Genomic DNA, 63,437 nt, shown 5'->3' with positions numbered 1-63,437 from the left:
TATATATATATATATATATATATATATATATATATATATATATATATATATATATATATATATATATATATATATATATATATATATATCATGTTGGACTCATGGATTCACATTTTCAACCTTTTGGAGTGACATAAGGTCGTTGCACCTTCGAGTAACATGACATCTATACCATCAATATGAACCTCAATAGGATTCAAGGATCATACATAGTTTCTTAGAATAACTTTATATGGAATGGACAACCTTAGTTGCTAGGAGTAGATCCATTATGAAATAGCATATCGTTTACGTTCATTTCACTTTAGATCATGCCAAAAGAAAGAAGTAAGTGCCTTAACATATCTTTGCAATCTTCTCTCCAATCAGCAACCAAGCTCAATATGATCTTCTTACGTCTATAATGAGTAAACTGATTTCATCGTCATCATATAAGCGTTGTAACTCTCATATTTTAAAACCAATATTCTACAGACAAAAAAAAATGGAAAACATCTCCCCTATTTTACTACATCCTACAAGTTACTAAAAGTCACCAAATAGACCAAACAACAACAATATAATTCACAATAAGCTCTCTGATTACTTCAACAACTATTTTGAGTTGCAAGCTCGATTTACAATTAAAAAAATATAATTTAATCCAATTCCTTTTCCATGAATCTGCCTACAACATCTATAACATCATATATATGCTTACCATATCATTTTCAGCCCAAAACATCATAAGAATAATCTTCAAAATAGTCCACACGCCTAGCACCTTAACCTTTATCGTCAACCTCTTGTTTTTCATGTTATCTTCTTCAATCAACTTAATTAGCATATGGATGAGCTTAACAACAACAACTACAACATAATCAAATTATTTATAACACTTTCCAGCCACAACAAACTATTTATATAGCCTAAACACAGCCCACAAAAAAAAAAGATAACGATTCCTTATGCTATGTCAATTACTATCTTGTAGATTTTCACTCAAACAAGTCAATCAACACATGATTAACTTTAAGCACAACCAAGAACATGATTTACTTAACTTAGGCAGTAGATACAACTTGAAATCCCCAACTGGTGTGGCTCACAACAATCCTCAGTCACACCACAACACTATAGGAGTTGTATTCTCTTCTTGAATCAACTTTTGTGTTCAAATAGGTGTGTAAACACTTATATTTCTCCTTGAAACTATAATATATATATATATATATGAGGTAGGGATAGATTCTTACCTTAATCAACAAGAACAAAACGAAATCTGAAGTTACATCACTTTGAAGCATCCTCCAAAATAGCCACGAGATGAAGAACTACGACATAGGAAGCACCACGGGATTCCTAGCGATGGATTCATGTTTTCACTCTAGAATCATGGATATTGCTTTGAGAGTGTTTGGGGAGAGTATAGGGTCTGGTTGGGTCGACAAATGACCCCAAATGAGCCTTGACCCGATCTTTAAAGGTTGGAGAATCACCCACCGCCTAAGTGGTTTTCATGGGAGCTGCTTGCGCAGTCTCACAAAAACGTGAATATCTCTCTACACCGACGTCATATCAACGAATGGTTTAATGAGTTGAAAATTAGAATCGTAGACCTTCAATTTGGTATGTGGATAATACCTTAATTCCAAGTATATTGGGAGAAAAGCTCATCTACATTTGGCCTAATTTTCAGCATATTATGAATGTAACTTATGATGACCTTTGCCAACTTTTGTTCCACAACTCGCTTGACTTCAAAACGTAACACTCGACTATCATACGATTAAAATACCTCATAACATAGCCTCTTATCATGTTAAGCACCCTAGTCTCACCCCAAAAGTACATGTTATAACATTCCAAACTTGTTGAATTTCGACGAAACTTATTTTCTTCAATTTGTTTAGCTTCTAAGCTTTTCAACCCTCTTGGTACTTGTTATTCATGATCTTAAATATTTGTAACTTTAACATGATTAACTTACTTTATGTACTTTCAATATAATCTCATTTCTGAACTTACATCAATTAACTTATGACGTACTCTCACGTACGAAAACATGGGGTGTAACAAAAAAAAAACCTAACTTAACTAACAACATGCAAAATCATACGAAATCGAAACAAAATCAAATAATAAACAACTAACAACATACTAACACATGATCAGAAATAGTGCAAAAGAATTTACCCGTCACAATCAAAATGACTCTTGATTGAGTTCAAAAAACCTCGACAAAGAAGCTCAAGCTTCGATTATTTTCTTCAAGCTTCGATTATTTCCTTAAAGCTTCTATTTTGAGTTCAAATCTCACTTCGCATTGAGAATTTACAAAGAATCAAGCTAAATTTTGGAGGGATCGAAGAAGTTAGAGAAGATAGTTGGAATGGGTTTAGGGCATGGATCTGATAATGACTTTTACCTTCGGGTTGGGTGAATTAAAAGTTTTAACCCACTTTGTATCAAAAAAATAGAAGGAAAAATAAATTATTATAAGGGTGCATAACACGCGCCGGGTAGCTAAAGTTGTGTGCCAGCTGGGCCGAGAAGATGTATTTTAATTCACTAAAAATATATACAGGGGGTCATAGGACACCCGTATTTTTAAGGGGCGCAACTGGAACTTTGTACAACCCCATTGGGGTAATTGTGTATATCCCTTTAAAAACTCTAGAACACTTATTTTACTTACGTTAAATAATGAGTTGTTAAAATGCTTATGAGTTATGACATAGTTTAGTTCAACATATTTAGGTTCAAGAATTTTACGTTTGACTATGAGACAAGAACACCAACCTCGTGCCATTATGAACATATACCTTTCCCAACATATCAAAAGCTACATATAAATCCATTCTCTCACTCTTCATTACCATCATATGAACATATAATATTCATAATATCTTGAAAGCTAACATACAAATCCGACCTCTCAACTACAGGAATATAAAGCACAATAACACCAAGTCTATCATTCAGTTACCAACATAGCACGTAAACTGGAACAAGGTCACTTCTGCTGTATCTTCTAGTATATAGAGTTCAAAACTGCAAGCAAATCCACATTCCACACTATTGCAAAACCTCTGATTACATGAGAAATATAACCACAACTGTCTCAACCTGAGAAGCAATAAAACACAAGCGTTAGTCTCTTCTTAAGACGGCTCTTCAACCACTTTCACTGCTTACCAACAAAATTGCTTTATAGGAAAAATAAAGCACTACCAAACTAGATTATAGTACATAATGAAACCATCCAAGCCAAAAAGACAACCAAAACTAAAATACTGCTCCCAAGATCACTTCAAATGCACCTCCTACAATCCGACCAGACCAACAAAAAAAAAAGAGTTATTATAAAAAAAATAAAGGACTCAAGATCCCACCAACCTTAGAAGCATTTCCTGTGAACAATTGCAGGACCAGATTCATCGTACTCAGCCTTTGAAATCCACATCTGCATATTAACTAGAAATTAGCGCTAATCCCTCAAGCTTGAAGAGTTAACAAGAGGAAATTCAAAAATAAATCTTCTTTTTTTCGTTTGGCTTTAGTCAAATAGAGTGAAGGAAAACTAACTTGTTGGAAAGTACTGAGAGAAGCTAGAATTGACCCTCCAATCCAGACACTGTACTTCCTCTCAGGTGGTGCAACCACCTTGATCTTCATGCTGCTTGGAGCAAGAGCAGTGATTTCTTTGCTCATTCGATCTGCTATGCCAGGGAACATAGTTGAGCCACCACTGAGTACAATATTTCCATATAAATCCTTCCTAATATCCACATCACATTTCATGATTGAGTTATAGGTTGTTTCATGAATTCCTGCTGCTTCCATTCCAATCAACGATGGCTGGAAGAGAACCTCAGGGCAACGGAACCTCTCAGCACCAATAGTGATGACTTGTCCATCAGGAAGCTCATAGCTCTTCTCAACTGATGAGCTACTCTTTGCTGTCTCAAGCTCCTGTTCAAAATCCAATGCAACATAGGCAAGCTTCTCCTTCACATCACGAACGATTTCCCGTTCAGCAGATGTGGTAAACATATAGCCTCTCTCAGTGAGAATCTTCATGAGATAATCAGTAAGATCACGACCGGCAAGATCTAACCGCAAGATGGCATGGGGAAGTGCATATCCTTCATAGATGGGGACAGTGTGGCTCACACCATCACCAGAATCAAGCACAATACCTTTTTGAATCACAACAATCATATTAATAATGGATTACAAGCAATAAAGAACCAGAAGATAACAGAAATTCTGCTTACCAGTAGTACGACCACTAGCATACAGAGAAAGAACGGCCTGGATTGCAACATACATGGCTGGCACATTGAAGGTCTCAAACATGATCTGGGTCATTTTCTCTCGGTTTGCCTTGGGGTTAAGTGGTGCCTCAGTAAGAAGAACAGGATGCTCCTCGGGAGCAACACGAAGCTCATTGTAAAATGTATGATGCCAAATTTTCTCCATGTCATCCCAGTTGCTGACGATACCATGTTCAATCGGATATTTCAAAGTCAGAATACCTCTTTTAGACTGAGCTTCATCACCAACATAGGCATCTTTTTGCCCCATCCCGACCATTACTCCTTGGTGTTTAGGACGACCAACTATACTAGGAAATACAGCCCTTGGAGCATCGTCTCCAGCAAAGCCAGCCTTAAAAAAAGAATATGAGTCACTATATTTTAACATGTCACATAGGGAATAATGCAACAAACTTAAATGATAATAAGTTAAATCTGCAAGCTATTTTTTCTAGCTAACCTTAACCATTCCAGTTCCATTGTCAACAACGAGTGGTTGAATGTCCTCACCTTCGGCCATCTTCTAAGGACTACAAATATTAAAAGTAAAAGTACAATTTAGATGAGAAATCACTGGTACAAATGCAGAGCCAAAGTAACGAATGTTAACAATATCAGCATAGCTCAGTTTGTGCAATGGATTTTGTGCCATAAATTGCTTACACCGCCAATTTTCTTATTTCTCTTTGCAATTTGCTCTCAAGATCTAAGATATATCAATTCCCTTTATACAGAAAAAAACCTGCTGTTACAACCAAAGAACTTCCCCTACTCCTAAAAGGAGAACAGAGAACAAAAACAACAGAAACAACATTGCAGAGTGTAACTAAGATTCAAGAAAAACACAATAGGAAGGAGAAACAAGGGCCAACAGATGCAGTTGAAGTTCATCCATGTTAATATCTGGGCAAACTTGATATGCGACTCTGAATAACTCGAGTTGAGTTGTATACACACTTATACATATTTTTTTATACTGAGCTAGTGTTTATTGATGCATTTTGACTTATCCAAAAAAAAAAAAAAAGACAGGAGAAAACATGCATGTAATGACAAAGGGAAACAAAATGCATTTTATAGAACGTTGGCTTATTACTCCCTCCAAATATATCTTAGCAAAATTCCACAACAGGACTATGGCATGCATCTCAACACTAAGAAGAATACTGTCTACATTAAATGAAAGCAGAATTAGACTTACTCAGGAGTCGGGACAAAATAGGACAGAGGAAATGAAGTATAATAAAGTCGATACCAAAATATATGAAAACTGTTTGAAAAAATTATTGGTCAAAGAGAAAACCTCTTTCGACTCATCAAATATTACCAGCGTCACCTTAATTTAAGAAAAAAAGGACAGATGAAGTATTCATTAAAAGATAAAGAAAACGAGCCCTTGTATTAACAAGTTTTGTAAGAGATCATCCAAACAAAATCAAAAACTAAGAACCCCAAAATTCACTTAGCAATAAAAAGTCGAGCAAAATCAAAGAAAATAGCCAGGACAACAGGGTGAAAGTGAAGACAACGAACAAAACAGGAAATCGCAAAATCAAAATATTAAACAACTGAAGAGGGTTTGGTGATTATCAACAAAAATTGAAAAGAAATCAAACCCTTTTTGCTGTTTGACTGACTAGCGGGTGAAGAGAAGACTCCCCTTTTTTCTAAACAAAGAGAAGGCGCTAGAATACCGTAGGATGAATATTTAAGGAAAAACGAATGTGGGTCCCCTCCCCCTGTATCTTTGATTCCTTTAAAGGGGTATCAGGTAAATGAAATGAAAATGAATGTGGAATTCGGATGAGATTTACATTTTTCTCTATTTTTTAAGCTTACAGAAAAAGATATATTCTTTTTGGTACATTAGAAAAAAGAGATAGATAGATATATATACACACACAGAGACAAGTCTACAACGCACTCTAGTGAATGTTAAATACTTAATCCTTAATTAAGTATATATCTCATGCAAAACTGTATTTTTTGTATATCGCTTTTAAGAGTAGTACGTTTTTGCTCTATTTTTTGAGTTACGTAACTCTCCGCGAAGGCTTAACAACAACAACTACAAACATTCCCAACAAGTGAGATCTAAAAAGAGTAGTCTATATGCAAACCTTACCTAATGAATGTAAAGAGGATGTTTCCAATAGACCCACTAAGGCAAATACTGGCTAATCTTTAAATAAGATCCCTGAGAATGGCTATTTGTACACTTGTCCCTTGATTTGCGCCACCGAGAGAAAGGAAATACAAACTCCTAACAAAAGCATTTTGATTCCTGGCAGCAATCTCTATCAAAGCCTCTAGAAGGCCCATCAGGATGGCACGGAACAATAAGTTGAGGAAGTTAACCAGAATCATATTCCAATAATCCCATCATATCCAAGGGTAATATCCAAAGAGTCAAAATATATAATAATGTTTACAATTCAAGAATTAGCATACAGAAGCTTGAAAATGTTCGAAAATAAAAGATTTCTAAAAGATTTGAAGTTTCAGCAACAATCAATCGGTACTCTTAAGTAAGGTCTCACTGCTTTTCTCTACCTTTGTTCATTTGCTCCACCTACAAAAGATAGATAAATACATGATTCAGTAAAAAAAACTTAAAAACCCTTTTAAGATGTCAAGCACTAAGGTCAGGACAATCTTTCATGATATGATGAGTCAACCGCATGGTACTACAACTAAAATAGAGATGGAGATAGATATGACAAAAAACACAAATAAAAACACAAAAAATAACTAAAATACAACATTTCTAAAATAACTTGATGAACATCAGCTCTATCTTCACCAAGTGGCAGGTTATAAGCTCAAGAATCACTTGGAGGCAGCCAACATCTAAAACGTACTGTCAAACAAATGAATTAAAATTTAGTCAGGACCATTGGAGGCGTGCAACCTAAACGAATGCGTCGAATTTCATTATCCACAGAAGGCTATCAAGTGTTTTAACTACATGGAATCGCATGGAATGAGAACTATGAGACTGAACTGACCATCAAGGATTTTCAATTAACAACATGAAAGAGATGCGCGTATGTAAAAACGCATGAACAGGGGGCTCAATACAATGATTAACACACGCAGACTTCATCAGTAAAGGATCCTAATCATAAAGGCAACATCCATTGATTCAAGTGAATGATCATGAGAGACTAAGCTAATTCAAAGATTAACTCTAATGAATCAAAAAGCACTGACAATGACTCATTACAAATTAAAACAGAGAAGACCAAAACCCAGGCAAATCATGATTTATTCTGCAGAATTATCCTCTAATCATAGCAAGTAACTACCTTATTCATATCAAAGTAAAAAATTCATAGCCATCTTGAAGTCCATAGTTATCACTTCAGACAAAAAAGCTTCAGACAAAAAATCACACAAGCAGAATATAACTAACATGCATCACAGAATACACGAGTTTATAACAACAACTACCCAGTATAGTCCCACAAGGTGGGGTCTGGGGAGGGTAATACGTACACAGGCCTTACCCCTACCCGAAAGGGCAGAGAGGCTGTTTCCAATCGACCCTCGGCTCAGGAACGAATACACGAGCTTATGTTAAGTTTAAAATTAAGATGATACAAAAAATTAAGAATGCAAGTCTGTCTCTTGTATCAAAGTAAATATTAAGATTCCAAACTACGATTGGTTGGAAAAGGAAGATTCAAAAACATATAAAATTTGGGACTCACACGTGGTTCTTAAGATTCATTTTTGAACTGGATCATGTACCTTGCAATCATATTTTTCTTTTTCATGCGCTTTTTATGCTGGGACCAGTCAGCAGTTATTTTAGTTAATTTCACATTTATCATCTTCTTAAAAGCCAAAGAAGAACGTAGAAGCCTGTGGTTTATAGTTATTTCTATAACTGTTATAATGGGTCTTGGAGGCCTAGTACAATCAGATGCCTCTAGGATGCTTCATAGAGTTTCTCAGGTGGTTTTCCTAAGATTGCTTCAACGAACCCGAGGATTACCAACTTGAAGTTGGTGAATGAAAAAGAGAGAGAAGCTACTAATTTTGCTGTTCAAAACAAAAAACTTGGCCAAAGGCTGCTTATGCTTTTGAATAATGAGAAATCACGTTATTCAGCTAGTTTACAGGTGCAAAACTAGGGTCTATATGAAGGAAGATATCCAACTCTAACTAGATAGAATATAGATCAACAAAGTTAATTCAGTGGATCCTATAAGAAAACAACTTATTTAATCTTATTCGGAATTCCCTCACTAATAACACCAGTAGAATCTTCTGCTGGTCAGGCAAAAATGATGGAAAAGAAAATTCTTCTCATTTCTCGGAATACCCCTTTGTCTCCTTATCAAAAAAAAAAAAAAAAAAAAAAAAAAAAAAAAAAAATCTTCTCACTGTTGCCCTCAATTTTGTTGACAACAAAGAATAATCAACCAGTAGTAGTTGGATTAAGCACTAAAGAGTAATTCCATTATAGTAAAACCAGAACCATAGAAAGTAGAAACTTTATTCCATTTATTTCATTTGAATATATAACAGAAGAGGTCGCTTGAATCATAAAAATTGACAAACTTTAAGACATACCTGAGGGACCGATGATGGAAGGTGGAGCATTTGAAAACCAGGATAACAAGCTTGGAAACGAGCAATGAATTGTAGATGCTCAAGAAACTTAACGCTACATTAGTGGACCACAAAGTCACCAGACAAAATGGTCATGAAATTCTGATGGGACTAATTCATATATCCCTTCATGCTCATTATGAGAGTGGTCTTACTATATTTGTGTGTTGGGGGGATGTTTGGGTGTATATTGCAGTAACATTTTGCTCGAGATTTTGATGTATTCAAAAAAAAAAAATGGTTTCCAAGATTTTATGAACAATCATGATTTCTATGATTTTATGGATGAGCATAAAACCTGCAGACAAACAAATTATACAAACCAGCAAAAATATGCCATCTTTCAACTCTTTCATTAATTCATTAACATTCAGTTTCAAGAAACCTCTCACATGATATGCAGAACACAAGATAAAAGAACACAGCGTAGGTCAAGAATGTTCAGCTAGCTTGCTCTAAATCACCTTCTTAAAGCAACGCACAGTTGGATGATGAATTCAATTGCTTAATCAAATGCCTCCTATTACTGCTGTCAACTACAATAGTTGGATTTACATTTACGCCTGCTCTGGAAAGAACAGAAAATGGGGGAAAACTATCCGTTAGGCTGGAAAAGAATGCTTCAAATAATTTACGTGTATCCAAAGACCTGAAAGAGAAGCTTCCTGCCACTTACTTGAACTTGTTAATCTAGCATAAGTAACGGCAGTTGGGATGATATAACCTGTAAGAAGATGAAGCAATTCAGATTAGAACTTTAAGGGGAAAAAACAACACGAAAAATTATTAAATTTAAAGCAATTCAGAATATGATAGTTGCTCTCCAACTGATATTAGTCCCAAGAGGTTCATTTGGTTTCTCACACAAACTTGTTAGATGCATGGAGGATGGTCTAATAAGATTGAGACATTCTATGGTATAAAAGAGGCTAAAGCTACACAAACAACCCTTATCAAATAGTAATATGCTGAAGTTGAAATGTAATATAACTAACGAGGTTGCACATGCTTCTAAGCTGTCAAGAAATACACTACGAGACTATGAGCATGTGCAGATTTGTTTGAAAGTTGTCAAGAAGGAAAAAAAACTGACTTCCAAGAAATGAGTCGATAACATCATAAATGGATGATTTTATATCAGTCAAGACATTTTCAAAGTTCAGTATGACTAAAAGATGTTTGTTGGACACAAAGACTCAAGATGGAGTGGAACCCAATGGTCGTTAAAACCGTTAGATCATAAGACAGCAGCACTGTCAGAATGCCACTGCGATGAAATATCAAGGTGAAGATCAGCAGAAACCAATGTTGTCCACTTGTTCCCTAAACAGTAATCATAGACCTCATTTCAACCAAGATAATGCTTCTCTTACAAATGCCAATCAAGGATTGAAAAACTAAAGTGGAGAAAATTGTCATCTGAAATACCTCAAAAGTACTGTCAAATTGTAAGATTCTTGAGCACGGAAAGAACCACGATCTCTTCGGTTTAGAATTAAAAGCAAAACAAGGAGAGAGTGATTGTTTTTATTATCTAGAACAAAGATATGCAGCAATAAAGAAATCCAGGATTTCAATCTTGTTTCTATGTATTACATTGCAGCTCCTCTATTGGCGCCTATATAATGTTAAGCAAGATATAAGAGAATAGCAACAAAGAAAAGTACTTTTTTCCTGGAACTTTAATAAAGAAAAGTCTTGGAGGACATAAATTAAACAGACACATAATCAAAAAAGAAAAAGAAAAAGACACAACTCATAGTTTTTACTAAATAAGTTAGACAACTTAGATCATGAACAAGCAGAATTAACTTCAAATGTGAGAGTGAAACATGGCAAACAACAACAAAAACAACAACAAACCCAGTATGTTCCCATCAGGTGGGGAAGAGTGAAACACGGCAAACCACTTAAAAAGTAAACACAAGAATTGCATTATCAAAGACCAACCCTTCTCAATGTTGGATTTTAATATTAGTATGGGGGCTTTAGTAAAGTAATTTGCAAAAATGAAGGAAAAACAAAGTACAGAACTTGCCTACTACTTGTCTACTAATGTCTATGTCTGGACATTATGGACTTGACCAAGTCCAATATCCGAACATAGTCATAAAATAGGGAAGACTCTTTGCCTTCAAGCCCATCCCTGCTCACTCTGTTACTGCCTGCAAGGTTATTGCACGGGCTTCCACCAATTACCAAATCAAATCCTCCAAATGACTCTATCAGTTGCTCCAAGCGGTCTCCATTCAGCTGCTGCACATCGTTAAAATGTATAAGATTCCCTCTCTGATTAGTTTGCTCCCACCAGCTTCTCACAATATCCCTGTTGACTTCAGATTTTTCCACAGAAACCACTGTTTTTAGTGGAATACCGAGACGATAAAGAGCAACTTCACCACCGCCAATCCCAGAGAAGAGTGATAAGACGTTGATACCACCGGGAAACAAGTCTTTCAATACCGACAAATGGTATGCCACAGTGTCAACCTAATCGACATGATCGATCCAAGTATCATGTCAAAAGTTATTCTAACAAAGAAAAGAAATTGAATAAGCCAATAAAAGGAGTAGCTTCACTATATTCAACAAACCCAAGTTCATGAGAAAAAGGGGAAGGAGGGAGAAAATAATAAGACTTATATATGAGTGAAATAAAAAAGAAAGAAGGTCAGGCTAACCTGGAATGAATTACCAAGCGACTTGTATCTATCGGTCCTACTTATACCACCTCCCCTGGTATGGTTCTTTGGAAATCCCAATAGCATTTCAACTTCATCAGGCTCCAAAGGAGCAACTTTGTTTCTCCCAACCCACACCAAATTCCACTTCCGACATTGATCAAGAACAAACTTCTGAACTCTCATTGGTGGCTCACCATCATAGTCCTCCACAGCCTTCCTAATCCTATTCGTCAATTGTGCACTTCCAATGGCTGTTTGCAAACAATTTAACTTTGTCCGTGGATCCCAAGATGGCCACCATTTCTTTGATAGGGGAAGTGCCTCATGAATGGTACGTGGGGCAAGCGGAAACAAAGGAAATCTATTTTCAACCGGCAGATTATGAATATAACCCCTTTTTCTTGCGGCGGCACAAAAATATTTGGAGTCGACAAACTCGGGCTCAATATCATACAAAAATCTAGAAATTGTGTCCCACACACCCTTTGGAGCTAGAGCCACATTTTCATAGTAGAAAAATGGGGGTCCAACAGCTTGCTCGGGAAGAGTTCTTCGAACCATTGCTGGAACTGGTTCGGTAGGAACTCCAAATCCAATCATAGGTTTAGGCAAACGAATTGTCTCTTCCTCAAAAATCGCCTTTGCCTTTTTTCTTTTGCACAATTCATTGTACATCTTCCTCTTCTTGTATCCACCACTACCATTCAATATATGGTTCAGTTTTGGCTGTTACAATGGAAGGAAAAAAGCATCAATCCTATGGCAAATGATACTGAGAATTTGCAATTATAAATGCAAACAAAGTTGGACAGATTGTTAGTTCACATGAGTCCATTTCAAAATAATGCGAGGGGAAAGCAGACCTTTACATCTTCTGGCAGATAGACATCTTCTGCTCTTGCCATTTGAGCAGCACATATGAAATCTGTCAATTCAGCAACCGATGCTTCTGGACCTAGAAAGTTGTGAATAGGACATTAATAACCTAGAAATGAAATAAACAAAAGGTGCTACAGTTCTAATAAGATATCCAGGAATATCGTAGTGTCAATAAGCAGATATTGTTCTAATTTCTAAATACATAACTAGGAACTCAACAGAGTAGCATCTAACCTAGAACTTGCATGAATAAGATTTCTTCCGCCATTGATAAAATCTTAGCATAACTAATACATATCAAAAGCCAAACTAAATGTCTAATCAGATAAAAAGATTTAGATCACATTAGTTATGTAGAGGACAATGCACTATTTAAAATACGAACCACATCTCTCCATTGCTATGGAAACCTCTTCCATGGGGTATCCCATACTTGCCAAGAACAATAAAGTCTTCTCTTTTTCAGACGAAGAACTGCTCTCAACTTTCACGTAGCATTGTTTAGCAGAATTCTATCACAGTTGCAAAAGGAAAATGTTAGAAAAGCTTTATATAATTGTGCCCAGAAAACTTGTAACAAAATTCAGGACCAGCAAACATCTTAAGTGGTTAAAAAAGTACAAGTTGATGCATAAATACGTGAAACAAAAGGTTCTTTAAGCCCCAAAAATAGTGAGCAGCTAAAATTTAATTTCGAGTCACACTCGTCCAACTTTCAGCATACTTTTACAGGTCACCGCCTCCTCATTTGTAGAAATTACTCCCAAACAAACCGCTTCTATGTTTCCCCAAATCCTACATTGAAAGAAAAATGAAAATATCTAGTGCATCCTCCAACTGGAAGAACCTGATGACTGTCAAAGCTGAAAATCATAAATACCTTTAATTTTATTTTGTAGTTGTCCGCAAATTTGTAAAACTAAACCACCTCATATTACTCATATAATGTAGTAGGAAAAGAAGCCATGGTTGTTCAAAAATACCATATCACTGACATTGCATTACATAAATGACGTGTTACAAAGATCAAAAAGGTGCCAGATCAAAAAAATGGCTAAATGTACCTTTTGAAAAAATAGAAACCAGATAGAATATTTCCTATGCCACAGTTAGACAGTGAAAAGAAAAATAGAGAATGGCATATGATTGAGGATAACATACTCTACAGCTGTCAGAGTCGGAGGACCAACTATCTTCCTCATACGCATCATCCAGAAAGTTCTCGTTGTATTCAGAAGAGCTATCGTCAGAATTAATGCAGGGTTGAGGGCTAGCACTGGGTTGTTCTTCAGGAGAGTCTTCAAGGGCCTGCAACATCCGAAGACAAATGAAAAGTATGAATGTATGATTAATACTGCTAAAATTTATGCAAAGACCATAATTTTTCTATTTTTCTTCTTCTGTATTGGAGATGATTTTTTTTTTTTGTGGGGGGGGGGGGGGGGGGGGTTTAGTATTAGTTTATTAGAGGGTCATTACTCGTGAAAAAATGGAAGGAGAAGTCATGCATATTCATAATACAGTTCAAGCTTGCTAACAGAGTTGTGCAGACTGGACAAGGAACAGTTGGCATCATTTATTGCACAGTCAACACCTAGGAATCCAGTGTTCACATGGCCCAATCTCTACATTAATAGGTGTCACCATCTCATTTAAAACCCTGATTGATCTAAACTTTACTCGGAACATGTAAATGAGCTTCTCTCTATAAACCATGTTATGCAAGTGGTGGCATCTATAGGCAACTATTAGAAGAACAAAAGGTGGTTGCCAAATGAGGAGTGGATTGAACCATCTTCGTTCCCTCAGACAGTGGCCTTCTATTACAAAATCTAATATAAGCAGTTTGAAAACAATGAGGCAGACATTATGCACCTTGAATGTCAAAAGAGCATCCAACACCAAATCTGAATCTTCTCCTGCGTCCCAAGTCACATAAACATAAATGCCACAAAAGAAAAATCAAAATTTTTAGTTGTATAAAGACTAGTCAAATTCAAATACCATTTTGCTCTATTGCTTTTGCAATAGATGCTTCAGGAAATCCCATCACTACAAACTGCTGAATGAACTTGGACTGACAGGGTACTGATGATGAGCTTGCCTTCAGGTAAGAGAACAAAAATGACCATAAGTTGAGATGCAATGGTGTGAACTATTTTTTCTTTCCTTTTTTTGGGTTAAAAAAAGATGTCCTTGACAAGAAATATCAGTAGGTATCAACATAGGCTTAAAGCATTTACCTCCCCATCACATCTAACAGTATGCTGTCCAGTAGTTCTTAAATCCATGCATGAGGAAAATGTTGTGTCCTGTATTTCCTGTATTTCTAATTCATCTTCAGTATCCCAGTCAATGTTGTCATTGTCTTCTGGAGAAAGATTGTTGTCCTGCATGGGATTGAAACAAGAAATACAAACAAAGAATAAATGTTTTTTCCTCCATTTATCAAATATCTGAATAAAACAGAAACATATACTTTCTTTTCTGATTTATAAGACCAGAAGGAATTCGAAAACTTGCAGTGTAAGGGAATCGAGAAACGAACTAAATTTACCATTTCTCAAGGTAAGCCTGAAAAAGAACTCCAAATTGTTGAGCACCCTACATAACACCAGAAGGTAAACGTGAATTACTGCCATTAAAGCTCCACAGAGCAATCATCAAAGCTAAAAGTTAGCCCATCGTATCTCACACAAAAAACTCCAAAATAAAAGTTACTTCATGTATTGGCATTGAAGCAGGAGGAGATAGCACTTAAGTTCTTTCCTTTTGGACACAAAAGAATATATATGATACCTTCTTCAATTAATTAACATAAGTACAAAAAGCAATTTCCAATCTCATTCACTATAACAAGGCCTATATCGAAAAGGAAATGAAGAGACTTTGCTCCTAGATTTATTATTCCTTTGATCATATGACTTTGCTCCTAAATTTAAACATGTATCGTTCAGTATTATAATTTTCGCTACTAAATTATTTAAGATGCTCTCTTAATCAAAGTATTGATGACGAAAAGGACATGTTAATTATTTGTGATGTTAGAATAAGAGGGATTGAAGAACTAATACCATGCGCTTTATGTTTTCACTTGATAATCGTTCATGCTTTAATCTGGGTCCTATTTACATAATTTCCAATATATTTGCATTTCTAAGTTCATATTTGATTTCAACTTGAATTGCATTTCGACTTAACTTGCAACTCATCCAAATTTAAAAAAGAGGCCACCTCAAACAAGTTTTGTTTGATGGAATCAATGACACAAATCATAAGAGAGCAAGATCGTATGTCTCCGACTGATTCCTCTTTGGCACCAACAGTGGCAGTGAGATAATACTAACATCAATATTACCAGGTCTATGAAGACTTAACTTAAAAAGGTTAGTCCTGAAGAACTCTCCATGGAATTGTTAAACTATTGACTCTTTCCAATTTACTTCTGTTAGAAAAAATTCAAATGTGCATCCAAAACAACCCCAAAAATTGTCGAGCTTTCTCAAACCTTCAAAACCTCCTACTTGCCTACTGTTTCACCCTCAAAAATATGACAAGACTTAAAATATTTTTCACTATCATTTAGGTTCAATGATTATAGAGGAACCACAGTTTCCTACATCAATATGGTAAAAGTTCCCCAAATATTACAAACAGGATATTCATCCTCATGAAGAACTTGAAGAAGTTGCAGAATTCTGATAAATAGCTTAAACTACTCAAGGGAGGGAGTAATTAAATATCCTGTGATTTGGACGAGCAGTCACGGTGAAACATGATAAAAAGGGATTTCATAAGCCCATGCTCACCTTTCAACAACCATCCAGCCGGAGATGATAGAAAGTTTCTCAAGGCTACCTCCTTGTTATTATCTTGAAAACTTAGGGATACAATTTTTCCTTTTCTAAGCTTGTTCTCTACAATATTCTAAAGATACCAAGAGTGCTAACAAGTACTCAACTCAAGATAGAAGCAATTTTGATACACTGATTTTCTGTGGGGCAGACAGAAATCAGGTGCTCTTTTTGAACCTAACTCTACTTATTTTTTAAGCTCTTGCAGGTTTGCATATCAACATGCTCAAGAGTGTGATTTACCCCGTAAATGAGGTGCATAACCTGGAGGAATTGGCAGGAATACTGGGCTGTAGCATAGGGACTTTCCCAACTACCTATCTGGGGCTTCCACTAGGGGCCAAATTTAAATCAGAAGCTATATGGAATGGGATAATTGGAAAGTTTGAAAAAAAAGGCTAGCATCATGGCAGTTGCAATATATATCAATAGGTGGAAGATTGACCCTGATTAATAGTGTCCTTGATAGCATCCCCGCTTACTCTGTCACTATATTCGATGAGTAGTAGGGTCCTGAAACAACTTGACAAGATCAGAAGGAAGTTTCTGTGGGAAGGGAACAACAAGGAACACAAATTTCATCTGGTCAAGTGGTCTAAGGCAATTACTAAAGCACCAACGCGGATTAGGCATAAAAAATGTAGCGCTTCATAACAAATGCTTGTTAATGAAATGGCTATGGAGGTACACACAGGAGGAGCAATGTCTTTGGAAGGAAGTTGTCAACGCCATACATGGAGTCCTGAATCATTGGGGCACTAAATTATCAAGAGCACCCCATGGAGTTGGAGTCTGGAAGACCATTTGTAAGCTATGGGAAGAATTCTCAGTGAACAAACACTTTGTAGTAGGGAATGGTCAACATATCAAGCTTTGGAAGGAAAAGTGGTTAGGAAGCACTGGTTTGATGAATGACTACCCTGCAATATTTCAGAAAGCCATAGATCCAGATTCAACAATCTTGCAGTGTAGGAAGGGCGACACCTGGAACATACTATGCAGAAGGGCAGCCCGGTGCACTAAGCTCCCGCTATGCGCAGGGTAAGGGGAAGGGCCAGAGCCTTACCCTACATTTCTGCAAGAGGTTGTTTTCACGGCTCGAACCTGTGACCTCCTGACCTCCTGATCATATGGCAACAACTTTACCAGTTTCCCAATAAAACCTTAACTTATCCCACCCCCCCCCCCCAAAAAAAAAAGAAAAAGATTACATAGAAGCTTGTATATCTTGGATAAAAAAAGATTCTTGGTTTCTTATAAAACATACATTTTCCGGGTTCATACTTTAAGATTTAAGAAGCACAGAAAATACTTGATATGTAGTATTCTTCATGTGAACTAAACATATATTTGTATCTTAAAATTCATGTTAACTTTCTTATAAAATGAATGGAAAATCTCCAATAATAGCCTAATTTTGATCAGTGTTCACTATTTAGTTTCCTTTTTAGAGTAACCTTCATATTTCAGTTTGTCGGCATAAGCACTTAATGGAAGAAATTTGGGGCTGTTTTTTCTCTATATAATCCTATATATTTTACCACGGTGCACTAAGTCAAACACTAGACAAGAATTTTAATGCAAAAATTAGTTCATTTTGGAGTCAATTTCTGCAATTAAGGGATTAGGTTTTGTTTTTTCCTATCAATTTTAAAATAAAGCTTCAATTGCACCAAAAAATTTAACATGCAGACATAAATTAGGTTTTTCGACATTCATTACTGATTACAAGTAAGCAAACGACTGAATATTTTAAAACCATAAAAATTACCTGAGAATTTTTGACGATCAAGGTCGTCAAGCAACTTTAAGCTATTTTAGAAATCTACTTAATATCCTGCATTACCCAAAACCCCAGACAAAAAAGAAAGTTAAAAAATTAGGATAAAAAAACCACAGTTTCAGCAAATTCAAAAACCCAAAAAAAAAAAAGGTTCTTTCGTTTACAAAGTGAAAATGAAAAGAGAAAGATATACCAGAGATAATTGATTAGAGAGTGAAGAGTGAACAAGGAAGATGAGTCCTAAACGAGATTTTGTTGTGGAGTAAGAGTTAGGAGGAGTCAGAGAGATTCCCTGTGGATTTTAACGCAATACTCTTTACTTGAGAGGGACGAACAGGGGTAATTTTGAAGAATCACCTCTTCAGCCAGGGGCAACATAGTCTTTTGGTTTTGCGAACCATTCTTTACCCTAGCTACTAACTACACAGCCTAGTAATTATACGTAATTATGACAACCTGTTTGTTTGTCATACTATAATTACGGTGTAATTACATATTTACTGTTTGGTTGCACAAGTATAATTATACAGTTAGATTAAATTTTAAATTAAGTAATTATCAACACTTAAAAGTTAATAATAAATATATACCTATAAATTTTTATAACTATAAATGATATTATATTTGGTATTTAAGATGTATATTTTTTTCGTGAATATATATTAGTTTAGTAATCATATATTTATAACTAATATTGTAAAAATAATTTATATATATTCTTTAAAATTAATAATATTTAGTTTAGATTCTTACAAAAATTAAAAATATACGTTTTGTAAGAACATCATAGAATTCATGTTTGATAAAATAAATTAATATTTATAAATATAATGTCATAACATTATTCAAATATTTCACAAAACTAATCTATCAATTCTAACTAAAAAAAAATAACATGCAATGTGAGCCAACACTACTAAAACAAGTAAATTGGAATCATGAATACAACACAATTTTAAAATAAAAATAACAATAAAATAGTTTAACATATGTCAAATTCCAACATAATAATAGTAAGTTCCACTGCAACTTAAGATTAGGAAACATGATAAAGTTATAACCACATTCAACAATGAAATTCCACTTTAATTGCATCACTCATTATATGCCAAGTTTGTTAATGGCTCATTATTTCTAATATTAGGAGGTGTAGTTTCAAAAAATAAAATAAATAAAATAAATAATAAATAAAATATAAGCAATTACATGGAATCATAAGAAGTAAAGATAGAGAAATAAAAGATAAATAATGTACAAAGAAAAATATATTTTAAGTTTTCAAAAGAAATTGAAAAGTAAAAATAAAAAAATAAAAATAATAGAAACAAAAAGTTATAAAGCAAATAAATTAAAATAAAATGAAAAGGAAATAAACTAAAAAGCAACCTTGTTAGTTGTTATTACACAGTGTAATTACCATCAATTCTCACCTCCCCCTTGAGAATTGGAGAGTGTAATTATACCCCTCCAACTACACCCAGTTCCATGCTGACCAAGTAATTACTTGGCCAAACAAACATGCCAAAATGTGTAATTACACCAAAATCCATTTCCAAGGCTTTCTAAACAGGCTCTTAATATTTACTATTAATTCTAAATTATTGTGCTTATATTTTTCTTGAACTAAGGATTTACGGGAAACGACTTCTCTATCTTCATAAAATAAGGGTAAAATTTGTGTACATGTTACTCTTTCCAAATCGCACTATTTGGGATTATATTGGTATATTATTGTTGTTGTAAATTCTAACATAAAATCTTTAAATCTTTTGAATAAAATTTATATAATTAGAGATCACATAAAAATAAAATATGCCATAATAGTTAATTTTTCAAAGTATTTATAAAAATATGATCAAATAAAAGTATTTTTAACTCTCTCACATCAAATGAAACAAAGAAAATAAAGTATCGAAGTTCGTGCGTTCTGAATTCCTAATCTATGCATCTAACTAGATTTCGAAGAAAGATGATTAATTTGTTACTGGAAAAAGAGTGCTGATGTAACAATAGTCATGATTATGAGATTAATAGTTTCCATCACAAAGTCCTAATTCTTACATTTAAGTTGTTAAATCCTCAAATAAAGCCCCAAATCCATTAGGCTATGAAACAAATTCGTATAACACCTTCAAGATATCACCTTTAGCATTTCTTTTGGGGCTATTTCTATTTGGTAAAAATAGTGATATATATTTATATAGTCTAGATTGTCAATGAGACAAAGAAAAAGAAAAAGATTGTCAATGATAACGTTTTTTTTATTTACTGGCAGTACGATATTTTTCATCGGTTACTTTATTAAGAGATATAACTCTCAATATTTGTCACTTTAAAAGATTAAGAGACATTAATTTTATTCCAACTTAATCGTTTCAAAAAGTCATATAGCCATTAATTACTTAATAATAGTTATTTGGTCAAACACTAATGAATGCAATAAAATAATTTTCTTAAATGATCCGGGGTGGCTCAAGCACATTCGAGACCAAAGTTTAATATGAGATTTAAATTTTTAAAAGAAAGTTATAAGATATGTTTTTATTTGAAATCTATTCCTCTTACTTTTTGAGATACAAAGTTATTAATAATCTTTTTTATAATCGATTTTCTCTAATAGTTCTTTTTCAATTGATAACATAGCGAACTTATTTAACCTTTCTTGAGATATTGTTGATCTTAGATAAGATTTTAGAGAGCAATAGAAGTATAGAATTATTGGAAGCTTATTGTTGAACACTTGAAATAATCAAATATTGGAGAAAGAAAGTAAGTAATGAAATCTTGGAGAAAGAAGGTGAGTAAGAATATTACTGAGAAAGAAAAAGAATATGTAAGGGTTTCTAAAATATGAAGAGATTGGGAAAAAATATATTGATTTGAACAAATTAAGAATGGAGAGTAAAATTTTGACATGTAATCTAATAAAAAAAGTAAAAAAATTAAAACATTGGAAAAAAATATTCATCTACCTATTTTTTAAGTAAGTCAAATTATTACTTTGTTTATATATCTAGAGAGCCTTTTTTTGTATTAGAAATTTTATTTTTATAAACTTATTATTTTTTTTGAAATGGGGCCTCCCAAATTTGGGGAGCAAGGCACAAGCCTTACGTTCATAACTTTAGAACCGGCCTGACACGAAACAGTATATATGTGGAAGCAAGTGAAAAGAAAGTAAAATAAATTCTATACTCTCGAAAGTAGGCATTGGTCCTGACATCCCTGCAACTATTATTCTCAATAAAAATGCCCTACTTATTTCTTATGAAATTACTCTCGAGTCCTGTTTAAAATAAAAGTATCGATTAAGCGTGGAGTAGTACTAATAAATTAATTAGACATTGTTATTCTTTAGGCAAATAGCTAGCCTTGTCAAATCGCACATGCTTAGTTAAAGCAGGCATTAGCCGGCTGACTTCACAACTTCAACATCCTATAAAAATATGCTCCTACATATCTTTAAAACATCGATCCAGCTTAACAAAAACATTCTACAAACAGAAAATCAAATTAAGAAAGCTTTCAAAAGCAATACACAATTGACAATTCCACTAGTACTTCCAAATGGCGGCCTTGAAAGATTTCTTGATTGCACTTGTTATAGTTATAGGGTAAAATTTAACCCTCAGTATCTCTACGCTAGCGGGCGCGCCCAATGAGTGTACGCCGACCAACGTAGCGGGTACGACTCGGCCGTGAGGACAAAAGCAGCGTCGTTTAGAACTCAGCGTCTACACTAGAAAGACGTTACCTATCTCTGTAACTTTTTGATTCTTTCGAGGAAGGTCTTCTATTATATAAAGGAGACCTCCACATTGTAAAGGGGGGCTATCTGATCTAATACAACTCTCTCATTTTCTATCTTTCTCTCTCTATATCTCTACTTCCGATTAATATATCTTATGAACATACATTGTCATCCTTCTAACACTGGATCTATAACAAACATTATCATCTTTGCATCTCTAGGATTATTATATTTGATTACGATTTACCCTTCCTCTATTTTTTGATTGTTTTATCGCTTACAAAGTGCATCAACAACTTTTAAGTCAAAACCATAGTATCCACCTAGAGATCAACCAACCACTATTCTCTACACCACTCAAAAACAGGAAATGGCCGAAAACAACGCCAGATCGAAAGCCATAATGGGTGTCACAACCAATCTCCTAGGTCCTCTCAACGAGGCCAGTGATGATGGCATCCTGAATGAAACCCCAAGCATCACACCAAGTGCAGAGATCTCTCCTTCCCCATCCGAAGGTCTGACGATCTTACGCAAGGGAGCTTCCACATCTACAGCCACGGAAGCACCCTCCGCGGTCAAAGAGCTATTGGAAAGATGGCTAACAAGCGCTTTAAGTGGCTTGATTGAAAAGCCACCGCAAAGTAACGTCGTATTTACACCAACGGTAGGTACCATTGCTGCGGTGGGTGAACCAGAAGTTACACTGGTAAATAACAGACCCATCGAGACGCAAACCAACGATGGCACGCTAACAGCCATCTTAAAGAAGATTGAAGAAATAGAAAATGAAAACGAGGCACTCCGCGATCAGATGAAGGAACATCAAGAGAGGGTCGACAAGATCCCCGGTGCTCCCAAGTTACTACCAAAACGCGACGTAGGAAGATTCGTCGAACAACCATACACCGAAGAAGCTGCTCCTCACTCCACCCCTAAAACCTTCAAAATGCCTCCATACTTGAGGGTCTATGACGGAACCACCGATCCCGAGGACCACCTGATCCACCACGTCACTGCCGTGAAAGGCAACGACCTATCAAAAGAACAGGTACCTTCAGTACCACTGAAGAAGTTTGGCGAGACATTGACAGGAGGGGCCTTAACATGGTACTCTCAGCTACCGGCTAAAGCGATATCAACGTTCGAGGAAATGGCGGATAAATTCGTCACAGCCCATGCAGGCGCGAAGAAAGCAGAAGCCAGGGTAAACGACATCTTCGCCATCAGGCAAAACGCAGGCGAGGGACTCAGGGACTTCCTGGCAAGGTTTAACATGGTAAGAATGAGCCTACCAAATGTATTGGAGGGTATGGCAGTCGCCGCTTTCCAGAACGGGCTAAGCAGAAATGGTTCAAGGGCGACCAAGAAACTGCTGAGCCGCCTCATGAAATATCCCCCTACCACATGGGAGGAAATCCATAACGCTTATTGCGCAGAGGTGCGAGCGGACGAGGATGACCTAAACGGGCCGACCCAACGGTTAACGGCGATACATTCAGAAACGAGGAGAGATCGACGGAACGAAGGACGACAAGAACCACTCCCTCGTTCCAACAGAGAGCGACATTAGCCGTACACCAGATCCTCCCATCCGCCCCCAAGGCACACAGACGCACTACAGCGACACGTCGCCCCACTACGAAACGAAAGAGGTACGCCCCCTTTATTAACGGCCCATAACTTTTGTGTGTCTCCTTCAGAGTTAGTGTACGCACTGGAGAAGCTAGGCACCAAGGTGCACTGGCCGCAAAAGATGAAATCAGACCCTGCCACAAGGAAATCAAACGCCCTGTGTGAGTTCCATCAGGAACGAGGGCACAAAACCGAAGATTGCATCGGCCTACGGCAAGAAGTGGTCAGGATGCTAAACCAGGGATACCTAAGGGAGCTACTCAGTGACAAAGGAAAAATAAACTTTGCACGCGGACGGGAACAGTCCCACGGACCGCCAAAGCCACCTTCCCCAACTCGCACGATAAACATGATCGTCGGAGGCGGCGACGAGGCAGCGATCAATCATGTCAAACTCGCCACCACACACAGGCTAAAGCGGACCATCGCCCACGAACGGTATGAGGACTTCGAAGATAGTATCACCTTCGATAAGTCCGATGCCGACGGTTTGTCTTTTCCTCATTATGATGCTTTAGTTATCACTTTACGTATCGCTGATACGGATGTTAAAAGAGTCATGATCGATGATGCAAGCGGCGCCTGTATTATCCACCCAAGGGTCCTCATACAAATGGGACTCGAGGATAAGGTAATACCGCGCTGTATAACACTAACTGGTTTTAACAATGCAGTAGAACGGACGTCCGGAGAAATAGCACTGCCCGTCTTAGCAGGAGGAGTCACGCTGGAAACAACTTTCCACGTGATGAACCAAGAAACGCGTACAAAAGTCATCATAAGGACGCCATGGATACACGCCATGCGAGCGGTCCCTTCAGCCACTACTAAGTGATAAATTTCCTACCCCATGAGGAATATTCAGCATTCCGAGGCGAGCCACAAGCGCACAAGAATGCTACAGAATAGCCCAAGACTGCGCCACCACCAACAGCTAAGGGGCGAGCGCGGAGGGCATAGCAATTAGCCGTGTCGGGAACTAAGGTCCACCCTATTAACGGACGTGATCAAAGACCCCGACATCGTGGAGGCCTGTAAGGCAACCCGTCGAAGACCTCGACCCAAGTCCAATTGGACAAAGTCGATCCTACAAAGAAAAGCCTATTCGGGCAAGGTCTTCGCAACCAAGTAAGTATTGTGAATTCTTAACTAACCATGCAGATTTGTTCGCCTTTTCCCATTCAGATATGCCGGGAAATCCCGCGAGACATCCACCCCACAAGCTGAATGTCGATCCCTACATCACCCGTACGACAGATGAGGAGAAAAATTCAACGCTGCTATCAACGAAGCGGTTTGGTAAAGAAGTAGAATGAGCTACTAGCGCAAGTGGCTCCATCAGAGAATCAAAATACCCCGAGTGGGCGCCAAGTAGTCATGGTAAAGAAGAAAGAACGGGAAGTGGAGAATGTGCGTAGATTTCACCGATCTGAACAAGGCATGCCCCGAAAGTTCATTCCCACTACCCCACATCGACCAATTGATCGACGCACTGCGGGCAATGAACTACTGAGTTTCCTAGACGCCTACTCCGGCTACAATCAAATCATGATGGCCGAGAGGACCAAGAGAAGACAACTTTATCACCACCAAGGGACTTACTGTTAACAAGTAATACCCTTCGGGCTCAAAAAATGCGGGGGCTACATACCAGAGGCTGGTAACCAAAATGTTCAAAGAGCAACTCGGTAAGACTATGGAGGTCTATATCGACGACATGCTGGTAAAAGTCACAAAAAAAGAGGACCCACTGACCATACTGAAAGAAGCCTTCGAATATTGAGAAAATACGGGATGAAACTGAACCCGAGAAATGCAGCGCTTCGGCGTGGCATCTGGAAAATTCTTAGGGTTCCTTCGTATCACAACGAGGTATCGAAGTCAAGTCCAGATCAAATCAAAGTGATAGACGCAATACCAGAGATACTAAACAGCAAAAAGCAGGTGCAAAAACTGACCGGGCGAATAGCCGCTTTGTTAGGTTCATCTCACGCGTCTCGGACAGATGCCACAAGTTTTTTAGTGTGCTAAGAAAAGACAATGGGTTTGCAATGGAACGAAAGAATCATCGAAGCTCTGAAGAAAATTAAAGGCCGTACGCTAAATCTTCCACCGTACACTGCTAGCCAAAAGCTGACCCCAGGCAAAACCACTGCTGGTGTATCTGGCCGTCGTCCGAGGTTGTCCGTCAGCGCGTCCTAGTCCGCGAAAACGAAAGGTACACAATCTCCTATTTACTATATTAGCAAAACCCTACGTGGACGCCGAAACACGGTATCCACACCTTGAAAAATTAAGCTTTGGCATTGGTCGTAGCTTCACGAAAGCTCCGACCCTACTTCCAATGCCACCCCACTAAAGGTCGTGACGACCTTTCCCTTGAGAAGTATCCTACATAAACCTGAGTTATCAGGCAGACTCGCCCGATGGGCCATAGAGCTCAGTGAGCACGATATCTCGTATCACCCAAGGAGCGCCATCAAGTCGCAAGTACTTGCCGACTTCGTAGCCGACTTCAGCGCAGAGATCTTACCAGAAGCGAAATTCGAGGCGCGCCCTGCCCTCTCTGACGCCGACCTGTGGACTCTTTACACTGACGGCACCGCTAACGCCTCGGGCTCGGGACTGCGACTCGTTCTCGAGGTCCCCANTGCAGCACCATCACCTACCTCTCCAACGGCGCCTGGCGAGCCAACTTCTAGAATGCGTGCCGGCCTAGCATCGGGAACGGCCCTACCATGGGGAACCAGCCTCCCAGTACGGATGGCATGCGCCATGAGAACAGGCCGTGACTCCCGACGAGCCTCACTCGCCCCCTCATCTACCGTAGCTACCCCCTTGCCGGTTATCAACCGACGCCTCTTTCTTTCCGGCGCTTCCTCGCTATTGGAAGACCCCTCCACAACTCGGGGAGACGGCATCAAAGGAGGCGCTGCCCTCTCTGACGTTGCCATAAGCAGCGGATGAGGAACCTCTGTGGCGTCATCACTGGGCAAACCGCAGGGTATGAACCCGCCTTCCGAATCGGTTCCCGCCTCAGGTAAAGCGACGACTCTCTTTGCCCGCTTCTTAGAGACGCCCCGACCTGCCAAAAACGAACGAGTCAAAAAACGACTACGTAAGGAATCCCCAAACCATAGCCAAGAATTTTTACCTGATGGGCCGTACTGTCGAAGAAAGGCAGCCCAGGTGCGGCATTCCTCCGCATAGGGTATTATTCTTCCTACCCACAGTTTTATGTCATCGACAAGTTGGGGAGGAGAGGCCCTCGCTGCAAAAAAAAAAAAGGGAAGAAGAAAAAAGGAAAGCAAAGGCCACAATGGCCCTACAGACAAAAGCGCAAGCACCACTAAGGTTTACAAACAGAAACACTCACGTTCGGAATTCCATTTTTCCGGGAAACCCTCGGGATTCGACACCAGGTGCTCCGTCCTGATGAAGAAGTATTTAAGCCAAAAACGGCGGTTGGGCTTGTCGTCGGCTTGAACGACCAGGCCCTTTGCGCCACGACCTTTCAACTGCAGCATAGTGCCCCTCAGGTAGCCGGCGCTGAACAACTGCAAGAGGTGATGTACTGAGACGCTGCACCCGGCCCTGGCCGCATAGGTGGTCATGATGCGGCATACCTTCAAAGTATAAGGGGTGAGCTGGGCCGGGCACACGTTGTAAAAGCGGCAGAGCTCCTCCACCAGAGTATATACAGGAAGGTCGTAACCAACCAAGAACGGGTACTCGTAGAAGGCGCAATACCCAGGCCGGTGCACGTTGGCGTAATCCGTTCCGGCCGGAACCATATCCACATGATCCGGAATGCGGTGCGTCTCTCGCAACTCGTCTAAATGGGATTGAAGCAAAATGCTGCGCTCCCAGGGAAGATCAGGGCTTTTAGTCGGGAAATCCCTGCGAACGTGCATCTCCCTCGGAAGGACGTTGTCTATGCTGAGGGGAACGAGGGCCTTCTCCGCCTTTCTCCCTTCACCACCAGAAGATGGCGGAACCCTAGACGGGATATTATCCTTGGCCTTTTTATTATTTTGTCCGCGTTTCGCCATAATAACGCTACTTGAGAAAAGAGGCACTGACAAAGGGAAGTGTATTTCAATAGAAATGGGAAATTCCTTCACAAAATAATGGTTACAGGAATGAAAGGCAATAGGATGTATCAGAAAATACTTTTCCGAGTTTTGAAAGTAGAATCGGATCAAATTCCTCTCATACTTATAAGGACAAATTGCGCAGAAATCGAAGGGTCATGATTCAAAACGTGCGCCGAAAACCAAAACGTCACTTCATCCTCTGAACTGCCTCGGGGGCATATATAATGATGATGCATACAGGCGATGACATCATTCCAAAAAGGGAGCCACGCGTCAGCAGCTCAATAGCGTCATACGTTTCACTTCATATTACCGCCCCTAGTCGAGGTTAAATCCTCCTACGACGAGGTTCGCATTTCCGCCCGCCGAAGACGCCCACCAAACGCGTCTCCAACGAGCGGAGGGACTAACTGTATATGGTCAAATTTAACCCTCAGTATCTCTACGCCAGCGGGCGCGCCCAATGAGTGTACGCCGACCAACGTAGCGGGTACGACTCGGCCGTGAGGACGAAAGCGGCGTCGTTTAGAACTCAGCGTCTACACTAGAAAGACATTACCTATCTCTGTAACTTTTTGATTCTTTCGAGGAAGGTCTTCTATTATATAAAGGAGACCTCCACATTGTAAAGGGGGGGCTATCTGATCTAATACAACTCTCTCATTTTCTATCTTTCTCTCTCTATATCTCTACTTCCGATTAATATATCTTATGAACATACATTGTCATCCTTCTAACACTGGATCTATAACAAACATTATCATCTTTGCATCTCTAGGATTATTATATTTGATTACGATTTACCCTTCCTCTATTTTTTGATTGTTTTATCGCTTACAAAGTGCATCAACAACTTTTAAGCCAAACAGTTAGCATGGCTGTAACTCCAGCAATGGCAACTGAACATTGGGTTGGGGATGATCAAGGTTGGAAACTCAACTTCGACTACAAAGCATGGGCTGAAAGCAAAGAGTTCCATGTTGGAGATACGCTCAGTATGTTAGTTAACATCATTCTTTTTTGGATATATATTATGTTTTGGCGTAACATGTAAAGTTACTGCACGTGACCAGGAGGTCACGGGTTCGAGCCGTGAAAACAGCCTCTTGCAAAAATGCATAGTAAGTCTGCGTACGATAGACCCTTGTGGTCCGGCCATTTTGCGGACCCAGCGCATAGCGAGAGCTCAATGCACCGGACTGTATGCCTTAGCTTTTTATAAGTATATAATGCTACTCCCTCCGTTGCAATTTAGGTGATATAATTTGAATCGACATGGAGTTTAAAAAAGAAATAAAGACTTTTGTTGGTCTTAAACATGTCATATCACTTGTGTGGCTATAAAATAATATTACTTCTATTTTCCCAAAATAATATATACTTTAAAGTCCTTAATATTAGGACTTCTTACATAATTCAAATAAGGAAAGATTTAATAATAAAAAATTTAATTAAATTTAAAGTCCTATATATTAGGATAATAACTAAATTACAATATTGTCTAATGTTAAGTTTATTTTTAAAGGGTAAAAAAGGCGAACGACATTTCGCTAAGGGCCTTCGTGCTTTTAATATAGTACTAGTTTTAGCATACGTGCGTTGCACATGTGCATCGCATCAACCAGTAAAATGTATATAGAAAATAAATTGTTCCTTGTGTACCCCATACAGTTGAATACACAACTTCAAAAAATTAAAATATTTTTAAATAATATATTTGAGATATATATAAATATAAAAAAAAGTGAAAGTTCTTGAAATGACGAATATTGATTCGATTTAGCTGGCTTAATAAAGGAATAATTCTTTCCCACATGCCTCAGATGTTTTTTGTGACTTCAGGCTTTGCTCCACCTATTAAAGTTATCCTGTTATCTTTTTTCTTGTGGGATTAATTAGCAAAATTTATTTGATATAAAGAAATCAATGATAAGATTGTAATAATAATATCTTCATCTTCTGTAAATTTATGTTGTTTGAACTTAATGTTAAGTGTCCTTTCGTTAATACTTCAATAAAACGGGTATTTTGCCATGGTTTGTTGTCCTCTTCATTTTTCATTAGTCTCTTACTCCATGTGCCATAGTTAAAAATTAATATTAAATACATGTATAATAGTTCAAGTTTTATATTTCCAAAATATCTCAAAAAATATACGGTACTATATTGGTAGCAAGGTGAGAAAAACACAACTAAATATTTTAGTAAGACTTCGTCTATTTCACCCAAAATAAAATATGATCAAGTTTCAAATAAAACGATTGCCATAATGAACAAGGATAAACTATATATGACACATTATACCGTTTCGATATGAACTTCAGTTATAAAAATAAATTTAGATGAATAAAATTGAACTACTAAGAGAATCTTCAAGTTAATTAAAGATTTAGCAGTCAATCACGGGTTCCTAGCAATTTATGATATAGGAAATTTAGGAAAAAAACTTAACAATTGGGGTTGTCTTTTGAAACTTTCCTCAAATTGCATACACACAAAAAAAAAAGATACATAGAATTAGAATATTCCATATTCAATACAAATATAAAGAAATACAAAAAACAATTCATAGCCATTAAATGAAAAAGAAAAAAAAGATATCCATGCCATCAGAGACGGTGCCGCGATTTAAAGTTACTGGGTTTGGAATTCCAACTATTCTTTCTTCTCGTGGGGGGCATTCTACTAGCAAAGAAGACTCCTATAAGTGGTCGTACCTAGTTGGGGCTTTGTGGTATAATTCTTTGCCGAAAGAGGTCTCCGCCGACCCAACGACTTTGCGATGTGATTGACAAGCAGCGAGGCATGGAACGGAGTTTAATTCACCACGACAAGAGTTCACCAAGTCTAAGAAAGGGCTGTCATCCAACGAGAAGGTGTAAATCAGGTCAACCTTTTTATGTTAGTGGGTTCTAAAGTAAGAATTTATACATATTCAATGAATTTTTTAAGGCAAATACATGATTTGGACTAAAGTCACTGGGTTCGGCCGAACCCGGTGTCGAAGCTCTAGCTGCGCCCCTACATACCATGTTCACTCTAGTGCTCCAAATAATTTGGAAAACATATAATAAACATTAATGAATTTAATAGACAATAATTAATAGAAAATCAACCAGCAATTCGATTCTATATATATTCACTATGTCTTCATATATATATATATATATATATATATATATATCGTTTTAGTCACAAATGATCTATATGAAATATACACAAGAGTTTTACATTGAAGAAAAATTAACTTTTAGATCATAATAAAGGAGAACGAAAGATACAAAACAAAGAAAGATAAATAAATTAAAGATGTAAACTTTACGAACCTGAGTACCTAACAACGACCCATAAATACAGATGATTGGTCGGAGGCCACCAACTTTAGCTTGTGTTAGGAGTACATGTAATAGTTTACATGTTAGAGTTAGACTTTGACTTGGACTCAACATTATACGTATACAAAAATTCAAATATTTAACTTGGAAAAAAGTGTATATGAATAGAACTTTGAAATTCTTTATCAACTTCATAAGATATTTATGTTCCTAATTTGTATATCTACGCAAAAAAAATATAAATAAATTGTTTGATTTATGTAAGGTAAAATTTATTAGTTGATTTTTATGTCCTTACATAGTGATTTAAATAAGGAAAGTTTTAATAAACAAAATTTTAGTTGATTTTTAACTCCTAAACATTAGAAAAATAATTAAATAGCTATTCCTAAATATTAAAAAATTATTAAATGATTATTTCTACATATTAGAAAAATAACTTAAATTACTATTTTGTGCAATGTAAAATCTATTTTAAAGGGTAAAAAAGACGAACAACATTCCTTGGTGCTTTTAATATAGTATAGATAGATATAGATATAGATTACTATATTGAAGTTAAAACTGTGCATATGTTATGCTTTAGTGTCGGTTCAATCTTTCAAAAAGTGGCTAATAATGAACAAAAAATTTGTGCATGGTGCAGTTTTCAAGTAACAGGGGCTTCACAATGTGTTCTAATGCTGAACCCCTCAATTCTGGAAATGATGTGATTGAGCTAAAATCTCCTGGGAAGAGATGGTACTTTTGTGGAGCAAAATATCACTGTCAGCTAGGAATGAAGGTTGCCATTAACGTTCTACCAGAAGTGGGATCTCCTTCTACTGCACCTTCAGGTTCCCCTGCCTCATCAGCTGCTTCTCGGATATTTGGTCCTTCCAAATTTGTTGCTTCCATTGTTTTCCCATTTTCCACGTTCTTGATGATCATCGCATAAGCATGGAGCAGCAAGTGATAGTTTTTTTTTTTTTTTTTTGGTTAATTAGTTCTGTTATTTTTTTTTTCTTTTTCTTTCGTGTTATTGAGATGTATTTCAATATTTCGGAGTTTAATTTGTCACAAAAAATATAAACATTTGACCGTGTATACAAATTTTTATTTGTATTCAAGAATAATGCTCAAGTTTCTTCACTTGATTATATACTCTGCTTAATTAATGATGGAAATACTAACCGTAAAGGAATAACAAGACTCGATTGATTTGGCCTTCTATATCAATTCAAGGTAAAATCCAGCTTTGCTGAACAGTTAGCTTAAGTCGATGGATACTCATTGATAGAAGTCATCTTCACAAAGTTATAACATCTACTTTTCAGTAGCATGTAACTCTTCTATGCATCAACATCTAGTCGTGATTTTAAGATGATGATAGTGTTCAAACATTTGATCCAATTTTCATTCACCAGAGTAGTAGTTCTCTGATGCTAAATAAATTTACAGTTGATCAGCCTATTGGCTCATCAGCCTATATATATATATAATCATAATTGGAAGAGTTTTGAGCTTTTTAGTGTTCCATTTCCAATCTCCAAACAAGATTTACTAGCCTAACTAGCATTGAGTTAGTGTGTAACATTTGGAGGTTTATATTTCGGAACGGTCATATCTGTTCATGAATTTCTCAACTTCTACATCTATGTCTATTAACTCTCATATTGTACCTTCTTCTAGTATTACTGCTACTGAGCATGAAAATAAACTTAGAAGAAGTAAGAGACGTAGAATTGAAGCTAGCTTTGGTCCTGACTTTATTACTACTTTCTTGACTGAAAATATTGATCTTGATATTTTGAGTGATGAATTAGTGTCAATCTATTTAATAGAAGAAGACCCTAAGACATACAATGAAGCAATGAGGTCAATAGATGCTAATTTTTGGAAAGAGGCCATTAAAAGTGAATTAGACTCTATAGTTTCAAATCACACTTGGGACTTGTGTGATTTGCCTAATGGTTGTAAACCCATAAGTAGCAAGTGGATATTTAAGAAGAAATTGAGACCTGATGGTACAATGGAGAAATATAAGGCTAGACTTGTTATTAGGGGTTTTAACCAAAAGAAAGACTTTGATTACTTTAACACTTATTCTCCTGTGACTAAGATAACGACTATTAGAACTCTTGTTGCTTTAGCCGCTATTCATAATTTAGTGATACATCAAATGGATATTAAAATGGCTTTCCTAAAATGGTGATTTAGAGGAAGAGATCTATATGTCTCAACCCGAGGGATTTATGATCCAAGGACAGGAGAATAAAGTATGCAAATTGAGAAAGTCTTTGTATGGTCTAAAGCAGGCACCTAAGCAGTGGTATGAAAAGTTTAATAGCACATTAGTGGATAATGGTTTTGTTGTTAATGCATCTGATACTTGTGTTTATTCCAAGATGATAATATCAGATTGTGTTATTATATGTTTGTATGTGGATGACATGTTAATCTTTGGCCCTAATGTGAATGTTGTTAATGAGACTAAGAATTTTTTGTCTTCTAAATTTGAAATGAAAGATCTTGGAGAAGCAGATGTGATTTTAGGGGTTAAAATCAAAAGAACTTCTAATGGTTTTTCATTGTCTCAGTCTCATTATATTGAGAAAATGTTGAAAAGGTTTAATTGTTTTGATGTATCACCTGTGAGAACTCCTTATGATCCTAGCATACACTTGAAAAAGAATAAGGAATCTAGTATTTCTCAAACTGAGTATGCTAAGATAATTGGTAGTGTAATATTTCTCATGAATTATACACAACCTGATATTGCTTATGCTGTTAGTAGATTGAGTAGATATACTCACAACCCTAGTAGTGAACACTGGAATGCTCTTCATCGTTTGCTAAGATATTTGAGAGGTACTATGGATCGGTGTTTGCATTTTAATAAATTTCCTGCTGTTTTAGAAGGATTTTGTGATGCAAACTGGGTTACTGACAATGATGAAGTTAGCTCCGCTAGTGGCTATGTGTTCACTTTGGGTGCAGGTGCTATTTCATGGAAGTCTTCAAAACAGACTTGTATAGCACGATCTACTATGGAGTCTGAATTCATTGCTCTTGAGTTGGCACGGCAAGAAGCCGAATGGTTGAGAAACTTATTGGCAGACGTGCCTTTGTGGGGAAGACAAGCTTCACCAGTTTCTATACATTGTGACTCACAGGCAACAATTGGAATTGCCAAAAATAGTGTGTACAATAGAAAAAGAAGACATATCCGCATTAGGCATGGTGCGGTAAAACAGTTGTTGAAACATGGTGATATTTCCTTGGAATATGTAAGATCCGAAAGAAATTTGGCGGATCCAAGGGTTTGGCAAGGAGAGTTACCCTTGAAACGTCGAGGGGGATGGGGCTAAAGCCCATGGATTGAGGAAGTATGGTGCTACCCGTTTGTGGTCAAACGTAGCTATATGAGACCTTAATATGCACTACACTCCTATCCCTATGGCATGTGGTAGTGCTTTATAAGGTTGAGTTTATTTTGCTCTTAATGATTCCATAGCCTTAAGGTAGTCTATGTGTAGATAGACTTGATGGAATCACCTACGTGAGTGTAAAGATGTGGTCGCCTTTTATGAAAGACTTGGGATATCTTTCTAGAGCACTCATGAGACCCAAGGTATGTGCATGACCATAAAAGCACTTTGTTAGTATCGCAGAATTTGCATAAAATTAAGGAAATAGTATGTGTTGTGGGGGTCTCAGCTAATGTCCATTCAGTTCAAGAGTACTTCACTTTGTGGATGTTAGTTGTTGCCTCATTTCACTACGTGTCAATTCAAATCGAAAGATATTGACACTTAAGTACATGTTCCTTCTTTTGCCCAGAATTGTTCTATTTTTGTCTTTGCATTAGTGGGGGATTGTTGGAATTATTCATAATGTAAAGTCAATTTGAAATTCCATTTACAACCAATAGCCATGACTTTTTCAAATGTCCTATCTATTTCCAAGTGGCCTCTTGCATGAAGCCTTAAAGCCAAGTGTTGAATGGCCTTGACAAATGGTATGCAAATCTACCATATGTCTTCATGCATGGAAGACAAGATACACTTGTCAATATTGGAGCCAATATAATGGGACAAGTGTCAAAAGACTCTCGACACTTATCATACATGCAACCTCCTTGATTGCCTACAAATAGGTTATGGATTAGGCATCATAATCACTCAATCTTAACCAAGAATCCATCTTGCTAATCATTACTTTTCTTCCTACAACATTCTTTAATTTCTGTAACAATTACAGAAAATACCTTCATCTTCTCTTCTTTCTGGCAACTGTTTTGTGCAAATTCTAAACTTCCAGCCACGAGTGCACGTGTTTGGAGGTGCTGTGGAACCTTGGGGAGCGACCGGCCCTAACGATTTACACCTAGTCGGGCCGAAATCGCTTTCAGGGCAGTGGCTTGCCACGACACAGTATTTTTGATAAATTGTTCTTCTTTCCTTCTTGTTCTTAGTCAATATTATCTACTCATTTTTCTTACACAGATCACATGGTTATCAGCTCATGTGAGAAACAACAGACCAAGAAAAACTATATTAGGATTTCTCTTTGTAGCCATTATGTACCATATCCGATTAGAAAGGAATAGCAAATTCAGTCAGAAACCACAAAATTACAAGATGATAGTGAGGGAAATAGTCTTGTAGTTGCATATTGTAGGACAAAAAAAGTATAAATGGTCTAAATGTCTAGATAGACTCAAGAGTTATCCAATTGTGTAGGAGTACTCTACTAAAGTAGTCCATTTTGTTAGAGTTTTCTATGGGTCTGTTTGATGATCTAGCTCAGGAGTTGTACATACTTTACATATGGTTAAATATAATTTTTCGTGTGACGGAAAACCAATACTTGGCGAAAGTTTAATGATGAAGAACATGGAATAATGACTTCTTTTATAGGAGTATTTGGCTTTATTATATGATAATACTTTTTTTTTTGGTCAAATTATATGATAATACCAATAAAAAAAGACTTTAACTAATAAAATCATGTCTACCTCAACTATAGGGAAAAAAGAAAAGAAGAAGCCGACATTATTTGTAGTTTTATCTTTTATGCTCTAATTCAATAACAAACTTAATTTGTTGTTGCTTACTATTTTTTAAATAAAATAACTAAACTATGAACATAACACAGAAACTCCTAAAATTTTGACCAACAATCTCAACGACGATAGATTGAAATTTATTTCTCAGACGTTTAATGTCATGGCCCAAATTCCATTACAGGTCGTGATGGCGCCCAACACCATTGTTAGGCAAGCCAACCCTATTCAACTAGTGAGTTCTCATTCCTTTAAATAAATACTCTCAACATTTACTTAACGTAAATTTAAAACAATCGGTAATTAACAAATTATGAGGCGACTGAATCGGGAAAGACTAAAGAGAATCACAATAATAGGAATACAACCCAAAAATAATAGTCTACTAACGTGTGTGCCAGGACCTAGTGTCACAAGTACGAGGGCAACTAGTAGAATGTACAAAATACAACTACCCTACTGCCTGAAATAGAATAGATAGGAATAACAAAAGAAGAGACTCTGGCATGCTGCTGAACGGCTCGGAAGGGGGCAGCTCATCGTGAGATCTCGATCAGGTATCAGGAATGCGCGCCGGATGGGTAGCTAGATGCACCTGCCTCAGATTCTGTACAATTAAGTACATAAGTGTAGTATGAGTACATAGCAATATGTACCCAGTAAGTATCCAGTCTAACCTCGAAGAAGTAGTGACGAGGGTCGAGTTGACACTTACTAGGGTCAATAATAATATAATTTAAGTGTTACGCTAAGCATGAATAATAATGACAGTTTAAGATCACGGAGAAATAAGATATTCTTTCATAAACAACATTTCTTTTCTCTTCTTTCTTTCTTCCTTCCTTGCTTTCCTCTTCTTCTTCTTGCCCTTCCTGAGCCGAGGGTCTATTGGAAACAGCCTCTCTACCTGCATTAGGTAGGGGTAAGGTCTGCGTACAGACTACCCTCCCCAGACCCTACCTGTTGGGATCAAACTGGGTTTGTTGTTGTTTCATAAACAACATGTCAAGTTTCAATCATATCATGTAACAACTTACATTCCAAGCATTTAAGCAGTGTAAATCACGGGAAGTTCCAAATAAATAACATGCACACATTATGCCGAGGTCGTACGACCCGTTTCAACATAATATTAAACTGTGCACTGCCAGAGGGTCGAATGGCGCGAACCATAGATGTATTTATTTACTACCGAGGCACTCGGCCCGATCCACAAATAACGATTTATTATCAAGGAATCACACATTGTCCATTTACAATCAAGTAATTCATACAAATTCTCAAGTAAGTGAGTTTAGCCGTCTATATTTATTTACCAATTTCCAGCATGACTTAAGTGATCTTAGTAGCAAGTAAGGACGCAAACATTTGCAAGTATAGCATGATACGGGTCCTAAGCCACCCGGACAATTAGCATAATAGTAGCTACGTACGGACTCTCGTCACCACGTACGTACGTAGCCCCCATAGGTAGTAACAGACATTTATTTAATTTACCTATGGGGTTAATTTCCTCTTACAAGGTTACGAAGGAGACTTACCTTGCCCCAAAGCTTACTTCCAAATTCAAGAATGCACTCAAACCCTCAAATCGGAGCCGAACGATCCAAAACTATTCAAATGGGGTAAGAACTAGTCAATACATGCTCAAGAGTTCATATTCTAACTATTAAAGTAATTTCCCAACCCTAAATGCAAGGTTCCCAAAATTCATCCCCGGGCCCACGTGCTCGGATTTCGCAAATTTTCGAAGAAAGTTGCTACCCATAACCTAAGGATCAAGAATATATCATTTTTACTTCATTCCATAACGAATTTCGGGGTTAAATCTTGTTTTTATCAAAAACCTAGGTTTTACTCTAATCTCATGATTTTCACTAATCTTTACATGTTAATCTACCCAAAATCCAAGCATTTAACTCACATATAGTAGGAATTACTTACCTCCAAAAGCTTGGTGAAAAACCCCTCTCAAGAGCTCTAAAATCGCCCAACAATGGACTGGAAATGAGCCAAAAATGGCTAACTCCCGCAATAAATGAAGGTCACTGCCTTCAGTGATTTCCGCATCTGCGGTCCTGGGACACACCTGCGCCCGACGCATCTGCGGAAAATGGTCCGCTTCTACGGAACTTCACTGGGCCGATTCTGCGGAAGGCCAACCGCTTCTGCGGTTCCGCTTCTGCAGAAAGAGAGCCGCTTCTGCGGTTTCTGGGCTGGCCCCCCATGGTCGCATCTACGAGACAAAGCCCGCACCTACGAGCTCGCACTTGCGGCTGACCAACCGCAGGTGCGGTTATGACAGAAGCTGGGCATTCAGCCCTTGCCCAAAATTTCCAACTTAGTCCGAGCCTCGTCCGATTGGCGCTCGGGCCCTCCGGGGCCCCGCCCGAACACACCCACAAGTTTGTAATGATAAAACGGACTCGCTCGAACCATCGGAATGCCGGAAACAACATTAAAACTAGGAATCACACCCTAAAACCAATTGATTCAAACTTATGAACTGCAAGTTCTTCAATTTACTTCCAATGTGACGAACACATACTTATACTACTCGGATTGACACCAAATTTTGCGTGCAAGTCTTAAATGACATTACGGAACTATTCCCGATCTCGAAATTCTGTTCGGACCTCGATATCACAAAAACCCGCTCCAAACCAAATTTAAAGAACTTCAAAATCCTTAAGGAATTAACTTTCACTATTAGGTGCCAAAGCTCCCAAGTTATTCAAAACCCGATCCAGACATACGCCCAAGTCCAAAATTATCATACGAACCTGTTGAAACCTTCAAATTCTGATTCCGAGGTCGTTTACTCAAAATATTGACCGAAGTCAAAATTGGCCTTTTAAGCTAACCTCAAGGAACCAAGTGTTCCGATTTCAACCCAAACTTTTCCAAATCCCGAACCAACCATCCCCGCAAGTCATAAATTAGTAAAAGAAAGTACGAAAAGTCTTATTTAGAAGAACGGAGTTCTAGAAAGCAAAACGACCAGTCGGGTCGTTACATTTAAAGAATTTTCGTGTGTCCTTCTTTCATAATGATTGTTAAGTTATAACTTTAAATTAAAATAATTTATATAAGGTCAAATTTGAATTTATTTAAGGGAAATAGTTTAATGACTATTCCTAAATAGTAGGACATTAATTAAATGAATATTCCTGAATAGTAGGAAATTAATTAATTAAATGACTATTTTTAAATATTAGAAAACTAATCAAATGACTATTTTAAAGGGTAAAAAAGACGAACGACATTTCGCTAAAGGCCTTCGTGCTTTTAATATAGTATAGATTAATAATGATTTATATAGGTGAAATCGTAATCGATCTTACATTTGTAAATGCTAAGTTACTATATAGTATAAATAAGGCGTAATGGCTTCCTGGCCACTTAAACTTGTATCGGTTTGTAAAGCCGACACATGAACTTATATTTTTCCCATTTGAACACTTCAACTTGACGGAATGAATACTAATAAACACATTTGACCATTGACCAAGCCTATGTGGAAGTGGCATAGCTGACATGGATAAATTGTGTGCAAATCACGCTGCCAAGGCGCGTGTATAGTTTTATTTTTATTAATAAAAATATTAGAAATAGAATAAAATATAAATAACAAAGAAAAAAGAAAAAGAAAAAAGACCTTTCTCTTTCTCCCTTCTTTTTTCCCCTTCCCTCCCACCTATCTCATCTTCCCAAGCGAACTCCCCCATCCTGTAAATTTTTTTTCATTTTCTATCATTCATGTAAAGTATTGCACAAGGGCTGAAAGCATTGCACATTTGATCAATCCTTCATGTAAAGTATGCAAATCCTCCTTTACCTATTTCCCTGTTCTTTTAATGATTTTATTCTCTTGGGGGTAAATATTTCTTTCCATATTTTAGCGGGCCCCGTATTGGATGGTGAAACCCCGGCTGCTGTTGGTACCGGAGAAACTACCTCTTCGATTACAGCAGCAGCCGGAGTAGTCGTTTCTTGACTCGAACTCGAAGTGGATGTCGGAATTTTCGCCTTTGCACGTGAAATTTCATCTTCAGATTCAGCAAGAAGAGCAATGGTGGATCCCACAGGAGCGGACCCACCTTCAGGAACAATAATAGTAGCTAAATAACCATCGAAAAAGATTCAACATCCATGTCAGCTTTATCTGATTCAACAATAAGAACTACTTCACCTTTAACAAGTTTATCACCTTCAGTTTTGTCCCAACTGACAATCTTGCCTTCAGTCATAGTAGAACTGAGTGCAGGCATGAAGATTTCACAGATCTTGGATTCTATTACATGGGTTCTGCGTAAATGGGTGGCGGGGAAGATGGAAGCACAGCGGAGGGTGATTGGGGTGGTGGGGATGAAGGTGGAGAAAAAAGAGAAAGAAAAAGAAATTAAAATTTTTAAAGATTAAATTTTTTTCTAATAATATAGGATCCACAAATCCACATGTCATATAATAAAGACCAAATATGTGACATGGCATTCATGCCAGAGCGAGTGGCGAACACGTTCAACAGAAAGTGTTTATTAGTATTCATTCCGTCAAGTTGAAGTGTTCAAATGGAAAAAATATAAGTTCATGTATCGGCTTTACAAACTGATACAAGTTTAAGTGGCCAAGAAACCATTACGCCTATAAATAAGTAAACATTTAGTAGTTAAATTTTTATTAATATTTGAAAAGGAATTACATGAGAATTTTATAGACCACGTAGGATTTGTTCAAACACTTGTAATTTGACAACAATTTTAAAAGAATTTTCTTAAAGTGAAGTTTTCTGCGTTCTATTCTTTTTTAAATTTGGGTTAGACTACTTAATAGGCGTATCGGGTAAAAGAAGGTTAGTTTCGTTCTGGTCAATCTCTTTATTTATGTTAGAATTAATATAATGTAGATATTAGAGAATATTAACATAAAAAGTATTGCCGTTATGTTATGCAGATCCAGTAAATATTATATAAAGTAAAAACTTAATGATCTTTAAAGTCCTAAATAATAGGACTTCCTGCACAAACCAAATAGGAAAAAAATCTAATAATCATTTTAAACTCCTAAATATTAGAAAAGTAATGAAATGACTATTTTGTTCAGTGTGAACTTTATTTTAAAAGGGCAAAAAAGGCGAATGACATTTCGCTAAGGGCATTCGTGCTTTTAGTATAGTATAGTATAGTATAGTATATATATATATATATATATATATATATAGAGAGAGAGAGAGAGAGAGAGAGAGAGAGAGAGAAAGAGAGAGATAGATAGATAGATAGATAGAGATAGATAGATATAGATATAGATTATTGGAAGAGTTTTGAGCTGCTTAGTGTTCCATTTCCAATCTCCAAACAAGATTTACTAGCCTAACTAGCATTGAGTTAGTGTGTAACATTTGGAGGTTTATATTTTGGAACGGTCATATCTGTTCATGAATTTCTCAAGTTCTATAAATACAAGGATTCTCCTAGAGTATCTAAACTAATTTGAAGTATAATGAGGTTTTTGTTGGATCATGTAGGGCTTGATTGTATTACTCAAATATATACATGCAATATCTGTTGGACTTAAAGGCATTGAGCTTCAAAGACTTTAAGGATTGGGCTTTAAAGTATAAGAGTGTGAATTGGAAATGGTGGGAAATAAAATGGAGGGAAATGAAAATTTGAATGAAGTGAGCTTTTGACTTGCACTTTGTCCCTCATTGGTGAGGGACAACTACATTTGTATGCTTATATATAGAATCACTTCTTAAAGCTCTTAAAAGGAGTTGAAGAGAATGATCCCTCGCGTCGTTGTCGTCGCTCGCTCGGCTCGGCTTCGGCTTTGGATTTGTCAAATGATCGATCGATAAGATTATTTTTGGACAAAATTTATTTAATTAATTATTTAATAATTAATTAAATGCCAGATCACTGCTGAAGATTCAGAAGGATAGTCTGGCCGCGGTCCTGGCGTAATCGCGGTAGGACCGCGGCAGGCCGCGTAAACTTCTGAAAAGGCACCTTTTCCAGAACAAACATCACACCTCTTCCAATAATTGCCTATAAATTCTGAGGCATGGCTTCGTTTTTACACACCAAAAACATTACAGAACTTCCTTCTTTTTGAAAATACTGCATTCTAATTCGCAGTCTCTCTCTCCCAAATTCGTAAGTGTGATTTTGCTCCATTCTTTAAGTTCGTTGGTATCCTGCAGTTTGTATTGCCACTGTTGCAGGAAGGTTTATTCCGTTTTATCCTGGGAGGATTTAATCCATTACCTTGGCAACGTGTGAGGGGGTTAAAATTCCTTAAGGACGCACAAGCAAATTGTGGACTCGGAATATTTCTTAATCTTTACTGTTTTTCCAATTTATTTTATTCTTCTAACAATTTTTCTGATTTTGTGTTTTAACACAGTAGCGAACAACAAGCTTAAGGAATTTTACATAATAACGTTTCTGTGTTGAAATATATATTAAACTGTTATTTATATTTTGTATACTGGTTTGGAGACTAAAGCCTTCGTGCTTTCTACTCCAATAATTGTTCTATCCGGTTTAAAGTATATCAAAACTTTACCGGAATAATAAACGTACGGGTTTGAAGTATATAAAAACTTCACCATTGTTACGTGTTGTATGTTTGGTTTGGTATTCAGTTTGAAGATATCAAAACTTCACTGATTTAACAAAGTTCTGTTTTGTTTCCAACTCTACAGAAAAATGACAAATGAAAACCAAACTAATGGAAATGTTGCGGGAACGGGTGCTACTGTTACGAGTGTTGCTGCCTCGTCAAGTCGTTCAACTCCTGCTCATGCTATGGCACCAGCAGAAAAACCCGGAAAATTTTCCGGTATCGACTTCAAACGCTGGCAAATGAAGATGCTCTTCTATCTTACTACGTTGAGTTTGCAGCGATTCATCAAGGAGGATCCTCCAGTCTTGGCTGAAAGTACCCCGGATGACAAACGATTCGTTGTAACTGAAGCATGGAAACATTCTGATTTCTTGTGCAAAAACTACATTTTGAGTTGTTTGGAAGATAGCTTGTACAATGTCTATAGTGTCATGGAAACTTCAAAAGCGTTATGGAATGCGCTTGAGAAGAAGTACAAGACTGAGGATGCCGGACTTAAGAAGTTCGTGGCTGCAAGGTTTTTGGATTTCAAGATGATTGACACTAGGTCGGTCATAACTCAAGTCCAAGAATTACAAGTTATTGTGCATGACCTCCTTGCTGAAGGTATGGTCATTAATGAGGCCTTTCAAGTTGTCGCTTTCATTGAGAAGTTACCTCCGTTGTGGAAGGACTTTAAGAACTATCTTAAACACAAGCGGAAGGAAATGACACTAGAAGACTTGATTGTTTGTTTGAGGATAGAAGAAGACAACAAAAATGCTGAAAAGAAGTCACGTGGAAACTCGACAATAATAAGGGCTATTATTGTTGAGGAGGAGCCACAAAATATGAAGAGAAAGAAGGCTTCTGGACCAAAGAATTACCCAAGCAAGAAAAAGTTCAAGGGTAATTGCCACAACTGTGGAAAATCTGGGCATAAGGCCGTGGACTGTCGTGCACCAAAGAATGATGTACAAAAGAAAAGGAAGAAGAAGAATCAAGCAAACATGGTTGAAAATGTTGAAGACATGGAGGACTTGTGTGCCATGTTGTCTGAATGCAACTTGGTAGGAAATCCTAAAGAATGGTGGATTGATTCTGGAGCCACCCGCCATGTTTGTGCTAACAAGGAATTATTTTCTTCTTATGCCCCCGCAGGACCCGACGAGACAATTTTCATGGGAAATTCGTCTACAGCCAAAATGGAAGGAGTTGGCAAGATTGCGTTGAAGATGACGTCGGGAAAGATTGTGACTCTAAACCAAGTTCTCCAGAAATTCGCAAGAATCTGGTGTCTACCTCACTTCTTGTCAAGAATGGATTCAAATGTATTTTTGTTTCCAATAGTGTTGTACTAAGTAAGAATGATATGTATGTAGGAAAAGGTTACCTGAATGAGGGCCCTTTTAAGCTAAATGTAATAGCAGTTCCTATCAATAAAGCTAATGCTTCGTCTTACTTACTTGAGTCAAACACTTTATGCCATTCACGCTTAGGTCACGTCAACTTCAAAACATTGCGAAAAATGATAAATTTAGACGTATTGCCAAAATTTGATTGCATTAATTCCAAATGTCAAATATTTGTGGAATCAAAGTATGCTAAGCATCCTTATAAGTCCGTTGAAAGGAATTCAAGTCCTTTAGACTTAATTCACACAGATATTTGCGACATGAAGTCAACACCATCTCGCGGTGGGAAAAAGTATTTTATTACTTTTATTGACGATAGCACGAGATATTGCTATGTTTATTACTTAATAGTAAAGATGAGGCAATTGATGCTTTCAAGCAATATAAGAGTGAAGTTGAAACACAACTAAACAAAAAGATCAAAATGATAAGAAGTGATAGGGGTGGCGAATATGAATCTCCTTTTGAAGAAATATGTTTGGAAAATGGCATTATTCACCAAACAACTGCCCCTTACTCTCCACAATCTAATGGAATTGCGGAGAGAAAGAATCGAACGTTGAAAGAGATGATGAATGCGTTGTTGATAAGTTCTGGTTTACCACAGAACTTGTGGGGGGAAGCTATACTTACAGCTAACCGAATAATCAACCGTGTACCTCATAGTAAAACACAGTCCATTCCCTATGAAAAATGGAAAGGAAGGAAGCCCAGCTTGAAATACTTCAAAGTGTGGGGGTGTTTAGCTAAGGTACAAGTTCCTAAACCTAAAAGGGTTAAGATAGGTCCAAAAACGGTTGATTGTGTATTTATTGGATATGTAACCAATAGCAAGGCATATCGTTTTCTGGTTCATAAGTCAGAAAATCCCGAGATTCACGTTAATACGATAATAGAATCAGATAATGCTGAATTCTTTGAAACTATTTATCCGTATAAAAAGGAAAGTGAAGTGACCTACCAAAAGTCAAAACGACCTCGGGAGGAAATAATAGATGGTATGCCTAATGAAGAAAATCCGAGAAGAAGTAAACGTCAACGGACATCTACTTCATTCGGTCCAGATTTTCTGACTTTCCTGCTAGAAAATGAGCCTCGTACCTTCAAGGAAGCAATGTCTTCCTCAGAGGCACAATATTGGAAAGAAGTGTCAATAGTGAAATAGAATCCATATTGAGCAACCATACCTGGGAATTGGTTGATCTTCCTCCAGGTAACAAAACATTGGGTTCTAAATGGATTTTCAAGAAGAAAATGAAAGACGATGGTACGTATTGACAAATACAAGGCAAGACTTGTTGTCAAAGGATTTAGACAGCGAGAAGGTCTTGACTATTTTGACACATACTCGCCGGTAACAAGAATTACATCCATTCGGATGCTAATAGCGTTAGCCGCCTTGTATGATCTTCAAATCTATCAAATGGATGTAAAAACAGCCTTCTTAAATGGTGATCTGGAGGAAGAAATTTACATGGACCAACCTGAAGGGTTTGTGGTTCCGGGAAAAGAAAAGAAGGTGTGTCGACTTGTTAAGTCTCTTTATGGACTAAAACAAGCACCCAAGCAATGGCATGCGAAATTTAACCAAACAATGTTGTCAAATGGCTTTAAGATTAATGAATATGATAAATGTATTTACATTAAGAACATTCCAAATCATATAGTCATTGTTTGCTTATATGTTGATGATATGCTAATAATGAGCAAAGACATTGCCGACATTCAAGCTACTAAGCGTATGCTTGCTAGTAAGTTTGATATGAAAGACTTAGGAGTTGCCGATGTAATTCTAGGAATTAAAATCCAGAGGACTCCTCAGGGTCTAGCTTTGTCTCAATCACATTACGTGAAAATGGTACTTGAAAAATTCAAACACTTGGAATTTAGAAGTGCAAGAACTCCAATTGACTTAAATCACCATCTTATAAAGAATAAAGGTGAAAGTACGTCTCAATTGGAGTATGCTCGTGTGTTGGGAAGCTTAATGTACATCATGAACTGTACACGACCTGATATAGCTTGTGCAATAAGTAAACTTAGTCGATTCACAAGTAATCCCAACAAACATCATTGGGTGGCAATGAAACGAGTTCTGGGATATTTGGAGTATACCCAAGACTACGCTTTGCACTACAATAAATATCCTGCGGTTATCGAAGGATATAGTGATGCAAATTGGATAACTGGCTCAACAGAAACAAAATCCACAAGTGGATATGTTTTTACTGTTGGTGGAGGAGCAGTATCTTGGAAGTCTTCCAAACAAACGTGCATCGCTCGCTCTACAATGGAATCAGAGTTTATAGCTTTGGATAAAGCCGGTGAAGAAGCTGAATGGCTTCGAAATTTCTTAGAAGACATTCCGTTCTGGCCAAAACCTTTGGCTCCTATTTGCATACATTGCGATAGTGAGGCTGCAATAGGACGGGCAGGGAGCGTTATGTATAACGGAAAGTCTCATCATATACGACGAAGACATAATACCGTTAGACAACTACTTTCTAGTGGAATTATCACTATTGATTATGTAAGATCAAAGGATAATGTGGCGGATCCGCTTACAAAAGGCTTAACTAGAGAGGGAGTTGAGAAATCATCTAAGGGAATGGGACTATGGCCGAGGACAAGTCAACATGGCGGTAACTCTACCTAGAATTTTGGATGTTCCGAGATCTAGGTTCAAGGAGCTCAAACAAAGTTGTGATTGACCGGTTCAACATTGTCAAAGTAAAATCTTTGGTCCCTTCTCGTGATGAAGACAATGTTCAGTAACAAGGATAGAACCTTACACGTTCTTTAATGATTACCTAAGTTTGATGTGGTATTTATCAAATAGTGTCAATCTAAAGGATTACACGTTTAGGAATCACCTATGTAGTGTGAAGTGGAAGTCGCTTCAATGAGAATTCTGTAAGGCCAATTCTCTACGCACTTATGAAACCAGGCGGTGTTCATGGCTGAAACGAACACAACAATGAGAACCAAAAGACGGTTAAGGGTTGGTTTTGTGACATATGGTTGTCTAGGTATACACTAAAGTTCGACGGTTCAAAGATATCAAATCAACCGATTGACCGAGTATATCCGACATATGTTCACTACGGATAGTTCAAAGGGAAACCTACTTATCCAGATGCGATTAATCCTTACTTGCAAATCACACAGCTTTCATCTATGATTATTCTTGTTACAGCCGTTCCCATTAATGTGGGGGATTGTTGGACTTTAAAGGAATTAAGCTTCAAAGACTTTAAGCATTGGGCTTTAAAGTATAAGAGTGTGAATTGGAAATGGTGGAAAATAAAATGGAGGGAAATAAAAATTTGAATGAAGTGAGCTTTTGACTTGCACTTTTTCCCTCATTGGTGAGGGACAACTACATTTGTGTGCTTATATATATAATCACTTCTTAAAGCTCTTAAAAGGAGTTGAAGAGAATGATCCCTCGCGCCGTCGTCGTCGCTCGCTCGGCTCGGCTCGGCTTCGGCTTCGGCTTCGGCTTCGGCTTTGGCTTTGGCTTTGGATTTGGATTTGAATTTGAATTTGGATTTGGATTTGTCAAATGATCGATCGATAAGATTATTTTTGGACAAAATTTATTTAATTAATTATTTAATAATTAATTAAATGCCAGATCACTGCCGAAGATTCAGAAGGATAGTCTGGCCGCGGTCCTGGCGTAACCGCGGTAGGACCGCGCCAGAACCCTGCTGCAGATTCAGAGGGCCACTCTGGCCGCAGTCCTGGCGTAACCGCGATAGGACCGCGGCAGGCCGCGTAAACTTCTGAAAAGGCACCTTTTCCAGAACAAACATCACACCTCTTCCAAAAATTGCCTATAAATTCTGAGGCATGGCTTCGTTTTTTACACACCAAAAACATTACAGAACTTCCTTCTTTTTGAAAATACTGCATTCTAATTCGCAGTCTCTCTCTCCCAAATTCGTAAGTGTGATTTTGCTCCGTTCTTTAAGTTCGTTTGTATCATGCAGTTTGTATTGCCACTGTTGCAGGAAGGTTTATTCCGTTTTATCCTGGGAGGATTTAATCCATTACCTTGGCAACGTGTGAGGGGGTTAAAATTCCTTAAGGACGCACAAGCAAATTGTGGACTCGGAATATTTCTTAATCTTTACTGTTTTTCCAATTTCTTTTATTCTTCTAACAGTTTTTCTGATTTTGTGTTTTAACACAGTAGCAACAACAATATCTCTCTGAGAACAGTAATATATCATATCAAGGCATTGCTTCTTCAATTATGTTTTCTAAATTTTCTAATAATCTTAAAGAGATATTGACATTACGAAAATAGAATATTGGTAAGAAATGTAGCTCAAAGTAACAATATAAAACAAGTAGATAAGTAGAATAAGAGAAGAAGAGATAACTTTCTTATTTCATCAAGTGTTCAAGTGTGTTCCATCTCACATTTCATGCCTCTATTTATACTATCTATCTATCTATCTATCTATCTATCTATCTATCTATCTATATTATTATAAAAGTGGAAAGCCCAAAAGCTAAAAGTTGAATTACTAAAATGCTCTTTTAAAAAAACCCTAATTAGTCTATTAATATAAATAAATAAAAAAACCTTGTGATCACATTAATTCCTTTGGCCAAAGGTTGCTTGGTTGTGAACTATATATTCTCCATAAAGAAAATTATATCTAAGCATAAGAAATTATGAAATAAATTATTGTATAATATTTGTGTGTTTCGCCTCGTACGTTTTCTTTTCATGTACTCAGTTTCTCACCCAATTGTCGACTGTACTTTGACTTTTTAATTTGGTACATATTTGTTTTTCACTCTTTACTTTTTTATTTAGAAGAATAATTATTTATGTAATTAGCTTAGGTCTCAGTCAACCAGTCACAAAAGCAACAAAAATGCAAAAGGAATACTATAACGGGCAAAATTTTAATCTAAATAACTGCAGTCATCAAGGGATTTTGCACGTCATGGGTGTATATCCCTTGGAAAAAAGAACGTGAGGTTTTCATTGTAGGAAATTCTCATATGGCCAATGCCTTTCTCGTGAATACGATAGCGGAAGTTACTTCCCAATAGAATAATTGCATATATACAGAAAGGGACAATTTGGCCTTTCATGTTTGCTATATCTTGTTTCATTTCTGAAAATTCTCTTGTCGCTCTTCAACACGAGGCATCAGTTTTTGACTTGGATGGCAAAAGGCACAGTTATGAATTACGAAGAAAATAACAACGTCAACAACAAAAAACGGGTTTGACATTCTTAACCCTTCTCTTTATTTGTTAATTTTCCTCCTTTTGTGATTTCGGTAAATTTGATTTCTAAATATGACATCGTAAATTTTTTTGGGATGATCTCATTGTATACATTATGTATTGTACATATCAGCACGTTATAATTAGGAATAACATATGTTTGTATAACTGGCTTACATAGATACTAAATGCATGAAATCATTGAAAATTTACTTTATGAGTAGTTGAATGATATATGTTGTTTCGAAGTATTATATCTATACTTGAAAGTGTTTATGTTATTTTCAGAGCAATTGATTTTATTTTATTTTTGGTTTAAAAAATATGAGAAATTATTTAGATATTTTTGTGGTTTTCATTAAAGGTTGAAGATATAATTTGATATCTATTAATGTATCTTTAAGTCAATATTTCTATGTATTGACACTTGCTAATATATGATAAATATTTCCATCTTAGGTGTTCTTATTCATGCTAACATATGCATGTCACTTTGTGAATTATATATTAATATTAAATTGTGCCCTTATACTATTTTGCATGCATAATAATATATATATTGAAATCTATACGTAATTCATAGAATGTGAGATCAACCATATTCTCATTATTATTTAGGACCCTAAAGCTTTGTGTCGAGAAAGGAACACTAAAAGCTTATATGTATTGGTAAAAATTAAGTTCATATATATTCAATGAAAGATGACGTGTCATGACACGTAGACTGGTCAAAGGATGACGATCAGCAAAGAATAGTTAAAGAGGCACGAGATACAACAGGCACGAGCGGAGATTCAAGAGACTCGATACCTGCACCTCTTTATGTTCAAAAGTCAAGATAAGGGAATGAACCTGAAAGCAAAAGTAGGAATGGATACGGTATTTAATAGGCATTAAATACTGAGAACGTTAGAGAATCTGTATTGAATTATAATAATTATCATTTATAACGTAGCATTAAATGCCTTTAATTGTCTATAATGGCCTTATTATGACAAAGGCAAAACGTATCACCTAGAAATAGCTATAAAAGGAGTAACCTGATCATTTGTAAAGACACAAAAAAAAAATACTATTGAATATACTAATTTACTTCGCTTTCTATTCATCCTTTATTTACATCCATTATCCTTATTTCTATTTGATTATCAGTAACCCGAGTTCTTCTAAAATAAGCTTTGGCCAAAATTCCACTTTTTGGTTAAACAAATTGGTTCCGTTACCGGGAATCTGATAATCGTTTTGCTTTCTTAAGTCAATCCTCTCATCAAACAACCTACTATGTCGAATATCAACGACAATAGTCAACAAGGTCTTCAACAACAAGAAAATAATGCAGGTGACATGTCTCCACCTCCTTCACCACATGATTCACAATGTCAATCACGAGAAGGAACTCCAGATGGCTCGAAGACAAACAATGGAGTTGCAAATCAAAATGGAGTCGAGGCGATTCAAAATGCTGGAGTTGTGAATGAACAAGCACTTGATGATGCCTTAAAAAATTTGATTGCTCAGCAAGTCAATAATGCGCTCCGTGCTTTTACTAGTCAGTTGCCAGTTGCGCCACCAACACTAACTCCAAATCAAAATACATTGAAAAACCCACGTTCTGGGCTCGTGCATTCAGGCACTGGTGGAACTCCAAGCGAGTCTCGTGATGGCGAACCAGGTAACATAGTTAATTCTGATTTACAAAATTTAGTTCTATCCCTGCAGAAGCAGCTCAAAGAACAAAGCGATCGCATAGAGCAAATACCTGGAGTACCACCTGTTATCAAAGGAATAGACATGGACAAATACTCACAGCAACCATGGAAGCCAAGTGCCGCTCCGGTGCCTATTCCAAAGAAGTTTAAAATGCCTGATATTCCAAAATATGATGGCACAACTGATCCACGAGATCACGTGACTGCATTCACAACTGGCGTAAAAGGCAACGACTTAACCAAACAAGAAATCGAATCAGTATTGGTCGAGAAATTTGGTGAAACACTCACCAAGGGAGCATTGACATGGTATTCTCTTTTACCCGAAAATTCCATAAATTCTTTTGCTGAGCTTGCAGATTCATTTATCAAAGCACATTCGGGAGCTCAAAAAGTCGAGAAAAGAATGGAAGATATTTTCAAAATCAAGCAAGGGGACTCAGAGTTGCTTAGAGAGTTCGTGGATAGGTTCCAGCGTGAAAGAATGACGCTACCACGTGTACCAGACAATTGGGCAGCTATAGCCTTCACCAGTAATTTGAATGAAAAAAGCTCAGACGACTCAAGGAAAGTCTTCGTGAGTTCCCAGCAACGACTTGGAATGACGTTTACAACAGGTATAGCACGAAGCTAAGGATAGAAAAAGATATTATCTCACGGTCACAAAAAGAGGAAAAGGTGAGTTCGAGATGTACGGAAACCGAAAATGGTCCGATAAAAACAGATACGAACCATATATGGGGCCAGCGGGAAAAGATTCACGGTCAAAGTAGGACAATTCAAGGTATGATCATAGATCGAGGAATAGAGAGTCGGGTTCATCATCAAGGTTTGGGAACGATCGAAACACGCGAGAGACGCGGGATGATGATACAAACTTAAAGGCAAGATTTGGCAGCTATAGTTTTAATGTGAGCACTTCCGAGCTTGTAGCCGTTTTAAGAAGCATGGGTGATAAGGTGCGGTGGCCAAAAGAAATGAGATCAAATCCTAACATGCGCAATCCTGATCACTGGTGCGAATTTCACAACGATCATGGTCATAAAACGGCAGATTGTAGATTGCTACAAGGTGAAGTTGATCATCTATTAAAGCAAGGGTATCTCACCGTTAATGTCATAAGCGGAGGTGAAGAAATTAATGGTGTGACGTACACAGCAGCCAATAAAGTTTCAAAAGTCACGATTACCTACGGGAAGCGGGTTCGACATGTTTTGGAGGAAGAAAGTATTACATTTGATGATGCAGATGCGGATGGCGTGTTAACTCCACATAACGATGCACTGGTAATATCTCTACTTGTACATGATACTAATGTAAAACGAGTTTTGGTTGATCCAGGTAGTTCCGTGAACATTATTTTGCTAAGAGTACTAAATGAGATGCAAGCAGAAGATAGACTGGTACCTAAGGCACATACCCTGTCCGGCTTGGATAATTCGAGCGTTGTGACAAAAGGAGAGGTAACACTTACGACATTCGTAGAAGGAGTGGTAAAAGAGACGAAGTTTCAGGTGGTAGAGATGGAAATGGCTTACAATATAATTCTCGTAAGACCATGGATACACGAGATGGATGTTGTTCCATCTACCTTACACAAGTTATGAAATTCCCATCACCATGGGGAATACGTCAAATTCCGTGGGGATCAACAAACATCCAGGTGCATCAACTCTGTAGCATATTCGAATACGAGAAACGAAGAAAAATAGCAATTACAGAATCCAGTTGAGGATACCACAACACAAACCTCAACTGAACAAGGGCGAACAGATGTGGACTCACGGCCTGATTCCATTCAAGAACCAGAGGAAAATGAAAATATCAAGACAATGATTGAGGAACTGGAGGCTGTGGAGTTATTTACACAATGGCCAGAAAGGAAAATCTACGTTGGTGCTAACCTGAGCCACGACATGAAAGGTAAGTTGATTGAATTTTTAAAAACTAACGTGGATTGTTTTGCCTGGTCCCATTCTGATATGACAGGAATTCCACCAGGAGTAATGACTCACAAGTTAAATGAAGACTCATCATATCCACCCATCAAAAAAAGAAGAGAAAACAGGGGACTTTCAAGAATCAGGTAATTCAAGATGAGGTTCAAAAACTAAAAAGTGGGTCTATCCGCGAGGTAAAGTATCCTAATTGGTTAGCTAATACTGTTGTAGTGCCGAAAAAGAATGGCAAATGGCGAGTTTGTGTAGATTACACAGACCTTAACAAAGCTTGTTCTAAAGATTCTTTTCTATTACCACATATCGATCAATTAATTGATGCCACTGCAGGACATGAATTGTTAAGCTTTTTAGATGCATATTCAGGATATAACCAGATCAAAATGGATCCCTTAGATGAAGAAAAAACTTCATTTATAACATACAGGGGGACTTATTGTTATAAAGTAATGCCCTTTGGTCTCAAAAACGCTGGTGCCACATACCAGAGATTGGTGACCAAAATGTTTCAAGAACATTTGGGAAAAGCTATGGAAGTCTATATAGATGATATGCTTGTCAAATCTCAACAATCAAGAGATCATATATCCCGTTTAACTGATACATTTTAGATTTTACGAAAATTCAATATGAAACTAAATCCCGAGAAATGTGCATTTGTTGTTTCATCAGGTAAGTTTTTGGGTTTTCTTGTTTCTAACCGTGGTATTGAAGTAAATCCCGTGCAGATTAAAGCCATTGAAGAAATTCCTGACATGCTTACGAATAAGAAAGAGGTGCAAAGACTAACGGGGAGAATTGCAGTTTTGGGAAGATTTATTTCCAAATCGTCAGAAAAATGTTTTAAATTTTTTCCAGCTCTTAAAAAGAAAGATCAGTTCGAATGGACTGAGAATTGTCAACAAGCACTCAAAAACTTGAAGACATACCTTTCAAATCCGCCGTTGCTCGTAAAACCAAAGGTTGGGGAAAGATTGCTCATCTATCTGGCTGTATCAGAAGTAGCGGTGAGTGCTGTTTTAGTTCGTGAAGACCAAGGTAAGCAATCTCCAATTTATTATGTTAGCAAATCATTATTAGATGCGGAGACACGGTATCCTCAATTAGAAAAGCTTGCACTTGCACTAATCATGGCATCTAGAAAACTAAGGCCTTATTTTCAATGTCACCCTATTTCAGTAATAACTGCTTATCCATTGCGCAATTTATTACACAAGCATAAGTTATCAGGTAGGTTAGCCAAATGGGCTATAGAATTAAGTGAATATGACATCACATACCAGCCCAGAACCACAATAAAATCTCAGGTGTTAGCAGATTTCCTAGCTGATTTTAGCCACGGGGTACAATTAGAAGCTGAAAAGGAACCAAAAGTGTTTAACGGGTCTAATCCGGGAATTTGGACCTTATTTACTGATGGCTCGTCTAATGTGAAACGGGCAGGTCTAGGAATTGTTTTAGTACCACCTACGGGTGAAATCATTCGACAAGCCATAAAATGTCATCCTGTAACTAACAATGAGGCTGAGTATGAAGCCGTGATTGCAGGTTTAGAACTGGCAGGTGAACTTGGCATAGAACAAATTAATCAAAAGCGATTCGCAACTCGTAGTCAACCAGATGCTAGGGACTTATACAGCCAGGGAAGTAAGGATGCATCAGTACTTGGAAAAGGCACGAGATCTGGTAAGGCAATTCCAAAGCTGGAAGGTTTTGCCGGTCCCACGGGAGGAGAATGTCGAGGCAGATGCCTTAGCCAATCTTGCATCTGCAGCAGAAGTAACAAATGAGGAAAACGCTTTTGTCATACATTTATTTCATTCGGTACTCGATCAGGACAAAAATGAGGTAAATTTCAATAACCTAACTTGGGAGTAGAGAAACGAGATTGTTGCTTTTTTGCAGTATGGAACCGTACCTGAAGACAGGAAAAAAGCTCACACGCATCGTAAAAAGGCTGCTCGGTACTGTTTAAAGCAAGACAATCTTTATCGAAAAATGTTCGGCGGTCTATTAGCGAGATGTCTCGGGCATTCTCAAAGGGAATATGTAATGAGAGAGATACACGAGGGGCATTGTGGAAAGGAGGAAGGTCACTGGTAAGAACCATGATTAGAGCAGACTATTATTGGCCTAAAATGGAAGAAGAAGCGGAGAATTTCGTGGCTAAATGTGATAAATGCCAAAGATACGGTAATAACATGCATAGACCTGCGGAGTTGCTACATCCGATCATCGCACCATGGCCTTTTATGAAATGGGGGATGGACATAGTAGGTCCACTACCACAAGTAAAAGGTAAGGTAAAATTCCTACTTGTACTCACTGATTACTTTACTAAATGGGTAGAAGCAGGAGCATTTAAACAGGTACGGGAGAAAGAAGTCAGAGATATCATATGTCGATTTGTTGTACCAAAAGAAATCGTGTGTGATTTTTGATACCCAATTTTTTCCTATGTACTTTTATATGCAAAATACTTTCAAAATAGCATGTACATGCATATATAAGCACGCCCAAGAGTGTTGGTATTTTTCCCTAATTTTTAAAGATTTTAAAATCAATTTATTGTCTATTTTTAGCAGTACAAAATCCAATAATTATTCCCAAGATTATCATTGAATAATTTATTTCTATTCTCATATTTACACCAAAATATAATTAAGGTAATATTTGTATATTTTTACAAATTTATTTGGCATTTTCAAAGCTAAATTGCATGTAATTGCAATTATAGCCTATTTTACGATTAATGGCATTTTATAACTATAAAATTATTTCCAGTATTTTTAGATTAATATTTATATAGTATTTGTTGGCTCGGTTTTTTTAATTTACTTATTAAAATCATTATTACTATTTTTATAAAATAAAAAGGGGAAAATTGGCTATTTAACATTTAGCCCATTTCTATTTCGATTATAGCCTCATTTCCTTTCAATTTTAACCTTAAATTGACCCCAATTCCACCCCAAATTAAACCTAAATTACCCGACCCCCGACCCAATTTCAAACGACCTAACCCGTTCCCCACCTACCCACTTAAATCTGGACCGTTGATCACTCAAGATCAACGGCCATAACTCGCCCTTTCCTAATTAAACCTAAACGACTACCCTAATTCCCCTCATTCCCACCTGACCCACCACCTTTCAAAAACCTCTCGTCTCACAAACTCTCTCGAACCTCTCTGAAACCCTAATCGTTTCCCACCTTATCTCACCATGTTTCCACCAGAATCCATGGCGTCTCCGGCCATGGACGGTCTGTACTCATCCTTTCTCACCACCAGATCTAAGCTATTCAAGGTTTGAAGCCCGACTTCGATGGCCCTCTTCAGATCCTTCTCAGATCTGTAGATCTATGGCTTCTCCGGCCATTATTCCGGCATGTTCAAGCAATATGAGTCTTTTCGACTCAGGATCTGACTCTCCTCAAGACCTTTCTCATTTCTAGGGTTTTCTCTGCAACTCTAAGCCGTCTGAGGTTCTGTATTTGCTTATTTTCTTAGATCTGGATATGTCTGGGCTTTACTTGACATTTTAAAGGTTTTCCCCAAATTTCCTTTTCAAAATCGTTCAATTTCGATTTTAGGGTTTCTGAAAAAGTTTCTTCAAAATATCTTTCTGATTCTTTCTGTTCTTTCTTTATGCGTGATCATCTATGTTAGGCTCGTATGTTTTCTTTTCTACTACGCATGAGGTTGCTCTTTGTTTCTCTTTCTATTATGCAGGATTCTTCTATTTTTGTTGTTATTCCTATACTCGCATGTTAATCCGTTTGTTTGCTATATGTGTTTATGGTTGAGTTCTTTGATTTTGTTTCACTTTACTGAACTTTGTTTGTGTTCCTGCTAAGCATATTTCATCTACTTTTGTTTAAAACTCGTATCATCTCTTTCTTCTGAACTTGTTTAAATTCTGAGTTTTCTCAAACGTGTTCTCATGACCTTGAATCAGTGTTCTTTCTGTCGTGTGTGTTTGTCTCTCATCAGTCTTTGGAAAAGACTTCTGAGCCTCTTTCAATGACCTGTTTTCTCACCTCTATGTCTGACTCAATTCGACACCCTAGGATTTGGGGGTTTCTTTGGCAAGTGGTATTAGGGTTCCACTTTGGGACCCTAGGCTTTCAGACTCGCTATGAGTCCACAACTGAACTTGAATCCTTTTACTTGTGACTCTAAGGCTTTCAATGTTAGACTCTTTTTCTAAGTAACCCGACGATTCCTTCTGCTTGATTGGTATGCTTTATATATGAGAAATTTCTCTTTCAAAAAGTTTTTACCAACTAATTGATTGATTCTGAAATCCTTTTAATAAGGCTGACGAATTGTCACTAATTTTTCTTCATTTGAACCCCCTTTACCTTTCTTGACTTGGTTCATTCAAATTGAACTTGTAATTTTGGTTTCATGGTTGTTTGGTTGATTCCCTTGCCATATTTGGCACAAACCGTGTACTATTGATTGTTTTCCTTAAATAAATTCTATGTATTTACCCCTTTTGTGCTACTTTGAAAGGTTTTAATTAAAATTTCTTTCCTTAACTGGCTTTTACCCGTTGGAATCAGAATCCCTTAACCAAAGGGAGACTGATTTCAATGATATTTCCTTGCCTTTCTTACTTGTTTCTTTGCACTATAAAAGGGACTACCCTTCCACACTTTTGGACACACTTCAAGTTCAATACCTCAAACTTTTACTTTCAACTTACACGCTTACAATACTGCTTCGAGTTTAATACTCTCCCAACACTCTGCTTTTCTGAGATCTTTTGGAACTGTTTGCTTACAAATTGGCTTTTCAAGACTACTGTTTTTACCTGTTTTCCCTAAAACCGGTATGTTTGATTTAATTTTTTTTTGCCTCACCTCTATGTGTTTACTTTATAGTTTCAGCATTCTTGTTCTCTTTACTGTGCATGTTCAGTGATTAAATTATGTATGTTCTTTCCCTGCATCTGTTTCTATTGTGAATCCCTACCCCTATTTTCCTCTATGTGTCTGAGTTAAGGTTTTGGCTTGGCAGTATCCAAGTTACTGCTCAGGCCTGAACCTGATCCTCAATGGATCCTAACTCCCAACTTTTGACTGACAGGCCGGTCAGGGGTGTGCCAGCATTCCCAATTGCTGGGCATGATCACCAGCTTGTCATGGTTTTCCTAATTCCCCCCCATGCACTTACACTTATTCTTAGACTCTTAAGTTCTGCCCCCTCTTATGAGCCTTGCTTTGGGACCTGGAGCTCCCTCTGAACTTGGACATTCGAGGGCTGGCTATTCCACACTGCACCATAATCTTAATTCTGCAATGTAATTGGGTGTAAGCATTGCCTGGAGTTCATGAAGCTCCTTGGAACTTTGACGCACCCAAAGGATGAGAAAGGCTTTTGGAAATCTGATCCTGAAAGTTGGTTTATCTCATATTGTTGGACTTTGAGTCTGAATTAGGCTGCTTGGTTGTAGCTGGAACTTCTGATGTAATTTTACCTTTCTTTATTTTGATTCATTCGGGTCTGTAATAATTTGTAATAACTATTGGGGATGGATTAGTGGAAAGGGATGGGGATGATTGTATGAAAAAGGGTAGAAAACATGCCTATAGGTTATTTATTTCTGCATTCTCATCTTAGAAAACATGCCTATAGGTTATTTACTTCTGCATTCTCATCTTAGATAACTTGCCTATAGGATTTTTAATTCCTGCATTCACATAGACAGCATGCCTATAGGTCATTTATTTCTTCATCTCTGCATATAGAAATCCTGTCTCTAAGTCCCTGTATTTCTGCATATAGAAATCATGATCATAGGTTTCAGCACTTCTGCATATACCTGTCATTAGGCAAACAATCATAGGTCTAATAGTAATCAACTTCATTCTAGATACCATGCCTATAGGACTCTTGCATCTCTGTAATCATTTTTAAGCCAATAACGCTTAGATAACTTTCCTATAGGAATAATCAATCGAATTAGCCTCGTCTATTTTATCTATACGTTTAAAACCAGTCATAAGTTCGTTTAAAATCTGTAGATCTTTTGTCTATAAAACCAGTGATCCTTTCTCTAAAATCAGTACGCTCCGCTAGATATCATGCTTATAGGTCTCACTTAGGCAAACCATTAGGTTTTTCGTTAACTGTGTCAGCTTTGATAACTACAACCAGACAAGGCTAATTCGGACTCCTCATCTGAAAAATATGTGATAAATCAGCCTGTCCTAACGCTTTTAAATTTAATACAGACCACAACCAGTATTTGAAGTCATGTTATATGTTTGCCTTTAAGTGAGGAGGCCTGTTTGAGCCTTAATTGCTATTTGCTCTTCCCCTAACTGCTTATGTGTTCTTGTTTGTCGCCTTAGACTTTTTATCCTTTTAAACTTGAAAAATCGCAATTCCTTTCCCTTTTAGGATTAGTAGTCTCAATGCCTCCGAGACTGATAGGATCGGGACGGGTAATAGCATGCAATAAGTAATGATACTATTCCGCGCTTTAATACCTTGAACGGGGTGGGAAGGGTAGACATGGAGATGATGATCACGTGATAACACCACGCGTATAATTGGTTACCGGGTGTCGCGTGGATGATCCATGTTATTTATAAACCTAGGATCCCCCTCCCTCCAAATGTGCTTACGTCAGTTTTCTAGTTCTTTAAACTTTGTATTTCACTTTAATTCAAACCCCTTTGGAATTTCCAGCACTGTTTTCTTTTTTTAAAACTTCCGTCCATTTTACTTCTTTGTCTGATTATTTGCATTCATTACTTGACCCCCATTTTTCTGCACTTATACATTCTTTTAAACGACCATGAAACCATCTATTCCCTAACTTCAGCATGCTTATTTAACCTTTATATAATCCTACTTGTAATCGTTATGTGGAAGTTGTCTTGTATGTTTAAAAGTCACAAATGGTAGCATGGCCGGCAACCACACTAATGGATCTTGGGGGGTGCCTAACACCTTCCCCCCTGAGATAATTTCAAGCCCTTACCTATTCTCTAGTTCTTCTTTCTTTTAAATCCTTAGTGTCCTAATGCACTTAATCATTAGGTGGCGGCTCTTCTAAATCTCAAACCCAAATTCCCAAAAGGAATAGATTTGTCCGCCCAAATGTCGTAAACCCGATTTCGCCTTTAGAAAAAAGGGGCATCGACAGTGATAATGGCCCACAATTTATAGGCACACAAATTACAGAATTTTTTCAAAGTTGGCAGATCAAAGGATTACCTCAACACCTTATCATCCGGTGGGTAATGGACAAGCTGAGTCAACAAATAAAGTTATTATCAACAATTTAAAGAAACGATTGGAAGAATCCAAAGGCAATTGGCCAGAATTGCTACCTGGTGTTTTATGGGCATATCGCACCACAACAAAAACAAGCACGGGTGAAACACCATTTTCACTAGTATACAGGGCTGAAGCATTGATCCTAGTGGAGATAGGAGAACCTAGCACGAGATATACAGAAACAAATGAGGAATCCAATAAAGAGGAAATGCGGTTAAATCTTGATTTACTTGAAGGAAAAAGAGAAGCTGCGTTAATAAGGATGGCAGCACAAAAACAAGTTATGGAACGATACTACAATTGAAAAGCACGCCTAAGATACTTTAAGATTGGGGACGTCGTACTCAAGAAAGTTTTTCAATCCACGAAGACTGCTAATACGGGAAAATTAGGCCCAACCTGGGAAGGACCTTACAGAATTCATGGTATTGCGGAAAAAGGAGCATACGAGCTGGAAACAATGGATGGCAAGATATTATCTTCACATTGGAATGCCGTTCACCTGAAGAGATACTATTTCTAAGGAATACCCACGGTCAGGTATCCTCATTTTAAAATTCTATTTTTGAATTGTTAAAATTTTACTAACGATTTTAGATGATAGGCAAAAAGCTAACCCGTACTAAATGATGAATCACGACCTGTAAGGCACGTGGAATAAATTAAAATTCCCGGTCTAGGGTTACACCTATTCTAATGAAATTGATACGGGTTAAGCAGTCTTCATCTAAAATTGTACCTCCGAGTCCCGTGTGTTTTATTCCTTTACAGAAAGAGGACCAAACGAGAGGAGTAATCAAGTGTTCTAGGTTTCAAACTTCAAAGCTCAAACACTTGGGGGACTATATAATACACATAGACATATGTATAAAGAAGGTAAGAAAGATTGAGAAACGATCAAAGTTCAAGCCTGAAAAATTTACTCATTAAATGAGTCAAGTACAGAGCGTCGAGTGTAGAGCAAAGCTACGAGCTAAAAAGCCAAAGAAAAACCTCATCATAGTGAGGTTAAAGGCAATATACATGTACTGAAATGGGTTATAAATAAAAAAACTTGTATTCAATTTACATGTACTGAAACGGGTTATTATATAAAAACCTTGTTTTATTTTCTTTTGAAAATCTGTTGTAAGGAAAAACAGTTACGAAAAAGTTATAGAAGGTACTCAAATATATGTAAGATGTTATTTAAAGCTTGACAAAGTTCGAATAAAAACTTGTTGAAGTTATTCCAAAAAACATGTGTATTCCTATTTCTTTTATCGTATATTAACACCATTATGAAGTTGAGACGTCTTCTTCATTAAGTGTTGAAATATAAAAGGGCCCTCTTTTATGAAATTCATGATTAATTCAAGTATTCATGAAGTTAAAAAAAAGCATTATGCAAAATAAAAATGCAAGTTATTCAGTAAGTCCTTAAATGTAAAGGCAAGATAAACAAAACAGAAGTTCAAAAAACAAACTTCTTAATATTAAAAAAAAGTTTAGACTAAGTACGAACTTAGTCATAAACCAAAAGTTGTTTATACAAAGCGCCCCATAAAAGGCCCGGGGACTTAATGCTTTTAGCAAACCCTTAAAAACAACCAAGGGTTTCAACCACATACCACCAAAAAAAAAAATAACAAAGAGAATCATGCGTCATAAACTTGTCACTAGGGAATAGAAGAAGAAACTGAAGCAGGATCATCAGCAGGAGCAGGTTCAACTTGACTCGAAGGAATTGGAGCACTCACCATACCCATATCATCTTCAATGTTCTCAGAAGTTTCAGCCACGGGTGAAGGAAAATCTTGGCACTGCTGAATCTTTTCAATAGTCTCTTTGATTTTGGCTAACTCAGATTCCAAATTAAAATTCTCCTGGCTAACTTCAACAAGGGTATCATGGCGAGAATTTAAAAACACCCAACTCACTTCAAGTGCGGTTTTGTCTTCAAGAATCTCGTAATCTCTTTCCCAGTCAGCAATTTCACTTTTTAGCTTCTCATTCTCAGCCAAGGCAGAATCGTAGGAAGTTTGAAGAGAAGCATGTGAACTATATAAGAAACGAACTTTTTCAGAAGACTCCCAGAGGTCTTCTTGAGTTTGAGTCAGAGTCTGCACAAGTTCACCAGCATATGCTTCTTTTTCACCTAAGAGAGCCTTCAACTCTCTAATCTCTTCACTTGCCTTGGAGAGTTGCTCGGAAAAAGAGGTTTCAAGACGATTCTTTTCCTTACTTGCTTGATTTGAGGAAGCTTTTTCAACCGCTAACTCTGAAGTCAAAGCCCTTACCTGCTGTTCTGAGGTACCTTTGCTTTCTTCTAATATTTCCATGTCGATCAGAAGACTTTCATACTGCTCCTTCCAATTGTCTACCTCTACTTGATAATCATGCACTAATTGTTCTGAGAGGGAAACCCTCTTCATCATCTCCGTGCCAATGAGGTTGATCTAAAAAAAAAAAAGAAAGAAAAAGTGAGAACCCTAAAAATAAGAAAAGGGTGAAGTCAAGCTTCAAAAAGGATACCTTTAAAGAAGAATGAACTATATCATTCATCAAGGTCAAAGAACTACGACCATCAAGCTTAGCCCTTTCAACTGGACCAATCAAAGGCTTTAACCACACGTCAGCTCGGCCTGACTTCCTCAAAAGGTTTCCTTCAGCAGGAACTTCAATGGTAACTTGCCTCATAGCCTCACCTCCACTTGAGGAACCAACCTCAGTGTAATGAATAGTTGAAGGAGGAACAGTAGAAGGAGGAGTAGTCGAAGGAGGAACTGTAGAAGCAGTCAGAACAGCCTGGGGAGGAACGGTAACAGCCACGACCGGCAAAGGAGGTATCACAGGAACGAGAGTAGAAAAAGAAGCAAGGGGTGCTTCATCAGAAATCGGACCTAAACTTTCACTACCAAACCCGCGGTTAAAAAGCTGCTCAACTGAATCATGAGCAGCAGCGGGAACATCATCATCGGGAATCATCACTGGGGCTTCAACAGACTCGGTAAGAGGAATAGAACGAGGGGGAGATGCTTCATCATCAGAAATGATTCATCTACGAGCTCGTGGCCTTTTTACCAAGGAACCCCCATCTTCCTCTTCTTCAGAGTCTTGATCAACAGTAGCTTTTCTTTTCGATGAAGAGCCCAAAATTATCTCTTGGGCCCTTTCCAAAGAAATTCGAGAAGCTACGACCGCCTCAGCACTAATACCTCGAACGGCAAA

General features: G+C 37.3%; 3 protein-coding genes across 6 annotated transcripts; 1 reads left to right on the top strand and 2 right to left on the bottom strand.

Annotated features, from left to right (window-relative positions):
• Nucleotides 2,786-6,023, bottom strand: LOC109236234 (actin-104). Of its 3 annotated transcripts, XM_019402500.1 has the most exons (7): nucleotides 5,918-5,994; nucleotides 4,965-5,025; nucleotides 4,762-4,831; nucleotides 4,260-4,653; nucleotides 3,568-4,181; nucleotides 3,379-3,445; nucleotides 2,786-3,108 (listed from the first exon to the last, which is right to left on the bottom strand). In XM_019402500.1, the coding sequence occupies exons 3-6, from the start codon at nucleotides 4,819-4,821 to the stop codon at nucleotides 3,380-3,382; spliced, it is 1,134 nt and encodes a 377-aa protein (XP_019258045.1). In that variant the 5' UTR covers nucleotides 4,822-4,831; nucleotides 4,965-5,025; nucleotides 5,918-5,994; the 3' UTR covers nucleotides 2,786-3,108; nucleotide 3,379. The 3 variants fall into 3 exon arrangements, with proteins under 3 accessions (XP_019258045.1, XP_019258007.1, XP_019258104.1); XM_019402462.1 differs by lacking the exon at nucleotides 4,965-5,025 and having other exon boundaries at nucleotides 5,918-6,023; XM_019402559.1 differs by lacking the exons at nucleotides 4,965-5,025; nucleotides 5,918-5,994 and adding an exon at nucleotides 5,503-5,864.
• Nucleotides 6,646-18,439, bottom strand: LOC109236091 (DNA (cytosine-5)-methyltransferase DRM2-like). 2 transcript variants are annotated; one of them, XM_019402331.1, is made up of 14 exons: nucleotides 18,315-18,439; nucleotides 18,110-18,175; nucleotides 15,042-15,088; nucleotides 14,728-14,874; nucleotides 14,489-14,588; nucleotides 14,360-14,403; nucleotides 13,646-13,792; nucleotides 12,870-12,996; nucleotides 12,469-12,560; nucleotides 11,603-12,331; nucleotides 10,960-11,411; nucleotides 9,598-9,645; nucleotides 9,386-9,489; nucleotides 6,646-6,873 (listed from the first exon to the last, which is right to left on the bottom strand). In XM_019402331.1, exons 3-11 carry the CDS (start codon nucleotides 15,042-15,044, stop codon nucleotides 10,974-10,976), a joined length of 1,827 nt encoding a protein of 608 aa, XP_019257876.1. In that variant the 5' UTR covers nucleotides 15,045-15,088; nucleotides 18,110-18,175; nucleotides 18,315-18,439; the 3' UTR covers nucleotides 6,646-6,873; nucleotides 9,386-9,489; nucleotides 9,598-9,645; nucleotides 10,960-10,973. The 2 variants fall into 2 exon arrangements, with proteins under 2 accessions (XP_019257876.1, XP_019257923.1); XM_019402378.1 differs by having other exon boundaries at nucleotides 9,386-9,484.
• LOC109232871 (mavicyanin-like) lies at nucleotides 28,479-31,876 on the top strand. Its single transcript, XM_019398558.1, has 2 exons — nucleotides 28,479-28,583; nucleotides 31,586-31,876. The coding sequence occupies exons 1-2, from the start codon at nucleotides 28,479-28,481 to the stop codon at nucleotides 31,874-31,876; spliced, it is 396 nt and encodes a 131-aa protein (XP_019254103.1).

Source organism: Nicotiana attenuata, chromosome 1 (assembly GCF_001879085.1).
Source record: "Nicotiana attenuata strain UT chromosome 1, NIATTr2, whole genome shotgun sequence".
NCBI classification, from domain to species: Eukaryota; Viridiplantae; Streptophyta; class Magnoliopsida; order Solanales; family Solanaceae; genus Nicotiana; species Nicotiana attenuata.
The sequence above is the reverse complement of the archived record's forward strand: the minus strand, read 5'-3'. Positions and strand labels throughout refer to the sequence as shown.

Excerpts from the sequence above, each read along its gene's own strand:
- LOC109236234 (XM_019402462.1), bottom strand. The coding sequence starts at position 4,821 with ATGGCCGAAGGTGAGGACATTCAACCACTCGTTGTTGACAATGGAACT. Across the intron at positions 4,654-4,761 it reads ATGGAACTGGAATGGTTAAG|GCTGGCTTTGCTGGAGACGA; the intron begins GTTAGCTAGAAA and ends TCTTTTTTTAAG. Across the intron at positions 4,182-4,259 it reads TGCTAGTGGTCGTACTACTG|GTATTGTGCTTGATTCTGGT; the intron begins GTAAGCAGAATT and ends TGATTCAAAAAG.
- LOC109236091 (XM_019402331.1), bottom strand. Across the intron at positions 13,793-14,359 it reads ATGCTCTTTTGACATTCAAG|GCCCTTGAAGACTCTCCTGA; the intron begins GTGCATAATGTC and ends CGGATGTTGCAG. Across the intron at positions 12,561-12,869 it reads CATAGCAATGGAGAGATGTG|GTCCAGAAGCATCGGTTGCT; the intron begins GTTCGTATTTTA and ends ACAACTTTCTAG.
- LOC109232871 (XM_019398558.1), top strand. The coding sequence starts at position 28,479 with ATGGCTGTAACTCCAGCAATGGCAACTGAACATTGGGTTGGGGATGAT. Across the intron at positions 28,584-31,585 it reads CTGAAAGCAAAGAGTTCCAT|TTTTCAAGTAACAGGGGCTT; the intron begins GTTGGAGATACG and ends TGCATGGTGCAG.